Source organism: Oryza sativa, chromosome 2 (genome assembly GCF_034140825.1).
Source record: "Oryza sativa Japonica Group chromosome 2, ASM3414082v1".
In the NCBI taxonomy this organism is placed as follows: Eukaryota; Viridiplantae; Streptophyta; class Magnoliopsida; order Poales; family Poaceae; genus Oryza; species Oryza sativa.
The window spans coordinates 16097652-16162323 of NC_089036.1; the positions used below are offsets into that span (position 1 = coordinate 16097652).

Genomic DNA, 64672 nt, shown 5'->3' on the forward strand with positions numbered 1-64672 from the left:
CGAGGTCGAGGTGGCCGTACTGCACACCGTCGCCGCCGCGTCCGTGGTGGAGATCTCCGGCCCCGTCGCCTCTGACCACACCACTCTCGCCGCCGTGCAAGAGTCGCAGACGAGATCGCCTGTGCTAGGGTTCTCACGAGAAGGGGAAATTTTTCTGGGTCAAGGCTATAAACCAGGCGCGACTCAGCTGACTCAGCCACCTTGCCACGTTGGACTGCCATGTGCGCACGACTCCGGTCAAAACCACCCCAATGTGTGCTTAAGGGGGTTAAGTATCCGGTTTTAATAGTTCGGGGTACGAAATGACTGGTTTTCGACTTCGGGGGGGGGAGGGTTCGGTCAACCACGATAGTACAGGGGGTAAAACATACTTTTTCCGAGGAAAAATAACAGACTTAAATAATACAGTCACAAACTCTTGCTAGGATGTATTTAACAAGGATAACCATGTAATCAGCCACATCCGTTTGGTTTGTATGAGATTTGCAGGAACGAAAACAATTTAAAAAAGAGGTAATACTTTGTGTCATTTCACAATCCTAGATCCTATTTGAGGAGCTTAAGGGATCAATTGGCACAAACCAATGATTTCAACTCCACTCAAAAGAAAATGGAGCTGGCTGAAGTGCTCTCACCAACTAAGATAGATGGAATTGAGTTTAGGGAGCTCCATAACTCCACTCCAGACGTAACTCCTAAAATTAAATTTATGAGTTAGAGCCCTACCAAACGGGTCCTAAGATTCAAAAGCTAGGTTTCTTTTATAGCTTCTAATTCATCTTTTATTTTACATGTATAAATTCTCATAATATGACTAATAATCTAAACTATTTTTCTTTAAATAAGGGAGACTTGAGATTCTAGAAAAGGCTGCGGCTGCTAGAAGATTTTCAAGCTCCAAGTCATAACTCTTAATATTAAGTCCTTTTGCCTATATATTCCATCTAATACTACTACTGTACTAAACTATATTAACTTTTAGCTATGTATCTGGACAAGAGTATTTTAAACACATAGCTAATTATCTTAGGAGAAATTGTATTACATTTGATCTTGGCCCAAAATTTGCGTTTTGAAGTATCTATATAGAAATGTCCGATAGACCACCGTTAAGGATTTAGGCATGGGATATAGAAATGTCCGATATAGATGGCCATATGGCCCGAGGCTCACGGCCCGGCCCAAAGCACGCAATTTTGGCCCAGCCCAAGCACGGCATGGCCCGACTAGGGTGTGCCCGTGCCGGCCCGGCCCAACAGCCGAGCCGTGCCTAGGCTGCACCCTCGGCACGGTGGGCCAGCCCAGCACAGCCCGATCAAAAAAAATATAGGGACGCAAAATAGACTTAAATAATCATATAAGGCAAATGCCCAAAACAAGAGGTATACAAATTTTTCAGCCATTTAAACACAACCACAGAGTTGAGGGACCAAAAATAGACTTTTTCTATGAGGAAGCACAATAGGCTATCGTGCCTTCGGGCTGGCCCAGCATGGCCCGAGTAGTATTGGGCCGTTCCTGGGCCATGTATGCCGCTCGTGGGCTGGCACGGCACGGTCCGGTGTGCCGATCGGGTCTTGCCGACCCGACAAGCCTCGGCCCAGGCATAGTCGGGCTTGAGCCGTGCAGTGCTGGGCGGCCCAGATGGCCATCTATAATGTCCGATATCCCCATCCATAGGCCGGCCTAGCCTAAATGCGCCGAAAGAAGCCGCCCATCTATAATGCCCGATATCCCCATCCACATGCCGGCCTAGCCTAAATGCGCCGAAAGAAGAGCGAGGGAGAGGAGGAATGTGTATCTTAATTGAAAAAAAAAACTTAAAAAGTTAATTAAAATCATATTAATCTTTCTTAAGTGTAAAATAATTAATACCTAAATTAATCACATGTTAATGGCTTGCCTCAATTTACGTGTCTTCTCAATCTTTTTCTTTCCCCTCTCTCAAACACACCACACGCCACACATTGTTCTGTGTAGGATATCAAGAGAATTGTACAGAGGTATTGTCAGGTATAAAATGTGTAGAACCAATCACCATGCCTGTTGCCAAACTTTGAATTATTACAGTTCATGGATAATACAGTTGCAGCAACATTATTCGAGCAGTACAGAACCTCAAACAATTTCATTTTCGTGCTGCCTAATCGCTTCTAGCAGAAAAATGAAGTCGAAACATCCATTATAAGGTACAAACTACACAAACTATGATCCTGCAATCATCTCTCCTATCAGCGAGCTAACAAGAAAAATCACGATTTGGCGGCATCGTTGACTCATCTGTGTCAGGGTTGGATACAGCAAACTCAAAAGGTTGAAACCAATCAGCCCGAATCTAATCCTGCATACATCAAGCTAATGACATATTACACAAACAGCAGTAGATCGTCCCAGAGAAAGGAATTCACAACATGGCTGAGTTTTATCCCGAGAAGTTGTTGAACATGGTCAACAACCTCAGTAAATGCCAGGAATAACCCTGCACGGTACTTTGTTGCAGTACATCTTCCAATACTTGCCATACCTGTCAGAATGCATAAAACTCACGTCAGAATCAGGATGAAAACGAGCGAATAGTTTCCGTCCGCTCTAGAGAAAAACAAATACGGATACAATTCAAAATGGATAATCCAGATACGGATAAGAATATCAGTTAGACATGCATTTATACCGGTAATGTTGTACATGTTGAACTTAACTAGCATTGTTTAGTCTATGATGAAACGTTTTATGTAATATGAGTTAATTATGTATGATTGTATTTGTTTTTATTAAAAGTTTAGGTGGTTTCGTGTTCCGAGAAATATTTGTTTCCGTATTCATGTCCAATCATATTTGGTCCTTATTTGTATTTGAGATAATTTGTATTTGTTTCCTTATCCAACTAAAATATGAAAACGGATATGGTACGAGCTTTATCCGTCCATATCCTCTCCATTTTAATCCCTACTCAGAATCAACCATCAGGGATAAAACTTGCACAACTAGGCTGTTCCCAGAAATTATCCTCTACACTAATAAGCTTTAATATTTGGAACATGTGCTTCTATCAGTGTGAAACATTAGCTAAAATGTTGAATCATTCAACTTATATATTACAGGTGGTAAAGTTTACTTACTTTGATGAGCATCGGTCATCATCCCTTTTAGCTCGGTCGAACAGCAATATGGTCAGAAAGATCACATAGAAGTACGGCAGGAACTACACGAAAGCAGGGACCACAGTTATTACCATCCTGGCTAAAGTCGAGATAAATTGTAATCAGGGTGTGCTTACATGATCAAAAAGAGCTGGAACTGTCCAGAAAAAAGCAGATAGAATCTCTGGAACATAGTGAAAATGACGAGACAAGCCCCACCTGTCCAAATGGAAAATGAGGGTGCATGCTCAAAAGCCATTCATTGCCTCTATTGAAACAAACATGGTACAAATCACTTTTGATGAACTATGTAAAGAAGAAATGACGAATATATTAACCATCCAGAAGTCAAGAGAAGACTGCTTTTTGTTTCTCCATTTGTAGTCTGATAGGAAGCAACAATCTAAAGTTCCACCAAAATAAAGACGTCAGCAATGTTATAAACATGCTATTTGTTAATTTGGAAGCAGCTAAATATTTAATGCTTCAACCTTAGATGGAGCTTTGCCCCATATTGAGCATTTCCCATTTGTCCGACGGAATTCTTGGCGCTGACGATCACAGTCATAGTTTATATATATGCACAATATTCCAGCAAGGAGAATTGAGAGTGCTAGCTGCAACAAATTTAACAGATATTCATTTCAACTGTTAGACAACAATCACAAATCATCATCTGGTAGAACTAAACAGTATATTCAAATACAATTAACACATGAAAGAAAAACATTCTGAAAGATGAACCTGGGGACCCAAATTCACAGGGTGGTTGACAAGGTACATTCCAGGAGAGGTGTATATTGATGGAACCCATACCAAGCATCCCCAGCAAATGTAGAAACCAGCTGGTAGGAAATATATGTCAGCAAAATAGTGCATGCTTGCAAATTAAAAGTTGAGTGCTGTATCAATTAATCACACGACAATACCAATCCAATCCTGGCTTCTCATTTCAAACTTACATCTTCATGGATTATTAGAATAAAATACCTTGGCATCATCAAATTTGTCATGGTGGTTCAAATAGTTCACTTTATTTACATCTTCCAGGGATTATTAGAATAAAATACACCTTGGCTTCATCAAATTTGTCATGGTGGTTCTAATAGGTCACTGTAAACTAAGAAACTAAGTATCTAGTAATCGAACTTGTACAATTGATTCAAGTGAGGTCACTAAGTGCGTTTTTTTTTATAATTGGGGGTGGTATCAGGCCTAGGACAGCTAGGGCCTCAGGCCCTAGGGCTTGAGATTTTTGTCATGGCATCCATATGTTAGCTACTAGGTGCAGTGAGATACCCATCCAATCTGATCTGTAGAACATAAATCCAAGGTACATCTTTTGCCCCTCCAAAAAAAAAATCCATGCCGATACCTTGATGCTAATGTGTCCTTACGCAATGCCCTCTCTTACCCACCCCTTGCTTTGATGGGTCCTTATCTAGCAAATAGAGTTGGTGCTGCCGCCGGCGGCTTCTCTTTTTGCAAAACATGTAACTTACACCGTTGTGTTCGATCCACACAACTAATTAAATGCATCTACGAGGATCAGTAACTGATGAACTTGTTAAGATACACTGATGAAAGCATTTCTGCAATGATTGACTGAGGTTTACAGGGTCATGTATCTTCAAGTTTACATGCAAAACCTCTTTGAAATAGTAATAACTGGTAATGGCCCAGAAGTTTTATGATGATGATGTGGTAACCTAGAAAAATCAATATTAACAGTCTTCACATTTTGTCGTATATAAATTTATTAAGTTCACTTGTGTATTACTTTATTTAACTTTATTATTATTTGGGGGGTTGGGGGGAGGGGGTTGTGGTTATCTTCGCAGGTCAACTTAGCTTGTCTCACTATGAGACAGTTGAGTTAATTACACCATTTAAGCACTTGCATACATCACGGTGACATCCTTTGAATGTAAGGAGCTACTATTCTTAACTTTAAAGAACATGAATAAATTTGTAGAATTAACCTACATACAGCATTTCATTTTGGAGAAAATTTCTTTTCAAACATCATATTTTGAAACGTTAAGATGCATGTAATTAAAAACATAGGAGCTACCAACCTCTATCATGAGCAATGTCCATAGTGCACCAGTATCCAGATTCCCACCAGAAGAACTTGGTGACATAGATCAACATCAATGCAGTATTCACAAGCATTGAATCTGCAACTCGGCCATTCATTTCATACTGCATTGCAAAGTTCAAAGAAATCAACTAAGTTTAGTGGATAACTTAATCATATAATGTTAACAAAAGCTTTCTATCTTTTACATTCCCATTGTACTATTTTAGAGCACATAAGTGAGTTCTATGTACAAAAGTACTAGATATTGGATAGCAACCAAAGCATAGATGTGCCTCTAAGTTGCAAGCTAGCATATCACCAGAGTATTATAGTATTCTGACCTGCTTTATGCAGTAGGTTACAGCAAGAACAGCCCAGGACATCATCCCAAAACGGCAGTTTGTGAACACTTTGATATCAAAGTGCTTACCAATGCGAGGATATAGTTCCATTCCCTGGAATGTTACATGTTATATACACAAGTAAAGAAAAATTCATGTAAAATCAAAATAATGAAAATACCTCCCCACAAAAAAAGAGAAAATAAATAATAAACACTATCACTGTGTATCAATTATCAAATATAAACACAGGTGAAGAATGTCATCGCTAATACAATACTAATGATAGAACAAGTCCATATAATTGATCGATCTAATTAACCCATCACATGCAAGAAATGTAACTCACCCAGTAGAAATCAATTATCACATTCCCTGAGGATCCAGAATCAGATGAAGATGGAGCAAGATGACCCTAAATGGAGAAAAAAGAAGGGTAGCCCATCAATAAACGAAGCATGGTACATATCTACATAAAGAATAACAAGCCTAATAAATAAGCTCACCTTTATGTACAGAAAAATACAGAACACAAAGCTTCCAAATACAAGAGCAGAGTATATTTCCCCCAAGTGATCGTATACTATTGCAGGGTTAAAAATTCCAAACCTGACAGATGATAAAATGGTTTAGGCGAATAGTGGCTATACAAATGATAATTGTACAATAAAAGGCTTTGAATCACCATGGTGTAGCTTACAAAAAGGGTTGTCACAAACACAATATAAAAATAAAATAAATATAATTTGAAAATATGCAGAACAAGTTATTAATGGTTTCCTGATTCCTCCATTGTGTAATGTACCAAAATCATGGGTGAAATATTAATATGTTATAGTGCTCATCATATGCTAAGGTGCATCGAAGCTCCTTCATCAATTTGAGCCTCGTGCAAGGCGTGCATTAATCCAGGATAACAACTACTCTACTCAAATTTGAAAGGGAGAAAATAATGCAACAAACAAGCCCATGTTTAAGTGCTCTAAGTTGCCTGTGTGTGCTTTTGCTAGAGTTCACTCCCAAGTCCCAACTTCCATGGTGGTGCTTTTAATGAGAACGGATAGTACCCAAAAGCATCCGCAGTGGATAGCATGGGCAAGATGGTAAGAAGGTGGGGACCACACGGCTTAACCTAGCAACTTCAGGTAAAAAAATTGGTGCCAAGCTCCAAGAGTTGATTTGTGTTTGGGTGGCATTAGTAACTATTTTAACTTCAAAATAAACTAAGGTATGTTGGAATGTTTGTGGGACAGTATGGCACCTTGAGTCCTCGAGAATTAAACAACCACAACAGGCAACCAAAGAAGTGTGTATGAAATTGTCCTGTCAGCCATCATGATAATGGGGAAGCTATAGTTGCTACAGTTGAGAAAATGCTGTTTATTAAGCATGGTATTTTAAATTAGATCGAAGTCAGGAGAACATAATGGCTATACATTCAAAGCTACTTTTCACAATCACTAGCTAACAAATTCCGGCTGACCACTATCATATAAATAGTATAGATAGGCATAGTTATCGAGGGAACAAGCAAGCATGGACAGACAGACAATTTGCTAGATGGCTGAACAGAGAAGGCAGGTGAATGTTGAGTGTCGTAATCCCAAGTTTTGAACTGTATCCTCAATCAGCAGGTCCACATAAGGAAAGAAGACTATCTTACCACCACAGGCTCAGGTATGTTATCAAGGTCACTGCATATGCTTGTAAGCCATTTGCCTGAAAGAAAGAGAGCAAAAAAAAAACAGAGAAAACGATAATTATTAACTAAAAGGACATGAGCAAAAAATACTATCACAATAGTCTTTTTCTTTTTTCGGGGGGGGGGGGGGGGGGGTGGTAAAATAAGGTGAGACGTTTCTCTCCATTTCGGAGAGGCTAGAGCAATGCATTTGAGAAGAGAGTCCATGGCAGCCAGCACAAGGCACCTTGTAGACGGGCACGTTGCCCGAGGGGGAGACGGGGCCCTCGAAGCGCTTCCCGGGGAGGAGAAGCTGCAGCGCGGCCTCGAAGAGGCCGAAGCCGAAGATGATCTTCCAGGCGGCCATGGTTGGCATGGGCCAGATGGCCTTGAGCCCCTCCAGCACCCCGTGCTCGCGGAGGTGCTCGTACGCCCGCACCACGGATCCGTCCGCGTGCACCATCGTGTACCACCTGCAACGCCCCCGCACGCACGCGCACGCACGCACGCACGCAAAACCCAAAAAAATCTCGGGGGTCAGGTCACAGATCGGGTGCGGAGGAGAGGGAGATGCGGCGCGGCGCTTACAGGAGGATGACGAAGGGCGGGCAGAGGGAGAGGAGGGAGAGCATGGAGGCGTAGGTGACGAGCGCCGAGTGCACCGTCTTGGGCGGCGTGGAGGCTGGCGCCTTCGCCGCGGCGGCGGAGGCCCTAGGCTTGGCCATGGCCCGCGTCGATCTGAGCGACAGTGGAGGAAGGAGATCGAGTGAGGCGCCGAGACGAGAGGAGAGGAAGCGGCTTGACTTGGCTCTGGCTCCTCGTCTCCCCTGCCTTCCTAGTATGCGTGGGTGGGGCAGAGACAGACGGGGCCCAACAGGGTGGAATGCCCGTGCCGGCGAGTGTTTTTGTGTGTGGATTGTGGGTGTGGATCGGTGGTTCTCGCGCGGATCGGAGGGCGGCGCGTGCGTCGGGATTTCCGCCCCAACGCAACGCGCCCAAGGGGAGGGGATGGATGGATGGATGGGAATCTTTGCGACGTGCATGGCCTGCAAGTACGCGACGAAGCGACGGCACTGTTTTCTGTTTATTTGTGTCCACTGCTATGCCTGGCCGTATGACACGGGGGGATATTTCGTGTTTTCCTTGGTACTGTAGGGGGGGTGATACGGTGATGGGTGATGAGCGCTTTGTCAGAGTATTTCAATATTTGCCAATTGTATCGGGAGTTTTTTTAAGCTAGGAAAACCGTGGTCTGGGTCTGTTGGAAGTATATTTATTTCATATACTGCCAATTGACAGTCACACACATGGTCTCATGTAACTGTCAATTGTGACTGTCAATTGTGAGCAGGTCGGAGGATAAGTGATTAGGGATTTCTTATTTAAAGGACAAATACCCATCGTTGTATTCTATAATTAGAAGAAAATTTAAATGACAAATTCCTCTTTGAATTCAATTTGATCTGGAAAAAACTTCCATCTACCAATCGGCTTCTTTTCTTAACCGAATCAACTAATTTTGGTGTTAATACGATCCGATTCATTTTTATCCCCACTGAGACCAATGGGACCCACTCTAATTTCTCCCACACACATTATAACCATTGTACTCTTTCCGTCCCAAAATGTAGCAACCTAGGATGGGATGAGACCCATTATAGGAATTTGAATCTGGACATGGGGCCATAACTGCTATTTTGCTATATTTTGGGACGGAGGTAGTAGGAAGATCCATATTTGCTACTACTACTTACGGTGGACCACACCCTTATTGTCAACTGTTACACATCATTGGCCTTGCCCTTAATGTGTGAGAGATAAGAGCAGTTAGCCAGGTACAATAGCAGACTATTAAGCTAACTATAAACATATTTTAAAGAGATAAAAGAGGAGAGAGAAGAGCAGTGAGCTACAGATTTATAATCAGCTGCAGGACGAACTCCAAGACGCAGTGTGTGTATGGCAGGTGGGACCATGTATCAATAGTGTAATATATGTTTATAGGTAAATATTGTATGAATTGGCTATTAAATCGACTATAGATGATTTGGAGTTAGTAGTTGGCTATACTTTTAAACTTGCTCTAAGACAACGAAACCTAGCCTCGTTGCAACCAGGAGGCCCTGTTTAGGTGGTGTTTGGATCCAGGGACTAAACTTGTCCCTGTCACATCGAATGTTTGGACATTAATTTGGAGTATTAAATATAGACTACTTACAAAACTAATTACATAAATGAGATGTAATTAATCCATAATTAACACATGTTTACTATAGCATCACATAGGTTAATCATGGGTTAGTTAGGCTCAATAGATTCGTCTCGCGAAATAGTCCAGGGTTATGGAATAGGTTTTATTAATAGTCTACGTTTAATACTTATAATTAGTGTCTAAACATCCGATGTGACAGGGACTAAAAATTTTTAGTCCCATCCAAACAGCCCCTTAGTTCCCAAAACAAAATTTTCACGCCGTCATAGAACATGCATAAAGTATTAAATGTAAGGAAAAAACAATTACACAGATTGCGTGTAAATTGCGAGATGAATCTTTTAAGCCTAATTGCGCCATGATCTGACAATGTGGTGCTACAGTAAACATTTGCTAATGACGGATTAATTAGGCTTAATAAATTTGTCTTGCAGTTCCCTAGTGAAATTTGTTTTGTTATTAGACTACATTTAATACTTCAAATGTGTATCTGTATATCCGATGTGATAACCAAACCCAAAAATTTTCCCCAACTAAACAAGGCCTATGAACAATAGAACAGAAGGCTGCTGCCTTGTCTCCTCTTCCTCCTGATTCTTCCCTTCCTCAAACACTCTATTTCTCTAGCCCCAAACTCCCAATCCCCTGCTACTTTCCAGTCCAATTGCAGGTGTTCTCCGCGGCAACAATTTGGAGATCCTGCTCACCTCCCAATCCGGTGCACGCCAAATGGAAGTACGACGAGGTCTAACAGCACAACAAACTCAACGCAGTACAGAAGAGAGAAGCTCCATACCCTGGTACAAACCTCCAGTAATAACCCAGGAAAGAAGAGGGAGAATAACATGCACAATGGACTGGACGTCTCCAGGCCTGCCTCTTGCTTATAATGGTTAATGGTGTGGTTTTATAAAACTTTATATAATACTATAATACCCGAAGTTATGTGTCACGTGCTAAAATCTCCGAGGTTTTGTGCAACTTAAACCATAATAGATGAAGCTTTCTAAAAATTACTCTATTAATTTCGAATTTCAAAATTAAGTTAATACATACTAAATTGAGATGTGTACATATTCATATTTATCAATTCTTGATATAAATTATTTAATCTTCTTGGATAATGAAGAGAAACTTAGACAAGGGCAAAAGTATCAATGCAAATGATAGTCCTACTTAGAAATCATATTATAATTGCCAAAGTTCAAAAAAAAAACCTATTTAGAGTGGGATTAGAACAACAATTATAATATTTTAAGTGATATTTGTTATAATGTCATCTCCCAGAGTGGGTATCCAATGTTCTGGAATAAAGATAAAGTATGTCCCCTTTTATCCCAAAATATAACGATTTGTAGTATTTAAAATTTATTCCACAATATGGCAACCTCTCCATATACTCACTTATCTCAACTATCACAACCATCTCATATTTAATTTCTCCATCTACTTCCATATCTTAACCAAGCACAACTATCTCCTATTTAATTTCACCTAATAGAATATACATGAATGCAAACAGATGTGCAAGAAATTACAGTTATATAAAGGGATATCACCTGACAAAATGGGACAATACACGGATATAACTGCTATCTCTGACCGTGATGGGCTCCCGTGCTCATAGATCCAATACCATTCACAGGTGAATAACATAGGCATACTTACATCCAGGCACTGATCAATGGACATGAAAACAAAACACGTATTTAAATACGAGGTCAAAGTGACACTTGGAAATATTGATATGAAAAATCCATTTTCAATCATGGCTAGCATGTGAATCGATTTGCTGTCCATCATGAAGATGCCCACCATGCTCCATCCATGTAGCTACTGCTTAGATTTTTGAGGTTTGAAAATGTTGTCCTCGTAGTATTTCAGTTCAGCGATGCTTTCTTTGATATCATTCATTGCCCTATGTTTTTTCCCTTTTTGAGGAGTTCGCTTCCTTTCTGCGAAGAACGTGGCAAAGGATGTCAAGTTTCATCGATATATTTGCACGATTTATTTCACATCACAGGAGATCTTGAATTTAGAATTTAATGATGCGTGGAAGATGCTGGCACAGCCAGCAACATGACCTTTGATAGAACAATGTCACTACATTGAACCTCAGTAGAACTAAAGCTCTAATTTGAGTTGGCGCAAAATCTAAACATCTCCTCCCTCTGTTGATTAACATAGGCGCACGTTGACTTCACACAAGGATATAGATGATAAAAACTTGAAATGCACCACAAATGTAATTATTTTGGGATTATGAAGATGTGGGTGGTAATACATAAATGCATATGAGAGAGAGAGAGAGAGAGAGAGAGAGAGAGAGAGAGAGTAAAAAAGATGCACAGTAATGAAACCTCATTAAAAAGCTTCATACAAGACAATTTTTAACAAGACCATTCAATTTCAAACTTTAGGACTTACATTTGTCAATGGAGGGAGCATAAAACAACAACTATCATGATGTTAAAATTTAACAGGGATATGTACCAGGCTAACAAATGCTGTCATTTGGCTAGTTTTTCTACTGAAACTGGAGATTTTTCTTTTTGTTTGGAAACAAACTGGAGTATTTATTCATGGCAATTGTTTAGTTACACCCTGGCTCTGTTTCATAATAGTTGTGTACTTTCACGACTTCAGTTAAGAAATCTAAAGTTTAGCAATTGCAATGATCCTACTCTTAGCTTGATTTTTAGTGTTGAGAGAGTGATTTACTAGTTGTAACGTGTCATCAAATAAGGGTATGTAAGGATCAAGATCATAGTAGGCTTGGAAGAATATTGGCATTGAATTGTTTTATTTGTCTTCTCAAACATCATAAATAAATAAAAAAAGTCTTCTCCATAGTATCATAATACGAGTTGCAATTCTTCATGGCATTGCAACACTTGAAGCAAAAATACTGTTAAGAAATAGGAAAACTGTATCCCTATTGGCAGACAAATAAGTGCAGTTACCAAATAAATTAATGGAATATCCCAGACTTGATAGGAATTAGGAAAACAGTCAAACACTAATACTCATCAGGCAGAACTTAAAAAATTTAGTTCACCTTTGGGGTACCATCTGATGCACAAAGCCATTATACTGCTCACATCAACAATAACGTGAGAGAAGATGGCTGCAAGCTGCGGCATATAATTCTGTAAAGAAAAGTATAAAATAGAAATATCATCCTCCAAGGGATTATAAGTCATATTTAAAATGGAAAAACCTTGCAAAAATGATCAATATGTTATGCCTAGTATCGCAAGAAATATTGAGCATATATTTGTGCAATAACATGCGTTCAGAGTGAAGAATTCATAATGGGCAGATGTGTTGGTCCATGACCAGAAAATGTCCCCAGAAAAAAATGCTCATCTCACTGTGTATCATTTCTCACTGTGTTGCACAAAGTAAAAGAAATAAAGCATCAATATCCCAGCTAGTATATGACACCTCTAAAGGGCAATTCTTACTAACCTTCAAAAATAGTAAATCCACATAAACAGAATTCCCAGCTATTAATGGAGGAGATGAACCAACATGCTTCTTAACAAAATCTAACACCTGCAAATGGACCAACAGAAGCTTCTATTACAAAAACATTAGTGTAACTATGTAATCTTTCAAGATACACATTAATTTATATCTTGTCATGGGCAAGCCACAGCCATGGAGGATGCAAGGGGCTCAGACAGGGGACGCTACCAGCAGCACCTAATTAGGATTTAAGATTTGTGCAGTTATCTCTAGCTCGTTACATAGTCATCATTCCATCAGGGAGTCAAGTAGACTAACCCCTGTAGTTCTGGGCGTAAACTAGACCTATAGGAATACAATATATTACTAGAGCCACTTATTCTGACAAATATCATATTATTCAGAATGAGGATAAGTAAATGAAACTATACTGCAAATTTAAATCATGATGACTATTTGATATAAATACATTTACCAAAATGTTATACGAAATGTGAGTTTCAAGTAGCAAATAGGCAACTAAAGAAGTCCTAAACTACACCAAAGGTTTAAACATTGAGACATATTGGTTGAGTGATGTAACTTCATAAGCATGTCTACCAATATGTTGAAAAATACGAGGGTAAACATATGCATACTTGTGTCTCTGCGTCATGCTCTGAAATCGTACTCTGTAGTACTCTCTGTGTCAATCCTACATAAGTTTCACATGTCATAAGATTAATATTTAGAAAATTAACACACAACAAGAAAATGGTACTTTGAATATAACAAACAACCTCTCTCTTAATGAAATGATACGCAGATCTCCTGTGTATTCAGGAAAAAAAATACAAACAATTTACCACTAGCTGCATGATGAGTTTTGCACCATTCATCCATGTTATCTAACAGATCTTTCTTCTGATTTATAACCAAATCAGGGCCCTGCATAACCAAAAACAGTCATGTCATAATATTCAATTGGCACCTGAACAAAGAACTAAGGAACAGACTAGATTAACAAATAGCTGTGGGTTTCATAACATATGATATTTGTAGCATTCAACGGTCACTCATCTAGTATTAATCAAAATAGCGGATGTGATGAAAAGAACACCATTGTGTTGTACGAATTACAGTATCCAGAATATATGTAGAACAAACTACGAAGGTATTTAAATTCAACTGCCACCTCTATTTGTTTTGTAAGTTTACCGTCCGTTATGATGCAAGCTATCTCCAATATCCGATCCTTTGCAACATCCAAACCTACATTATCCAATAAGTGAGTTCCCATTAGTCCTACCTAATTATTTTAGGTATGATGTAAAAAAGACAAAACATGATCTGAAATATATTTCTTTTAACTATACATAAAACAATTAATTGAGAGAAAGAGATGCAAAGAGTGATTAAATTCCCAACTGCAGCAACCATCATCAGATCAGAAATCAAACAACATTTAGCTATCACTACCAAAGTTCCAGTATTATCCTTCTTATTGGATGTTGAAGACCACCAACTAACCAATTATATAGGATATAGGAGATCTGGAGATAACCATATTTGGTTCGAAATTTGTTCTGTTGTTCATTAGAATCCAAGATTATAGCCCGACTAATGAAACCCACACATCAGAAATTTGATGTATGTCTCCCTTTTCACAATGAACAAGTGAACAATGGCTTGACACCATGTTAATAGACCACTGATATTCTGTGAAAAATGCTATATCATCCAGACCGAACAAGTGAACAATGGCTTGATACCATGTTAATAGACCACTGATATTCTGTTAAAAAATTACTGCTATATAATCCAGACCACTGAGCAATCTTGAATGATTTGTCATTTACATATCAACTGTGTGCATATATACTTATTAAAGGTCCATTAATAACGAAATGATACCATATCTCTCCTTAGAGAAACATTATAATAAAAATAATAAAACATTCTATTCTGAAGTATGATAAAAACACAAACTGTTAGGACGAAAAAAGTAATGAAAATGCAACATAAAAATGAATTCTTCCCATAATGTTGCAAGATAAACAAGTGATAACTCAAAAAACACACCAGTCATTTCCAAGTCTATCCACACCAAAGGCATCTGGTAATCACCAGATGATGATACAAGAGATCCTTCATCGTAATTTAGTACCAACGTGTCACTCAGCGCATTTTCACCTGCATGGTGGATGCAACATCTAACCCCATTAATGAATATATATTGATTGAGAATAAGAAATTCAATGGAAAGAATCGTATAAGACATGAACATAAGTGTCAGTTGTAGTTACAGGTAAGAAAAAGGGTCTTCCTTACATGTATCATAATGCTTTCATTTGCTTAATGAAAATTCCTTTATCTAATAAGATACATACCATGACGCTGGTAGACATGCTTATGGAACAAGTCCATTGTAAATAAATTTTCAACATAACAGAAAAGGAATTTATTCAAGATCAAACATCAAATATTCTAAAACATATAGGGCATGTGGTTATAATGTCAAAAGAGCAAAACATTTTGCAAGGCTAACTGAATTCAGTACAAAAGTAGGCACCGTGGTTTGCTGGATTTTTTTTTAATTCAAGTTAAATTGTAGTCCAGTGAACCCCCAGGCATACTATACAAAATGTAACTGCTTAAACTAAGAATACTGGAGTAAACATGAGTTACAGTAGCAATTCTCTATGCAGGAATAAAGCAGCGGAAATCTATATCAGCGTAATGCCATAATCCATTACTTAGTTTACTTTAGAAGAACAGGGGTAACAATCAGGTTTTACCGGCATCAGCCTCTTTGATGCTGGAAGATGTTTGGATCAGTGCTTCTTCTGTATCATCTGCTCCACCACCTTCACCATCTAGATGAAGAACCAAGAACTTGTTCGCAAGCTCACTCATCTCCCAAATTTCTCTTTCAGCTAATTTAATCCACGCACCAAACTTCTGAAAAGAAAACGAGCACAGATTGAATACCATCAAACACATGTAGGTCCTCGGAGGTTCAAACAAATTAGCTGCCTAGTAGTGGATACATGCAAGAAAAGTAAAGCTAGCATATCACTACCTCTTTCAACATCATGTTTAGGAAGTTGTCACCATATAGTAATATATTAGTTAATCTTTGTACACTTCGCCCCCAAAAGCAAGAACGCTTTACCTTTCCCACCCCTACTCTGAGGTTTACAAGCTGCACGAGGAGATTAAGGCCCCGCCCTTGTTGAAATTGCTCGATAACAGACTCCTCCTCCCTCGGCGAAGGTGCGCACCGGCGGTCGGCGGTCGGCGGCCGGCAGCGGCAGACGCGGAATCGCACGCACGGGCACGGAGCAACCGAGGCTGAGGTTGGTTTAGGGAGGAAGCGCTGCCGGGGGACGCCGGAGAGCTGGTGGCCCTTTCCCCACCGTGACCAACCTCGGTGGACTTAAGTTGGGCCAACATCGGTGGCTTCGGCCCAACAGAGCGGAGCCGAACTGCAATGAAAAAAAAGGGGAAAACATCCAATTTTGGATGGTGGTTTCGTTCCACACGACAGGTTGACATGGTCTTCATCTGTTGTGGCCCCTATGTGGTGCTTATATGTCATTACAGTTATAAACAAAATATAAATAATTCATGAGTCCCATCTACCAGTGACATAGCTAATGCCAGTCCAATCCTCCTAAGCAATCGTTGGTGGTGGCGTCTTTGTTTGCTGAAGCTCCTTTGCTACTGTCGCCGATGTGCCACCGGCCTTCTCTCACAACCTGCCATCATGCTTCAAGCTCCTTGCGCATGCAACAAGGGTGATGAGGGAGACAAGGGACAGCTTAGAGACTGTGTGGCGAGTGTCTCCTAGAGCTACATTCTAACAACTGGTGCAAATTGTTGTCATGGTCATTGTAGCACGCAGTCGTGAAACCGTGACCGCCGATGACGCACTCATGTACCTAGTGGTCGCGGGCCTATGGATCTGCCACGTAGGCTTAGCTGCCTCGAACATCGCAATCCATGTCTGCGATAAGGTCCCCCGAGTACATGCCGTGGTGTTTGAGGTCTCTGACGTTGCCATTCTCGTTGTAGCTTCAATCATCCCGTTACTTTGTTGCTACACCTCGTCCTACTCACCATCTCCGACATCAATGATGACATCGAGCCAGAGAAGATACTACAAAACAAAAATAAATGCCTTTGGGTCCAATTTCGTGTGTGTCCCTGCGGATTACCGTATCCATATCAATCAATTCTAAATTGCACAAGTTTGTACTCAGTAGGATCGAATATAAGGACCAACCTACCAGAGAGGGTGAATGATACGAACAGTAAAAACCAAATCCTTTTGTAGAATTAAAAAACCCTCAAATCTGGTGGAGTGGAGATGCGACCGGTCAAACTGTTGGATCAATGTTTGTTAGACTATTGATGTGCCGCACTACCTTGCCGCTAGTCAAACCGCCTTGGAGCCTCCGGCCAGACTACTCGTCTGTTGTCTACTCGCTACCGCCAATTCGACCACTTGCTTGCTGCTGGTTAGATTGCCCGCTGGTCTGGCTGTCGAGATTTAGAAAAACTAGGTGATACCTCGCGCTTTGCTGTGGAATTGATGGATGGATATATGTGAAATATTGTACAAATGATGAATGTTGAAATGTTGTGAAAATGATGTGGGGGACAAGATGATGCGTCATGCTTATATAAAATTTAACATGTAAATTGCTAATGGGTGATGAGGTGACATACTTGCATATTGAGCTTTAGCTTTTAATAATTGCTAGTGGGTACAAAATATATAGAAAGTATAGATATGCCTCGATGAAACTCTTGAAAGTGGATCAGCTTTATTATATCAAGATGTGTTTATAAAGTGCATCCAAATCACTCCCGTCTCAACTCACGAACTAGAATTGAAAGCTCAAAGCAGACTCTAAGTTTTTTCTCCCAAAAAATCGATGTATTTTTAGCCTCAACCCCTCTTCTATTTATACTCAAAACATGGTTGTTGCGGCTAGCCACAAATCCTAATAGAACTAGAAATCCTAATTACATAGGAAACCACTCAAACTAGGGAAACAACATCCTTTTACAATTCCAAACTTCAACATTTCTAAACTTGGACTCCAATCCAAATTTAGCTCTGCTTTTCATACAGACGCTTGTATGTGATATGGAAACCTATGTTACTACTGTTTTTTTGTTCGAGTCCAATCAAATATATATTATTATGATTATCTCTGTCTCAAGATACATGCCTTAGACATGAAACAGGCAAATGTTTTTTATTTAATTGTGATGAGATGTCGATCACTTGTACTTTAATTATTTAGATGAAATTGTGGTCTGGGTAGTGCTAATTAGATTAAAGGGGGTTTTGCATCGCTTATGATACATGACCTAGTGGATGCATGGATTTGTGTGGCCAAATTGGGTATGATGTTGGTTTCATAGTTGGAAAATAATATAGTACTATAAAAGATACCCGTGCATTGCAACGGGATAAACTAATTTTATGATAAACATTGCATGATTAAGGTTCAGTTTTCATGATATGACTATTTTCCAAATTATCAGGTCAATGTAAAGAACCAAACCCTAAAACAAATAAATAATTTAATAGTCCGAATTACCTATTAGATCTTAACCAATTCCCCCCGGAGTGATCTAGGATTTGGGTGGAAATCAGATCAGTGTAAGCTAGTACAAAACACATGCTACTCCGTATTGGTAAACTGTAAGGGCATGTTCAATGGTAGAGACGAGTATGGTCTCTTAAACAATATAAGATTATCTAGAGACCGTGTCTTTATAATAGTTAACACGACAAAGACTCTAATCATTAACTCAAAAAATATTCCTTTTGTTAATATTCTTTTCATTTTTTTTACCCTCATGCAACCATATTTCTATATATATTATAGTGATTAAAAGTCGTTGTTATACATAACAACAATGTTTTGTCTCTCCTCTTTCTCTTTCTTCCACTATTGACAACCATTATACATACCCTAACAATCATATTCAGAGATTAAATTTTCTCTCTGGAACAATCATAATAACAAAAGAAATAGTAGAATGCATAAAATCCGTTTCCTTAAAATACAAAATCTGAACCGAGAATATGCGGGATCCCCTCCGAAAGAGCTAAAAGGCGATCAGCCGCGTGCCCCCCCCCCCCCGGCGCGGCGAGGCACATGGCGTGCGCGGAGGGGGCCGCGCGGCAGCGTGTGGCCGCGTGCGTAGGTTGGGGCCCGCTGGTTTTTTCCGTTGGTTTCTTTTCCCTTTTTTGCGGTTTTCCTTTTGGTTTTTTTTCTGTTTTTTTCCTTTTCGGTTTTTTAAAGCATATACGTATACGTATATATACAAACTTTGTATACGATATATATAAAGTTTGTATACACGTACGTACGTATATAAAGTTTGTATACTTATATACGAATATACGCGATGTTTTTTTTATTTTTTAATACGTACGTATACAAAGTTTGTATACTTGTATATAAAGTTTGTACACGTCGTATACAAAGTTTGCATCTGTGTATATTTTTTTATACATCAAAAAAATATATATAGTAGTAATACTAGTAGTAAAATTGGGGAGAACCATCATTGCCAGAATGCCGGTTGTGAGAACGACCTAAAATTGGGGAGAAATTGGATAGGTTAATTCAACGAGGAAATACTGAAGTACAGTAGCGTGGATGAGGAGGGAAGGTTAGAGAGTAGTCTCTTCTGCTTCTACTTGCGTTTATATTTGAGTTTGACGAACCTGACTCATCACGTTTATAAAATCGTGCGGTTATCACGTGCGATAACTTTCTTATTTTTTAAAACCACAGTATATCTCACCGTAACTGTGGGGTTACTGTGATAACCGCTAAACCGTGAGGTGATGGTAACACCACAAAAACGGTTTGGTGAACCTGACTGACTCCTCGCCCAAGGCTTGGCTTCTGGACGAACATGGACTCCCGGCCTGCTGCTCGAGACGCGGACGGACCTGGACTCCCAGATGCATGCACAGGACGATTTAGGACGGAGGGAGTATCGTACTATACTACTAGTATTAACCTAAAAAATGATAAAAGCACAATAGTATGTAAACTACGATCTCTTTGGTCTTTGTCTGACCAGCAACACCTAACAAGTATCAAGCTGGTCAAATTTGGTTGGCCCGACCCATGAAATCTTGTTCTTGTTTGAACGGCCGGTAAGAAACAGTTATTGAGCACTAATTAACCAATCACCATCTCATTTCATCATAACATCATTAGATGGCGTACTGTACATACATGCACGGAGCAATAGGAGTAGATAACATCATTTGTTTGGAGCCGACGATGATCCGCAACACGCAAAGACGACGACGGCGGAGGACGACGTCGACATGGCTGCAGCAGCTGCCGGCGGACACGGCAACCACTCCCACTCCCACCTACTACCGCCACTGCTACGTTTCCCCCACGTCTTCTCATGGCGACCGTTCTTGCTGTCACTGTCACTGTAACTGCCATGGCCGCCACCAACCTCAGCGTCCACGAGCTCGTACCTCACCGCCCCCTTGCTCGGCTCCGACGCGTTGTACACGTACCCGCTCGCCGCGCCGGCCGCGGCCGCGGCAATGCTGCCGGCGCCGCCGAGCCTCTCCGACATCTCCGGCGGCATCGATGTGTTGTTCGCCTCGGCGTCCAGCAGCAGCGTGTCGCCGTCCACGCCCCAGAGCGAGACTTTGCCGCCGCCGCCTCCGGCCAGCACGAGGAGGCGCTCGCTGGCGCCTCCGCCGCCGCTCGTTGTCACGCCGCAGGCCGCCCATGACTCGACGGAGGCGGTGTTGTTGCCCTCGGGCAGCTGGAGCTGGCGCGCCGGCCCCCACTGCCTCGCCGCCGGGTCGAACCAGCTCGCCCACCCCGTTCGCCTCTCCACCACGTACACCCGCCGCTCCGAGGCGGCGGATGACACCCACCTCGACGCCAACGGCGCCGGCATCGGCGGGCACGTCGCCCACCCTGCACCCTCGTCAAGAACCTCCACCACGCCCGCGGCCGCCGTCGCCCCGCACCCGCCGCCGAGCACGACCACGTGGGGACCCACCGCCGCCACGACCGGGTCGACACGCCACACCCGCGGAGGCGGCAGCTCGCGCCACGCGGCGCCGACCGCGTCCTCGGAGACGGCCATGGACGCGAGGGAGAGCGCGTAGACGCGGTCGCCGCCGGCGCAGGCGCACCGCCGGACGGGGAGCGCCCCGGCGACGCGCCACCCATCGGAGGCCCACGCCCCGGCGCGCGGGTCGTACACGTGCGTGGAGCGGCCGACGCCAGCGGCGGCGCCGTGGACGTGCGCCACGAGGCAGGGGAGGTGCCGCCGGCGCCGGCGGTGGCGCTGGTGCGCCTCGCGCGCGGCGCGGCGCCACTCCCGCGACACGAGCGCGGGCGACGCGGTGAGCTCGCCGTGCGGCACGCGCAGCAGCACGCACTCCAGCAGGTCGCCGTGCAGCACGGAGTCGGCAGCGTCCGCCGCCTCCATGGGAATGGGATCCTAGCTGCACTGCTGCTGCTTGAGGATCAGTGGATGAATTAATCGATCACCTTCTTTTGAAATGCAAATGCATTATTTAACTACTCCTATATTAACGTTAATCTGTTGGTCGAATCGTTGATGGCGCCAAGTACCTACCAACCCGACTACGACCTAACGAATGATGAGTAGTCTTCCCGGGGTTGGTGAAATATGTAAGACGTGTTGCTGACGAGTGTGTGATGCCATTCCACACCAGAGTTACTTGGACGAAATTGAAACAGGACATGCACGGGAGAAATTGAAGCATGACTAACCTTTCCTGACGGCTTCAGCAATTCATCACCTAAAATATATCAGATGACAACACAACAACACACAATATTTGTTAACGAGATTCAGTCGAAACCTAATCCCCAAAGCTCTGATTATGAACGCTCCGTTCCAACCAACATAACACCTAGCCGCTATGAATCCATAGCCACACCATCATCATCTTCTTGCGTATCTACGCTACATTATAGTCGTTATAGTTACATTGTGGTGCCCACCTTACCTATAACAGAGTCTGACTCTAACTCTATCATATACATATTCCAACTTCTAGTGGGACTAGTATATTTGACACCTATTCTAACAAACTTCACATTGACAAATATACGTCACCTAGAAGTAATAGAATCACCATATTGATTCACATGTCCTCCAGACATAGGTTGGTTCTTTTTGTAGTTTCACTGTGAGCCGATTGACGAGACTGCACTAGACTCGCCGTCGTTAAGAGACTACGCTATCCTTGTAACTTCTTACTTTTAACTTTATCTGCAACAGTGCTTCACCTTCTCTCTTACTATCATAATCGTTTTGCCAAACGAAATTGGACTGCTCCTTAGCTGCCACATCATAGATTCCTCGAAGATTATATTCACCTCCATCTTTCGTCTTAAATTTGATTTTATCTATTCTATTCTACGGCCAGATAACCCATGTCATGACTAAAGAGGCAAATCAAAGTCACCAAACTATTGAAGAGAATCCTTTTCTTCCATGTTGTTTTATGAACTGAGCTAAACAAATCCAACATCTATCCTTTTCGCATCCTTATATTGGACCCATGACACTTTGAGAAAAATCACCGTTGTTTCTCTTCAGTTATGGTCTAACTCCATATATCTCAACACGACGTCGAGTCTCAGATATATTATGTTTTCGCTAGATAATTCCATATACAACCTGACTAGTCTATCGCCGTCAGTCTACTCGTCATATGTCTCAATACGATCGACTTTGCCCCTTAGTCTAAACAGCTGTACTTGATCCCATCGTTCGATCCATCCTTGTCTGATCGAAAACCACGTACAACTCACATGTCGCAGCCTGCTATGTGAAGCTTTCTGGAGGTGTCAAATCTCCATGCACTAGTTGCTATTCTCAACTTAGGTCTGGTTTAGTTTCCCAAAATTTTTTACCAAAAATATCACATCGATCTTTGACACATGCATGGAACATTAAATATAGATTAAAAAAACTAATTGCATAGCTAGGGGAAAATCGCGAGACGAATCTTTTGAGCCTAATTAGTCCATGATTAGTCGTCATAAGTGCTACAGTAACCAACATATGCTAATGACAGATTAATTAGGCTCAAAAGATTCATCGCGCGGTTTCCAGGCGAGTTATGAAATTAGTTTTTTCATTCGTGTCTGAAAACCCCTTCCAACATTCGGTGAAACATCCGATGTGACACTCAAAAATTTTCTTTTCGCAAACTAAACAAACCCTTACTCTATTAGTTTGCAAATTGGAGACTTTGGATTTTTGGAATGTGGACTAAGTTATGTACTATATGTACTTCTATTTTGATGTGGTCATGACTCGTCAGATTATGCGTATGTGTGTCATGTTTGGACATGTACGTGCTGAATGGAGAATGGACATTGTGGTCTTGTCATCTTGTGAAATGTCAGAAATTCAAATACGATGGCCGTGTTTAGTTTCAAATTATTTTCTTCAAACTATATACTTTTCCGTCATATCGAACTTTCCTACACACACAAACTTTTAACTTTTCCATCACATCGTTCTAATTTCTTTAAACCTCCAATTTTGACGTGGAAATAAACACAGCCGTTACTTGTTGGCTTGCTATTGCATTGCATTATTTAATGCCTATATGATATGTAAGAGTATGATTATAATCCATTCTTGTTGTTTACTTATTGAAAATTGATTGCTCTATTGTTGAAGTGTTTATTTGCTGCTAGCTATTGTTAAGAATTATTGCTCTATTTCTTTATTTGTTGTTTTAGCTCATTTTGTTAATCAAGCCGAGCATATTCTTCGCCAAGCTTTCACGAGCCAATCCCTAAACATAGCCAACAAAAAAAAAATATTTGTTGCGGCAGGGCGAGAGAGGGTGAGGGGAAGTGTGAGATTGAATTTTTCATTTTCATGGGTTTCCTAAATTGATTTTAACACTGAAGGCATCGAACCAAAGTTTCCATTGTCCAAACTTACCGAACTAACACTAGAACTTGCCCTTATGGTTTTGTGGTCCACAATGCATCTTTCATAGCAAAAACGATAAAAACAAATCTATTGAAGTGATATATATTGGCTAAATGGGAAGCACATACATACACTTTGAGAACTTGCGAAGTGATGTTGTCTATATACCGTCGCTAAAATAAAATAAATAAAAAAAAAAGCAAATGCACCAGCCGGGAATCGAACCCGGGTCTGTACCGTGGCAGGGTACTATTCTACCACTAGACCACTGGTGCTTATTGCATGCGTAGTCTGTTTGATTTTAGATGACACTGCAATCGACAAAATTCTTACATTGTTCATGCTACCACCACCAGGAATCAGATCCTCTAAAGTCGACCAAAATGACTTGTGTCTGCAGTCACGTGCATCTGGCCACTCAGTCCCTATCGAACGGTGGAGCCAGAAATATCTGCTGTCCCACTCGGCTTGCTGGGCCGGCCCAACTCAGCAGGACGCACGTAAGAGCTTTGGCTGCTGTAATTTTCCTGGCGCGAAGCTTCACTACTTTGGCGCCGGTTTGACAACAAGAGCAAGTTTAAAAAAAAGGGAGGAAACAAAAAAGAAAAAAGTTCAAAGGTGTATGACAAGAAAAATGGAAATTGTTCAAAGGTATATGACTGTTGGAATTAATACACGGGCTAAGGCCCATTCGAAGATTAATTCTTTGGAAAATCACAAAAGCCCACCTCATAAGATGGCATGCATGTGGAGTTTAGTACCACCTTGCTTATTCTAGGAAAGGGGGACCTCCTTAAAAGGGAGGATGCCCTCCTAGCCATTTGAAGCATGTGTGGTGGAGAGAAGAGGGGAAACACACGCGCTCGCTCACCTCGCCGCAGTCTCCTTTTGCAGTTTTGTTTTGCTGCAGGAAATTCGGATTTGTTTTGTTTTGGAAACATTCCGAAAAATCCGGTGCGTGAAAACGGCGTGTAGTCCGGATAAGTTATGCGCGACTTATCCGGTTCGGTTACGTGGAGTGGAGATCGTGCGGACGCCCTGATCAAGCGACCTATCTCTATATAAACCGAGCTGCCGCCTTCACGCAACATACGCGAAATCAATCTAGGGTTTGCCTCCTACTCTGTGCTGCGCCGTCGCTCGTAGACTACTCCATCTCGCTCACCGACGTGCACCGGCGATCGGGAGAGCAGGTCTCCGGAACCTCTGCCTTCGACGTCCTGCACCGGGAGAAGGCGGCAATAAGGTTTTTGGGAAGCGCTTCGCGCGACTGCTGCCTGTTCGTCCGCGACGGCTCACCTTCCTCTCCGCTCGCGTGCTGCGCGCCTTCGTCGACGCCTGCAACCGCGAGTAGTTCCTACCGAGCAACCGGTCTTTCCGCCACCTCGGTACGTGTTCGACATGCTGCATATATTTGATCTGTTCATGCTTTACTGCTTAGTTTATATGTGTAGATCTAATGATGCGTTCATGCTAGTTTACATCTGCAATGTCATGATTCATTTATGGAATAAATTAAATCATTATGTGCTTATAATTTCAACAATCCAAAAACCTTATTATAGGCGCTGTGATTTTACTATGGCTGGTTTTACCGATGCACTGAGGCTGGATAAATTTACCGGTGTGCACTTTAAGAGATGGCAGATCAGGGTCACTCTGTGGCTAACAGCTATGAAATGCTTCTGGGTGAGTACTGGCAAGCCTATAGGCGTTCTTAATGCTGATCAGCAGAAAGAAATCGATGAGGCCACTACTCTCTTTGTGGGATGCATTCTTAGTGTGCTTAGCGATCGTCTGGTCGAGGTGTATATGTGTAGACCCCCGATTTTGGAAATCGGAAATCTTTTGTGTTTATCCATACCAATCCCTGGATCAGTAGTTGGTACACACATACATAGTTGGATCACAACATATCAAGAATGAATTCAGGCTAAAAGAGTTAAATACTTACATTAGGGCCAGGTAGGCCAACAACTATCAGAGAACAACAGCGGAAGACAAAATAATATAAGGGCCCGGTTAACATGTCACAGGCAGTTGACTGGGGAACGAGACCTAGAACAAGACCGCACTCCGATCATCTTGTCAGGTACACAAGCGTACTAACAAGGGCTTCTCTTCAACACCCTCCTAAAAGATATATAAATAGCAAGAGTGAGTACCAACCGTACTCAGCAAGCCACCATAGCAACAATGCATATGATAGAGGGTATTTCAAGGAAGGGCTCCAGGTTCTTTTGCGTAAAGCAAACTTTGCAAATCTTTTCACAAGCCTAAGACCTAGCATAGACTAATCAAGTTTTACTACCAATGTTTACATTATACAACGACGGTTCTGTCCACCATCCATTGTGATCCCAAGGATAGCTTCCCGCCATTGAGTCGTCATGATTTTCTGAGGACGTCCGCCTTCCTTTATCTCAGGAAGTGGCTCCATCAGCATAAAGCTCATCATGCAATAACCCATCCCACACAAGTTAAGAATTTAGAGTCTAGCCAAGTGTAATACACGTCTCGGTGCTCAATAACCACGAGCACGGCTATTCGAATAGATTTGGTTTACTCACACTGCAGTGGATGTACACTTTATCCGCACTCCGCGACTGCCCAACACATAAGCCTCGTCCCAACACATGAGACGCGTCACGGCAAAGCTTTTTGATAACCTCGCATTGGCAGTACCCGCTCCATGAACTTTACATCCTCATACACTCTAGGCGTACACGGTTTCTAGCAGTGAGAGGAGTTCTGGCGCACCCGGGAAGGGAAGACTCATACATGCATTAAGTTATAATTATGTTTAGATTCTCACATGGCAGTCCTACGATGGCGACACCACTGTAGATACCCGCCCCGCGGTCCTACCAATGGCTGCCCCACCGTAGAGCCCCTGCCTCACACATCAAGAAACCACTATGCATGGATACTGCCTCCGCTCAGCTATCTACTCCGCTAGGTCTATATCCATACGAGAAGTGCGGTTGTACGGGGGTCGTTTCATGCTTAACTTCATGGCTCGGTCCTTAATTGACCGGGGACGGCACTAGCCTTTTCCGGACACCACCCAAATCCTCCGTCCGCCCCAGTCGAAAACAGTTGTTTAATTTTATTTCTCCTTTCACAAATCATGTCATCAACATCATGGCAATGTGGCGCTCATGTCTCCACATGCCGCATCTCAATTACCTTCCCAAAGATAATTGCCTAAGCATATAGCATTTGATAAATATGAGTATGCATGATTCTAGAATAGCATTTCTAAGCAATTGTCATAATTGACTAGGGACTCATACGTAAACATGGTTACGAAGGCATAAGGGGTAAACAATAATCAAGGCATGGCATAATCACAAGTAGGATGTTCATCATTGCATGCAATTTTATTTGTAAACAAAATAATTTCGCAATTGGGATCAACATGTTCAAAGAATAGTGATGACTTGCCTGCTCAGAATAGTCCTTATTCTTGATATAATCTTGATCAACCTTCACCTCCTAGAAGTTGCAGACGTTGCCTCACGACTAATCGGTACACAGATTCTATAATACGTGAGAAAAACCAATATTCAGACAACAACCAAATATGCACAAATAGAATGTAATTGTTGGGGTCGAACCTAGGGTTGCTCATATTACTCGCGCTTGCTAATGGATTCCAATCATGCTAGAGGCTAAGGCTTCTTAATCTTTCTATCGTCATCATGGTCTATTTAGGAGTTAACCAATAGTGTATAAATGAGATATACATCTAGCTAATGTGTGGTTTAGTCTAGCTAATGACTATGGAAGGATTATGGCTACACATGCATTTATCTAAATAAAGTGGTCATATACTAGAGGTTCTCTTATCGGATGGATTTAGTATCAATCAAATTATTACAGTGAATCATTTGTATCATTATTTTATTGATGGAGGTTTTACTTTAATTATGAACATAATTTTCTTGTCACAACAAATTATGAAAGGATAATAATTATCCATGCTTTGAATGTTAGAGTTGTTTAGGTTAATCATATTATGGTTATAGATTATCCCTTAATGAACAATCCTAATTTACAGTTGAACTATAATTATAATTATATGAGGTCAAGATTTATAACTAGTATTTATCTAATATACATGTTTGTCATATACTCCCTCTAATTTAATATATGCAACACGCAAATTATAATACTATACCGTACAACTATAATGGGATGTATAGTATATGTGTAAGCAACAATATTTTATTATTGGATCATATATTTGAGTAGTTGCTTTTTACTGTAAGCTATACAATACATGTTGATTTTAAGATGGCTCTGTTTGGTTAACTAATGGATGTCAACCGAACTATATATATATATATATATATATATATATATATATATATATATATATATATATATATATATATATATATATATATATATATATATATATATATATATATATATATATATATATATACTTTTAAGTGGTCCAAATACAACTAGCTCTGTTATTATTCTCCTAAACAAGTTAAAGATTCATCTATGTGTGTTTATATTTTAGTTACAAAATATGAGGCTAAACTTTATGTAAATAATTTATAAGTCATGGATATAATTATATATGGGCATCTATTAGTTAATGGCACTAATATTTCCTATGCTCGTATTGATTTGAAACATTAATTATAATTAATTTATGTGGTTGCTACAGTGACAAAACATATTAAAGACCAATATTATTACATCTACTCTATTGTACAATATCAATCCTATTCATTAGCTCATTTTTAAGTTGACTATTATGCATCATCTTGATACTAATTATTAAAAATTATAAATATATTTTATTAAATAGTGAATTATATAATATTGGAAAGCTTATGAATTTATATGAATTTAGGTTCAAGTTTCACTTAAATCCGAGTTAAAATGAATAAATTACGCTAGTGTAAAAATTCAAATTTGAATTAATCCGAGAAAATGCGAAAAGCTGCTGTTCATAAACGATTTATTTTTAACCCAAGACATATCCACAGCCTTGTACCAACTGACAAGTGGGACCCCGGGTTTATTCCTTTTTCCTACCGAATTATTTTTCAATGCAAAATTCCACAGGTGGACCCCGCTGCTCTCTCTTTCTCGTTCTTTCTTTTCCCGTCGTCTTCTTCCTCGCGCCGGCCATCGAGCGGAGCAGAGGCGCGGCGCGTGCGCCCCAGCCCGGGCGAGGGCATCCCAGCGGCGACCAGAGGAGGCTCGGAGGAACTCCAGTGACCACCCGAAGGCGGCCACGGCGCATGGCGCCGTGTGGACTGGCGGCTAAACTCGGCCACGCCATGGCTGAGCTCGGGCAACATGGGGCTAGGGCGATAGCGATAATTTCTGACCGAATTGATGGGTGTGGGAGCATCTACGGGGTGTGAGGGTTCCATTTTGCTAGCTAGATGGAGAGAAGGGGCTCCGGGATGGCTTGTCCACAGCGAGCTCACCGGCGGCAAAACGGTGGCCGGACCGGCATGGCTACGGTTGCTAATTGGCAAAATTAAAGGGGGCTCTAGTTTCACGGAACTAGGAGAGGACATAGGAGCGAGGACTTACCGAGGGATGGAGGAACGACGAAGCTCGGCGGCGTTGGTGGACAGGCATGCACACAAGGTGTTTGAGAAAATGCATACAAGAGAGAAGAAGAGGCAGAGAGGGGTGGACGAGCTCGTGGGGGCTCTTGGGGCCTTGTGATGGGAGCCAACATGGTGTGTGGGGAGGAAGGGAGATGGGAGGGGGTATTTATAGGGTGCAGGAAGGGTGGCCGACTTAATGGTCGACGCAACGGGCGGCGCACGGGGCTCGAGGGTGAGGGCGACGTGCAGCGACGGCGGCGTGTGGCAGCGACGGGACGCGGCGACATGCAGCAGCGCGGGGCTCGAGGCGCGGTAGCGGCACATGGCTTGGCGGCGCGTGGTGCGAGGCGCGACAAGACGGCGCGCGGCGCGGCAGTGAAGCCGACGCGACGGCGATGGCGACGGCGCGCGGCGCGGCGATGATGACGACGCGACGCGACGGCACGCGCGGCAGCGGCACGGGGCGCGACACGATGCGACGCGCGCGGCGTGCGCAGGGCTAGGCACGGCGCGGCAGGGGGAGGGCGGCGATGGGACGCTCACGCGGCGCATGCGCGAGATCGGCGCGGCACATGGGAGCGATGCGACGCGGGTCGCTGGGTGTTCGGCTTGGGCTCTGGTCGAGCACCTGGCGGCCCATGAACAGTAGCCAGCTGGGAAAATCACAGAAAAGAACAAAAGGGAAAAAGGGAAAGATGGAGGGGCCAAACTGAAAAATAGCTGGGATTGGAATTTTATTTGAGATGCAATCTATACATTTTGTTTTGAGAACTCAAATATTTTATTTGAATGTTTATTTGTTTGTTTGTTTCTCCCCAAATGAATTTGCTTTTTAATTAGATTATCCTAAAATTTATCCTAATGAGCCCATTATAAATATAGTGATGTATTTGCTCAATTTATTTGTGTGACCAATTATTTTGTATTAGTTGATTTTATGACACAAGGGACTTAATGAAATGTCCTAAATATTAGCTTATATATTCCCATGAAATACTCATTTGTAAATAGGATCATGATAGTGGTGATCATCATTTCATGTGTGTTTATATTTCATGGCACGCATCACATGGTTCAAGTATTTAATAATTGTTCCATAAATTAAATTAGTAATTAACCTTCCCTTTGTCTGGCTTTGTTTTCTTGTGCGTAAATATTTGTAGGGTTATCCATAAATAATATATTCTCATAAATTTATCTATTACTTAAATTTAGATCTTTACTTTACTTTCTTTGTGATCATTTACGGTTCTGCAAGCAATAGCAATCATAACAACCAGCATGATGCAAAAGTTTTAAAAAGTTTGAAATTTTAGTGATTTTTATTGTCGGAAATTTTCAGGGTGTTACAATATGCATATGACCGACGCTAAGGAGTTGTGGGATGCACTGAATACTAAATTCGGTGCTACTGATGCTAGCAATGATCTGTATATCATGGAGCAGTTTCATGACTACAAGATGGCTGACAACCGTTCTGTAGTCGAATAGGCTCATGAGATACAAACCATGGCTAAGGAACTCGAACTCCTTAAGTGTGTCTTATCTAACAAATTTGTGGCCGGGTGCATTATCGCGATACTACCTCCATCTTGGAGAGGTTTCGGTACTGCACTCAAACACAAGAGACAGGAATACTCCGTTGAGGGGTTGATAGCGTCTCTTGATGTTGAGGAGAAAGCTCGGGAAAAAGATACCGCGTCTAAGGGCGATGGTGGGCAGTCTACTACCAATGTTGTGCACAAGGCCCAGAACAAAAGCAAGGGAAAACACAAAACTCAGCAGACCACCAACTTCAAGAAGAAGAAGAACAACAACAATCCTAATCAGGATGAGAAGACTTGCTTTGTGTGTGGTCAACCTAGCCATCTAGCCAGGAAGTGTCCACAACGCAAGGGGATGAAGGCACCTGCAGGGCAGACCTCTAAGTCTGCTAATGTGACCATTGGCAACACTAGAGATGGAAGCGGGTAGTAATTTACCTACTGTTTTTTCAGTTAATCAGTCTACTAATTGGTGGGTTGATACAGGGGCCAATGTACATGTTTGTGCTGACATCTCATTGTTTTCTTCTTATCAGGCCGCACGGGGTTCCACCGTCCTAATGGGGAATGGGTCACATGCTTCTGTTCATGGTGTTGGCACGGTAGATCTGAAGTTTACTTTGGGAAAGATCGTGCAGCTGAAGAACGTGCAGCATGTCCCTTCTATCGATAGGAATCTCGTTAGTGGCTCCCGTCTGACTAGAGACGGATTTAAGTTGGTCTTTTGAGTCTAATAAAGTAGTTGTGTCTAAACATGGATATTTTATTGGTAAAGGTTATGAGTGCGGAGGCCTGTTCCGCTTTTCCCTTTCTGATTTCTGCAATAAGTCTGTGAACTATATTTGTGGCAGTGTGGATGATGAGGCTAATGTTTGGCACTCACGTTTATGTCATATTAATTTTGGTTTGATGTCTCGGCTTTCCAGCATGTGTTTAATTCCTAAGTTTTCCATTGTCAAAGGTTCTAAATGCCATAGTTGTATGCAAACGAAGCAATCTCGCAAGCCTCACAAGGCTGCCGAGGAGAGAAACTTGGCACCACTAGAACTTCTACATTCAGATCTTTGTGAAATGAATGGGGTGTTGACGAAGGGTGGAAAACGATATTTCATGACGTTGATTGATGATGCTACTAGATTTTGCTATGTGTACTTGTTGAAAACGAAAGACGAGGCTCTAGACTATTTTAAAATTTATAAGGCAGAAGTTGAAAATCAACTTGACAGAAAGATAAAAAGGCTTAGGTCTGATCGTGGTGGAGAGTTTTTCTCAAACGAGTTTGACTTATTTTGTGAGGAACATGGCATCATACATGAGAGGATGCCTCCTTATTCTCCTGAGTCTAATGGGATTGCTGAAAGGAAGAACCGCACTCTGACTGACTTGGTGAACGCATTGTTGAACTCGAATCATGTGTTAAACAGAGTTCCTAACAGAAATAAGGACAAAACACCATATGAGATATGGATTGGGAGAAAACCATCACTTTCTTATTTGCGCACATGGGGGTGTTTGGCGAAAGTCAATGTACCAATAACGAAAAAGCGCAAACTTGGACCTAAGACTGTGGACTGTATCTTTCTGGGATATGCTCATCACAGCATTGCCTATAGATTTTTAATATTTAAATCTGAGGTACCTGACATGCATGTTGGTACAATTATGGAGTCTCGTGATGCTACCTTCTTTGAGAGCTTTTTCCCAATGAAGGATACACATAGTAGTTCGAGCCAACCCTCTGAAATAATTCCCAGTTCAATCACACCACCAGAACAAACTGAACATACACATGAACATGTCATTGAGGAGGATGTCAGTGAAGCTCCTCGAAGGAGTAAGAGACAAAGGACGGCTAAGTCCTTTGGTGATGATTTCACTGTGTACCTCGTGGATGACACTCTTAAGTCAATTTCAGAAGCATATGCATCTCCTGATGCAGACTACTGGAAGGAGGCTTTCCGTAGTGAAATGGATTCTATTATCGCTAACGGGACTTGGGAGGTGATAGAGTGACCCTATGGGTGTAAACCTGTGGGGTGCAAGTGGGTGTTCAAGAAGAAGCTTAGGCCTGACGGTACTATTGAAAAGTACAAGGCTTGGCTTGTTGCTAAGGGCTACACTCAGAAAGAAGGCGAATATTTCTTTGACACTTACTCACCTGTTGCTAGACTGACCACAATTTGTGTGCTACTTTCCCTAGCAGCCTCACATGGTCTTTTCGTTCACCAAATGAACGTTAAGACAGCTTTTCTTAATGGAGAGCTGGATGAGGAGATCTATATGGATCAGCCTGATAGGTTTGTAGTTGAAGGTCAAGAAGGCAAAGTGTGCAAATTGTTAAAGTCTTTGTATGGCCTGAAACAAGCTCCTAAGCAATGGCATGAGAAATTTGACAAAACATTGACATCTCCAGGCTTTGCTGTCAATGAGGCAGATAAATGTGTGTATTATCGCCATGGTGGGGGTGAGGGAGTTATTCTGTGCTTGTTTGTTGATGACATACTGATATTTGGGACAAACCTTGAGGTGATAAATGAGGTTAAATCATTCTTGTCTCAAAATTTTGATATAAAGGATTTGGGAGTAGCTGATGTTATCTTAAACATTAAGCTAATTAGAGGTGAGAATGGGATTACACTCTTGCAGTCCCATTATGTGGAGAAGATCTTGAATCGCTCTGGCTACATTGATAGTAAGCCTTCTCCAACACCTGGCTAGAACAAGAGAATTGCTAGGAATCAACTGGAATACTCCGAAATCATTGGCTCACTGATGTACCTGGCTAGTGCAACTAGGCCTGATATCTCCTTTGCTGTGAGCAAGTTGAGCCGATTTACCTCTAATCCAGGAGATGATCACTGGCGTGTACTTGAGCGAGTAATGCGCTATCTGAAAGGTACTATGGAATTGGGGCTTCACTATTCTGGGTATCCTGCGGTACTGGAGGGATATAGTGATTATAACTGGATCTCTGATGTGGATGAGATCAAAGCCACTAGTGGATATGTTTTCACACTAGGTGGTGGTGCTGTTTCGTGGAGATCTTGCAAACAGACCATTTTGATGAGGTCAACCATGGAAGCAGAGTTGACGGCACTGGATACTGCTACTGTTGAGGCAGAATGGCTGCGTGATCTATTAATGGATCTGCCTATTGTTGAAAAACCGGTGCCGGCTATCCTTATGAACTGTGACAATCAAACGGTAATCGTCAAAGTGAATAGTTCTAAGAATAATATGAAATCATCTAGACATGTGAAAAGACGATTGAAGTCTGTCAGGAAATTGAGAAACTCCGGAGTTATAACGTTGGATTACATCCAAACAGCTAGAAACCTAGCAGATCCCTTCACGAAGGGACTATCACGAAATGTGATAGACAATGCATCGAAGGAGATGGGCTTGAGACCCATGTGAGTTATATTATGGTGGTAACCCAGTCTATGTGATCGGAGATCCCGTGAATTAGAACCTGGGAAGAACAAACCATTAGTAAACTAGAGGAGAGTACCAATCAATACCCTCTTTAAGTGAAGATGCATGTACTCTCGTGAGCTGCAAGGCAGGTTGGCTATGCCTTAATGAGTTCTGTTGGCTTTAATTAGCGAAGATGCTTTCCCGTAAAGCATTCTTGAAAGAACTCACCTTTGTGAGCTTGACTATTGGTCGCAGTCTATAGAGATTTTGGGTGAATCTTCTAGGAAGCTTACTAAAGACCTAGGAGTATGACTTATACGTTCCACCCGAGGGGTAGTCTACAGACGGTCTAGTACCAGATAAGACTCTGAGTGAAACTTGCTTGTACAAGAGTTGCAATTCAAGGCGTAGTCTATTGTTCAAGTTGTGAGTAAGTGTAGCTTGGAGTTCTAGGTGGATGTTCAACCTTAATCGGTCTCCATCGAACCGCTGGTATATAAATAGTACATTGAAAAAGGCAAATCTCAATGGGATTTTGAGATTTGGTGGGGGATTGTTGGAATTAATAGATGGGCTAAGGCCCATTCAAAGATTAGTTCTTTGGAAAATCACAAAAGCGCACCTCATGGGATGGCATGCATGTGGAGTTTAGTACCACCTTGCTTATTCTAGGAGAGGGGGACCTCCTTAAAAGGGAGGATGCCCTCCTAGCTACTTGAAGCATGTGTGGTGGAGAGAAGAGAGGAAACACACGTGTGCGCTCGCTGGCCTGGCCTGGCCTGGCAGGGCAGGCGGCGCGCGTGCATGACGTACGCGTCGAATGGTCCGCAAAATTGGCTCCTCACCCTTACGCAGATGCAGCCTCCTTTTGCAATTTTGTTTTGCTGCAAGAAATTCAGATTTGTTTTGTTTTGGAAACATTCCGAAAAATCCGGTGCGTGAAAACGGCATGGAGTCCGGATAAGTTACGCACGACTTATCCGGTTCGGTTACGCGGAATGGAGATCGTGCGGGCGCCCTGATCAAGCTACCTATCTCTATATAAACCGAGCCGCCGCCTTCACGCAACATACGCGGAATCAATCTAGGGTTTGCCTCCTACTCTGTGCTGCGCCGTCGCTCGTAGACTACTCCATCCCGCTCGCCGGCGTGCACCGGCGATCGGGAGAGTAGGTCTCCGGAACCTCTGCCTTCGACGTCCTGCACTGGGAGAATGCGGCATAAGGTTTTTGGGAAGCGCTTCGCGTGACTACTCCCTGTTCGTCCGCGACGGCTCGCCTTCCTCTCCATTCACGTGCTGCGCGCCTTCGTCGACGCCTGCAACCGCGAGTAGTTCCTGCCGAGCAACCGGTCTTTCCGCCACCTCGGTACATGTTCGACATGCTGCGCATATTTGATCTGTTCATGCTTTATTGCTTAGTTTACATGTGTAGATCTAATGATGCGTTCATCCTAGTTTACATCTGCAATGTCATGATTTATTTATGGAATAAATTAAATCGTTATGTGCTTATAATTTCAACATGACAGCACAAAATATACCAGATTATCTCTAGTTGTATTTCCTGCAAATAGTTTCAATTGTATGTAACTATTTAATTATCTTTTATTTAAAGGAGCAAGAAACTATAAAAGTGGTGGTCGATGATGGTGCAGCAATACAAAATACATGTCTGAATCATACATCATTGCCTGAAGAAGGGATCTCTGAATCCTACAGGGTCAGCAATAGCTTATCTGAACTATTGATGGTAATATTTCAAAGTAATACACTTTTTCTCTGAATCATACATGGCCATTATGTTGAATTTTGTTTTTCTAATTATCAGGGAGCAATGACAGATGCTGTTATTGTTATTGGTGAATTCTAGTAGTACAGATTATACCCCATATGCACTCAGGAGTATGGCTCAACAACCTCCTTGTCCATCATGTTCAGACAGTTTTAGTTCCTAGTTCTGTGTAATGAGCCATAATGCCATATGAAAGTTGCAAGTTACGGACTTGCAATTATTTTGTGCAGCCATATGAGCTTGCAGTAATCAGCAAACATCTTTTGGATTTCATTCACAATATCCCACGGGGCGCAGATCGCTGGGGCGCTGGCTCGCCGGGGCGGACCTCCGGGGTGAGGTAGGGAGCGCCGAGCGTCGCGGTGGCGGCCGGTCGTGGAGGGGAACGCTGACCTGGCCATCGCGGCGGCGGAGTAGAACGAGTCGACCAGAGTCCGGGACGCTAGTCATTGGGCAGATATGGGCCGGTTACAGGCCTGGTTTGTTTTAGTGTTTTGCTGGTCTCACGGTTAGATCCAAATCGGATGGTCCAGATGAGTGACTGGAGAGGGAAGTCGATTTGTCCGACTTTAGAGGATCTGATTCCCACTACAACAGGCTTCTTCACCTACCACGAAAACGCATTCGCGATGGTTCGGTTCTCCCGTTCTCCTAAATTGTCAATCGTGGGAAATGCCAACTGATATGCTATTATACAGAACTTCGCTTTACATCTATCTGTTCAACAAAATTCATGTGCACAGATGATGTGTAGACAACGGGGAAATCATGGATAGGTGAAAATTTCATTTTCTCGAGCTCTCCTACAACTCTCCAAATATCAACAATCGAGGAGAACCAAGTTGCAACAGCTCAAGAGTGAAAAGCTCATGGAATCCCTTTATTATTTAGTGTGTCAAAGGAAACAGCAGCACACCAGTCTCGGCTCTAGTATTAGCAAAATGAAAGTTACAGCATTGCCGCAGCGGTTGCGAAAGAAAATCAGCACATTCTGGTTCCCCAGTGTGCCAGGGAGCTCGAAGCAGACTGTTAAACTCGTTCAATCCAGCGTCAAGAGTGAGTAGGTCAGAGGAGATCTCATCTCTTCCACCGCCGAGCTTGCTATCTTGAGTCCACAACAGTGCCCTCAGGAAGCGCAGACAGGTGTACGAGAGCGTGAGATTTTTGTGGGCTATCGGAGCCAGTGATCTTCTCCTTCGGCCGGCTCAACACCTTCCTGACCTCGTTAGCTAGCTCGATGATTGAATCATCTTCATGGCCTGAACAAAGCAACGTAGCATCATTTGTAATTATACTATGAAAATCTCTGTGAGTGCGGTCCTGTTGTCCAAATATATAAGCAGCAGGCCATCAACTAGCACATACATGTACTGAAAACTGATGCAGTCATTTTTTTTATATAAAAAAATGAATAGGAATATTAGAAATGAGTATGTCATGAGCTTTGATCAAATAAAGATATCGTAAAAAGATCTTTTTCTTACATATGTTGGACAATGCCTTCTCCATTGAGAACAGGTAATCCCTGTTATTCCCATTGGGGCCATTGGCTGTAGCAATTTGCCTGGTATTAAAAAAAATGATCAAGTAGTCAGAAAATGATGCTAATCAAGCAGTAAGCCAGTAAAAGTGCACCATGAGATGAATAGCCCACCTTGCCATGTCCTCCAAAGGAGCAGGCCCAAGATAGTATTTGTTGCCTACTGGATCAGGAGTGGATACAAAGCTGCACAAGCACCAAAGTAAGTGAGTTAAACAGAAAATTAACAAGTTATATCATGGAAATTTCAATCGTGCAGTTTGAACCCTTACACTAGTACACCTGTCACAGCTGGCTTCAAAGAATCTCCTTCCTAAACAATAAAATTCAACAATAGGATATTAGAGTAATGCAAATAATTGACTTTTATTTTCTAAAATAATGCCTGATGCAAAACGAGTACCTTGTAGAAATCCACAGAGATCTTCTGGTCATACTCACACTCTCTTCTTTCCAAGTACTGAATTGCAAAATAAATTTGTCAAGATAATTCTAGCCTCATAAATCTACTCATTCTTTTAATCTACAAGGAAAAGAAGCACCAACCTTCATTGCTTCTTGCTCCTTTTTAAGCCCCCCTTTGACACAGTATGCAATCCCCCACTGCAAATATTCATATCGGACTGTAAATACAGCTGATATAATATTCAGAAATGAATCTTTGGAAATTAGTAAAACTAACATCTCTGTGGTAATGATAAAGCCTGAGCAAAGTCACATATGTCAGGATAATGATTTTCAGTGCACAGAACTTGCTAAAACAGTAAATCTGGTTTGAGTTCATGTCCTGCCTGTATGTTATGAATTAAGGCAAATGACGTGTCTTTGGACCAAAACAAGAGACAAATAGCACAAGAGTGTAAAGCATGGTTTGTGAGGAGAATCCACCGGCAGATTCCTGCTCAGTCATCTGCCATCTGATTCCAGATTTCCAGTAGTCATCTGCTTTACATGAGCTTTTGAGTCCCTAATAGGATTGTGCTTTGGTGCCACTGCTCAGCATGATATGTCAAACTGTAAATATCAGGTGCATGAGTTGGTCAGTCATGCTTTGCATTAAGCTAATCTGCAGACTGCCGATCCACCATACCAATGTGAGTAAGTTACTAGAGGTTATTGCAGAGTCGTTTTTTTAGTCAAAAAAACTATAGGTTATTGGAAATTCGAACAGTGAAGGTCAGTATGCCCCTATGATGAGGGAGGCTACAGGGTTATTGTGTTCTTTTTCTAATGATGTTATAGAGTTAGTTACTGTTGTATTCCTCTCCCAAATAACAAATCAAGCAAGGCACAGAAGCAACTTTTCTCTCCAGTCCTGCACAAGAGACTATTTAAAACTGAAGTATTCAATTAAAAAAAATCCCTCATGTAGCAGTTATTTCTCCAAAATCATTGACACCTTTAAGAAGGTTATTTTAATTGTCATCAAAACTTACCATTTTGTATGGCTATTTCCTAAAACAAAAGCATCTACAAGGTTCAACAGAGTATCGGTAATGTCACCGATGCAAATCCTACGGAAGAATCGTCAAGATAGTTGTATTTATATATAGCACAATAAGTGAAGTATGCTTCAATTCAGTGCAAAAATTTCAATGCGGTGCATCGGTGAAATGGGAAAACGAAGATGACAGCTCGCTTACGCATATGGCTTCCTCGTCGGACTCAAGTGTGCAGGTCCTCGCAGGATGCTCCGGCGTGCCCCGATGGTCAATGCAAGCTGCAGGGAGGAAGAAAAATATGAAGATGCACACATAAAAGTTGAGGCCAATATAGAACAGCGGCAAGTTTAAGCTACTGATTCTGCATTTCCAAGCCCATTTTCCAAGACAACCAGGAGTAAATCTATCGTACCAAGATTGAAGGTGCGTTTGTAGCCCTTGACGAAGCCCAGGATCTTCTCATCGAAGTCGAATCCGGGGTTCCAGATCAGGGAGCCATAGCCGAAGACCCAGAGCACCATCTTTCTATGCCTGCACATTTTGAGCGCAAAAACAGCAGATAAATCAGAAAGAAAATCTTGTATACTATCGAGAAGATTGTAAAGCTTCTCCTAATCCCCAAATCGAGATCCCCCGAAGCAGACAAGAATCACTCTATTCGGGGCACACCGACGAGGATTGCGACCTCAAATCCAACCCCAGCGGGCCATTCGACGCAACAATGGCATCACCACCCACCCAACTAACCCCACAAACCATGTAATCTCGGGGAAAAATGGCTGCAAGAAATCACCTGGCGAGCGGGAACGGACGGGACGGGGCCAAGTGCGCGCAGCGCAGGCGAGCGAGCGAGCGAGCAGGGCAGGAGGAGGATCGGATTTTTGCCTCCCTCGGGCGACGGCGTCGCCTCCTCCTGGCCTTCTCTCCCCCCTCACACGCGCGCGCCCGCACCAAACCCCCGCTTCCGCAAGCTCTCTGGTTGGGTTACTGTTGTTGGTGAGAGGGAGAGGGATGGGCGTGGCGTGCTGTATTTATGCCGCGCGAGCGGGTGGGGGGGGTGGCGAGCGGCGGGCACGTCGTCTCGTCGACGAGAGAAATGGTTGGTCGCCGCGTGATCGCGCCGCGGTCGCTTGGGATTAGGATCAGGATGAGGACGGCGATGGGGGCCGCACGGCGCGAGGCACGTGAGGGCCGCGACCCCGTGTGTCTGGCTCCCTGCAGACGGAGGGGAGACCGAGGGGGGCGTGGGTTCTCGCGGAAAACGAGCTGGTTTTGGTTGGGATGGCCGGCACGTGACGGGGGTGGGTGGGTGGGTGGTGGGGGGGCACGGAGATACGGGGGGACACCGGACACCGACACGCTCCGTACGGGGTTACGAGTTACGACCGGTGTTTGGGAGCTATAGTAGCTGGCACGATGGATCTGGACGGGTTTGGGGGATAGGGGATTGGGGAGAGCCGTGAGGATGTCCCGGTTCAGTGGACGGTCGGGTGTGGTTGAGGTCGGCCACGCCTGTCGCGAGTTTGACTTTATTTACTGTTGATGTGACTTATTCTCAACTCCTCCTCCCCTTCGTATGCAACATGGAAAACGATAGATTAATACATAACTAATTAAGTATTAATTAAAATAACTTAAAATTTTGGTTAATATAATTTTCTAAAGTAACTTTCTTACTAATACTTTTGTAAAATACATATCATTTAGTAGTTGAGAAAACATGCGTGTGAAAAAGAGAAAGATAAAGTTGAGAACTAACAAAAAAAAAAAACTACATAGTCGTCGTTGTGATACGGTCACATCTAAAATTCGCAAGCGCACCATTATCGATGTAACACTCACCTCCATTGACGCGAAAAACAACACAATTGTTTGGGAGATCTGCTTAACTCTAGTGCAGGTCTCCGAAAAAAAACGCTAGTGCAGGTTCTAAATTATTGATGAGATACGGGCGTGCTAGTCAGTTTGATCCTGCGACTAACAAGACATATAAATATGTAAATGATCGAAAAGCCGATCGGCTAACAAGCAAATGTAGCGATATTAGCTGATATCGATACTAGCCAATGTCCATAGAATTTTGAACAATCGACTATATGTCCGATATAGATTCTAACACTTGTATAAACAATGATAGAACTTTAACAAACAATCCAATCAGCCGATTATAATATAATGAAGTAGATGCCCGATGAACCAATCGACGATATTTATGCTGAATATTAAATGTTGGCTCAGTGGTTAAAACTTACGTTGGCTGGAAGTCTGGTGCACAAATAATTTATTGGCTAGCACTCCGATAAAACATAGGTAAGAAACCTATCGACTTAACAATACTTAGATTATCAACAATAATGTAGTAGGTCAAACCTAACCGATGATTGTATATAATAATCTAATACTCAATAAGCCGATAAGCCTATGAAAACATGATGGACATACCACATATATTTAAAACAACATTGTAATTGTAGAGATATATCGTCTAAGACAGAAGACCAGACCTAACCGATACAGTCTCAACTAAACTAATGTGTCTCTAAACACAATGTGATTAAAGATAGAATCGAAATATCAGTTAGGCAAAATATCAACCGAACCAGAGTGATCCAAGAGGTCAAAGCGATACAGCCATGAATAACACCAATGCAGCCGACATAATTCAAGGGCCGACGGAACATAGGGCTTACTCCTTTGAAGGAGATCGAAGCCGATGCAGCCCCGTGTTAAGTGCCAAGTTCCGCCGGTGATAAATAAAAACCTTGGAAAATAAGGTGGTGATGCGTCAAGACTAGTTGTATTGATCGAGAGATAGATTACAGGGACCCCGGGTGTACGTATTTATACCCATAGGCCGATAAGAGTCCTAGTCGGGCACGACACAAACTTTCCAAAAGATAAAAGGAAAAACATAAGTTCTGATTGGACATGACACAAACTTTCCTAAATACAAAACTTGCCTAATTAATATATAAACTCAAGCTGCTATGTCGTGGTCTTCGTGACTCCTTCTCGAACCCGTTCTCTTCTGGATAAGCTTTTAATCGACTGATTGTAATCTTTCCTTAACCGAATCCACTAAAGAATCTTATCAAATTTTGGCGTTAACATTCTCATAGCATTCCAAGAGTATCGAATCATAGGGAATGTGTGTGTATATCTAAGAACATAATTCAATCCAAGAACAACAACTAAGGGTAGGCTTAGACTAAAAAGGATTCCTATGGGTTAATTTACTAGTGTTGAGTTAAAGGTAAAACTCTGTCGATTGCTTCGGGCACACCGGCTCTCCACTGGTCTCTCAAGCTGAGTCTGGCCTACGGCTCTATGATGTACCCGAATATGGAGGGATACAAAGGGCAGACATGACTGTCACGACCTGCCGCCTACCTCACTTTTCGTGGAGCACACGGTAACCGCTAACCTATAAATCACGCCTAAGTTATTGATTACTACTCTAGTCTCGCGCATGAACTTTTTTTTTTATCCAGAGTCCTAGTACTAGAGCAGTTAATAATTCAATTAAGCGACGAACCCGCAACAATGGGAATATAACTCACTCAAGCAAATAAATTAAATACCATAAGGAGATATCGAATACTTACTTTATTGAAAGAAGCATCCGCCAAGGTACAAGCGAGAGCAGAAGAACAACAACTCCAGTGCTTCTTCGGAACTCCAGTGGAAGAATGTTGACAAAACCAACTTCCCGGAGAGAACTCCGATATTTGGGCACTCCTTCTGGAGCTCCCCTCACTCTCTACCTAATTCCACATACTAAAGTGGTGCCTAAAATATAAAAATGACTTGTACTTCGCATTGTTGTGCAAGTTAAAAGTGAGAGCTTCTCCTTCTTTTATAGGGTGTTTATGATGGTTGTGGAGGTTGGTTCACCCACAACCGTCATTGGGGAGTGATCCAGGCCCTCCACGTGGAAGCAGATGGAGGGTGGCGTCTATGGTGGTTAGGCCAAACTGTGGGCCCCACCTCTCAGCTGCTCTTTCGGCTGGGAGGCTGACAGGTGGGCCCCTATGGCACTGCACCTTGGTTGGATCCATTTTAAGTCGATTTTGATTGGCCGGAAGTGGGCCCTCCAATCCTCATGCTCACATATGATTGGCCGGAAGTGGCGTCGCATGGCGGGTGTAAATCTCTCCAAATTCACCAACATAAATATATTTACCAATACTAGTGGAAATGGTTAGTAATACCCCTACCACTAAGTTTGATATTATATTTTGAATTCTTTTATGCAAGAGTTGATAGTTAAAGTTTGCACTTAACAACTGTCAACAATAGCCTAAAATATTTTCAAGAGCACTTAAATTCCTCGACTTTGGATCTATGCAAAGATTTGTACTCAGACTTTTTTTTAAAAGTGCTCCTTTTAACTCCAGTGATCGTGCAGAAATGGCATGCATGATTAGGTTACGAATGGAATTAGGGATCTAAGAGGTCTTATTGGAGTGTGAAGAGATGGATATAGGGTTTAGAGGAAGGGTCCGAGTGACGGTGGTGCCATCGGAGTCATGAGAGCGAAGTCAATTGTTGCAACACAAAATCGAAAAGGTTACAAGGTGTAACAGCACTCCCTCCACAACCGTGCAGCCCAGCCTAAACGACAAGCGGGCCACTAACACATACCACTCCACTTACAATTTTGCCCTCGCTTTGTGCAAAAGGGTTAAACCGGAAATGATAAGGTTGGAGGGAAGATGCCTTATAAGTTGGTTCCAACCTTGCTAAACTAGCAAGGTGGTACTAAACATGCCCACACAGCTCTCATGGGCCACACAGACCTCATCCTAATTGGCCCAGGATGTCACACAAGGCGACAGGGTGGTGACCGGATCCGGCAATGCTAGCCATCGGAGATGGAGAAGGCTCAGTAGCATGGGGAAAGGTCATTATCAAAATTGTAGAAGAAGACATTTACTCGAGTATGGAATCGATCAAGAAAAGAGCTGGGAGGGTAGAAGGGAATAGGTGACTGACGGGGCTAGCCCAGTTCCATGGAGGTGTTGTCGAGGATGAGTTGGTAGCAACGACATCGTGTCACAAGAGTATGAGGAAAAAATAGAGCGGACGAAAGAGATGAAGATATAAGATTCCATGCTCGAACCTTCAAACATGCTTAGCCATGTAAACACCACTACAAAAATGATTTTTTCCGTGAGGTCGAAAGGGGTTTTCGCGTGCGGATCTCCCATCCGTTTGCACCGAGGGGTCTGCAAAAATTCGATTTTTTCGTGAGGGTGACACACTCGCACACGAAAATCCAATTTTCGCGTGCGGGCACTTAAGCCGTCCGCACAAGAAAACAAAAATTCACAACAAAGAAAAAAACGAAATAAAAACCCTAGCCCTGGAACCCTAATCTAGCCACCTCCGCCGTCGCCGCCACCGTCCTGCCCGAGGCCCGCCGTCGTCATCCCTGCGGTCGCCGGTGACGGATTCAGCCGCCCGAGGCCCAGCGGCGGAGGATCCAACGCTACCGTTGTTGGGAGACTGCCGCCACCATCGCCGTCATCGTTGCCGCCCTATCCGAGGCCCGCCGTCGTCATTGCCGCGATCGCCAATGATGCATCCGCCCTCCCCACGGAAGCAGGCAACAGCCGCCACCCTCCTCTCCGGCCGCAACGCAGCTGACGCCCCTCCCCTCTGCCGGATCTAGGAGGGGAGGGAAGGAAGGGGAGGGGAGCTGGAGGGAGAGGGAGTAGAGGACCAGCGCACACCGTCGTCGGGAGGGAGGTCGCCACGCGCCGGATTCCGCTCAGGGGGAGGGCGACCGGCCGCCGGATCCATGCGAGGATGGCCGCCGTCGCCGGATCCATGTCGGGTTTGGCTGCCACCCACTGGATCCCGCGCCTCCACCATCGGAGGGGGCCGCCGTGCCCTCGCCTGCCGTCACCATCGCCTACACCCGCCGCCGTCGCCGGATTCGTGCGGGGCTTGGCCGCCGTCACCGGAGGGGGCCGCCATTCCCTCGCACACTTATGGCCCGTCTGCAACCTATTAGGGTGCTTGTCCAGGAAAATCATTTCTGTACTAGTGAAATTTGAATATTTTTCCCACCAAACAATCAAATGGATTGTTTTTTTATTTTATTGGTTAATATGGATTGGTTTTGTTATAATAGTCGTTGGTGGTTACAAGAGCCTCAGTAGCACCTTAGGTCCTGGGTTCGACTCTCTATGAGAGCGGATTTTCCAGGATTTAACGGCATTGTGCTTTCAGTGGTAGGCAACATACCCGTCGACAACAAGACGTCTGCGATAATTTCGTCAATCTCAAGTATTTGCCGGCCCAGTTTTCAAAGATGCTCATAGGAGTAGGGTTTGGGTGCGTGCGTTTATAGGGTCAGTGTGCGTGCGTTGTGAGTATCTGCGTTATACTGTGTAATTCGTAAAAAAAATCATGGTGAATTAGTAAGTATGGAGAAATCATTTAAAAAAAAGATATTTAGTTACATTTATGCCACCGTAAAAGCCAAGTTAAGTGATGAAACACGAGCTTCTTGACAAATCTCGTTGCTGGTTCAAAGGTAAGCTGAATATACAAACATACATATAAAGAGTAAATTATTTATTGGCCCATTTAAGTTGACCGTATCCATTATTTGCTTTGAAATTGCCTCTCCATAAAATCGTTCTCAACTTGTTTTCCTGATCGGTGTACTTCAGAAACAGCCACAAGTTTTTTTCGAGTGAAAAACATTCAGGTGTAACTATAGCATAATACACTATAATGTACTTATATTGTAACTACGATATAATTTATATAAAATTTGTATTTAACTATGATTTGGTTAAATAGCGTTGGGATCCTAAACGCGACATATGTGAAATTTTCTTTCTAACATTTTTTTCTGTTCACATGCACAAATCTCGATGTGGTCTTATGGTCACAAATTTGACACAAATCTCGATGTGGTCTTATGGTCACAAATTTAAAAGTTTTAGAGGAAAGAAACTTGAAGTTTTCTAGCAATTCTATTTCCTTATTTACCCATTATATTGATTTATTGTTAAGGGCCCTTTTGAATCACAGGAATGGAAAAACGGAGGAATAGGAAAAACGTAGGATTCTGACAGGAATGTAAGTGTAAAACAGAGGATTGCAAATCACAGGAAAAACATAGGAATGATCGTTTGATTGGACCACAAGAAAAACACAGGAATTTGAGGAGAGATAAAGACTCAAAGGATTTTTTTCCATGAGGTTCTACCTCTTGTTAAAATTCCTCTAAAACTTGTATGGGAAGAGACATTCCATAGGAATTTTATAGGATTCCATAGGGTTCATTCCTTTGATTCAAAGGGCTTTGTAGGAAAAATTTCTATAGGAATGAAATCCTCTAAAATTCTTATGAATTTCCTTTGAATCAAAGGGGGCCTAAACTACGGTTAAAGAATGTTATATATTACTCCCTCCGTTTCACAATGTATGTCATTCTAGCATTTCCCACATTCATATTGATGTTAATGAATCTATATAGATATATATGTCTAGATTCATTAACATCAATATAAATATATATAAATATGAGAAATGCTAGAATGACTTATATTGTGAAACGAAGGAAGTAGTAATTGCCTTTCTTCTTTTAGATGCATAGCCAAGTGGTTGTGCCTATGCCCGTGGTTGATGAAGCCCAAGCATGCGTGCAGTGCAAGTATTAGCCGCCCATGCAGTTCAAGCTTCTCAAATTCAACGACGGTGAACTTCATGGATATTCTTTGCTGAGTTTGGTGAAGCTCACACCAAAATCTAGAGTCAACAAACCTTTAAATTGTGCTATTTTCGTAGAGACAGCCAAACGGGATTTACCGGTTTATCAAGCGGAGTTCATATCAAAAGAGGCTCAAGAAGGGTATAGTTGTCGTAGCCACACCACAAATCCCTCTCGATTGGTTCCTCTGCTGCTATTTGGTTTCACTAGCAAGTTTGCTTTCTTAGTTTAGCTAACCATCTTTTAGATGAAGATGGTTCAATGCTTTAAATTTATCTGTTTGGCGATGTATTGGGGATTGTTTCTGAGATTTTTTTTTTAATAAAATGATGAGGAGAAAGGTCGAGAGGAAATCTCTCAAGTAAGAGAGATCTGTCATTTTGTGTTCCATTTAACAGTAATCCAACAGTAAATTAGTAAAACGGGTAAATAAGGCATAACACAGAGAGAGAGAGAGGCCTTTTCAAAGGGTCAAACCATTAATATGGTCAACTTACATAGGCAAATCAATAATCTATTCAAATATATGATAGACACAATGCGCATGGTTTAGAGGTTGGTTATCATTGTTGGCAAGAGGGCACTTTGTAAATTTGTTCCAAGTCAGCTTGGAAGACATGGTCGCTTTTTAATACGCCTATATATACTTCGGGAAAAATTGCACCCAGTTGCTAAGTCAAATGTATCAAATTGCACAAAATTTAAGTTCTTTACCAAATCGTGGCGTATTTTTTAAAACTGAAATCATGACGTACTTGCCCACTTGTAATGTGGGAGCAAATTTCTTTTTATATTTTCTTTGCGGATCTTTATGTTTATTTAATATAGTTTCTTAAGGGATTTATTTAAAACTCTAGTTGTGATGCATATATATATATATATATATATATATATATATATATATATATATCTTACCTACTAGTACATGTTAAATTTATCTTAATTATTTATGCGGTACTCGTGATAATAACATTGATGTTTAGGCTGATGAGGGGGATTAATTCTTCACTACATCAATATTAACCTTATGTAATCCGTTATTAAATTGTGGTGCTTTTTTTGAACTGCGGTGATATTTATTGATGGGAACACCTAATAATGACCATAAGGTCACGTCAAATTTTGCTGTCGTCCTATATATTCTGAATTGGCATGACATATAGAGAAGAAATATGATACGCATATAGTTGCTACATGTATTATTTTATTTATGTTACTTTATTCAGTCTTGCAAACTCAATATTTTCTAGTCTACGATCCAGCGACACATTCTGATATTTCTTAAGGAGATATAGAGCAGTTCAATATGCTATTCGTGCAAACATGCATGATATTCGAATATATTCCTGCGGCCTATCCTATACCACGAATAAATTTTATTCGGTGCTTTTTGTGAACTGCGGTGATATTTATCGATGGCAACACCTCATAATAACCATAAGGTCACGTCAAATTTTGCTGTCGTCCTGTATATTCTGAATAAAAGCGTATCCAGATTCGTTGTACTCAAAGTCACATCATATTTTAAGTTAATTATTTTGGGATGAAGAGAATTTGCCAATTGATGAAGTTTACAACTAGGTATTAGAAAAACATGATATTTGCTAGTAGAAGAATTCACAAAGTAGTGGCTTCATTAGGAAACAGTCTAAACGTACTTGATTGTTTATATACTAGTCATTATTTTATATTAAAATGTAATATATACTAAGCATATGGACAATGAGGCGAAAGAAAATGATAAAAATACAATCAGTTCTATTCTTATTTCTTTCATTTATTCTTTTGGGTGTCCCATTCTTTTTTAAGAAATTGAGTACATACACCTTAGAATTTGATTAAGGGTACACACTGCTTTAAGCTGAGTTCTTTTCTTGGAGTTTCAAACTCACTCCCCTCATTTTACACGTGCACGCTTTTCAAGCTGCTAAATAATGATGCAAAAATTACTATATGAAAGTTGCTTTAAAAATCATATTGATTTAAAAGAAATTAGTTAATACTTAATTAATCACGCGCACTCCGTTTTCTGCGCACAGGGAGGTGAAGTTCCCAACTCCAACTCCACCTCCCAAACACTTGTCCTTGATAAAAACCCCCTCTTCTATGTCTCTTCTTATCATTTATTTCAAGTAAACTTTTTAAAAAATACTTTTAGCGATTATAAAACTAAAAATTTAGCATCAAACCTTTCATACAATCACATATTGAAAGTATCATATCATAAAACTATAAATTTAGTGATAACTACATATTTTTAGAGTTTAGATCCATAGCACTATAAGTTATTTATACGTACATATAGTTTTGTGATAATTGATATTAAATCCGTGGTTTTTATGATATGATATCGTCAATATGTAGTTTTATATATATAATTGACACTAAATATAGTTTTATGGTACATATTTTTAAATCAATATAAGTAGTTTTCTAATAATTGGACGAAGTATACATAGTTTTGTAAAAAATATTCTTTATTATCTCATCTTGTGTGTGTTTTGGTACTACACAGCACAGATGACACTTTTCCCCGATGAACAGTTCTCTTGGACTTTTGGGCGGCCCAATATGTGCGAACGTTGTGGGCTGGCCACTTCAGATCGAGTTCAGAACTTCCATCGTAATGTCCGATTGTGATTCAGAGTTCAGAACCTCCATCGTAATGTCCGATTGTGATATGAGAAAACTGAATGCAGCCTAACCATTTTGGACTTGATTATTTCATGCTTCATATTCCAATAATTAAGCTTGTCCCAGGCAAGAATTGCTCCCTAGCTAAACTATGTATGGCCCAGGATTTTTGAGTCAGCTAACGAATGGCCTAACGGTTTTGCTAGAAAACTATCGTTATATTAATTTCTCGATTGATTTCAGCCAAATTTTGGGGCATCCTCACATGGTGTGCACGGATTGGGATCCTCTGACGTGAAGTCAGAGGAACATAGTGACTGACATGTGGGCCTCACCGCTCGCGGGGCCACCTGTCAGTGACCACGTCAGGGACAGTTCACATCAGAGGATCCGGTTCCATCGCGCACACATGTTCCTTGCTCTTGGTTATTCATACGTTTTTCTTGTTTTTCCCTTGTTGTAATAACTTATTTTATCCTAATATGGTTTGTACTTAAAAAAATTAATGTAAGTTTTAAAATTTATAGTGTGAGTTGTATAATATATATGTACTAGTGTATTAAGTCGTGCATTCGCGCGACTACAGCCATCACGTTATGAATGGTGTGTAAGAAAACATATTAACGTTAATCAAAAATTATAATTTGTTGTTCAAAAGTATAAAACATATAGTTATTTTATGATAATTTTATTATGGTGTTTACGTGACTATAACCTCCCTCTTTATTAAATATATTTTACACATTATTTACAGTGATTAGCTTAATTTTTTATAATTAACAATACATTTTTTTTCAAACATACTTTATAAGAATATTATCATAACAACAAATAATTTAACATACATTATTGTGTCCATTGCCTCCCTCTTGTTGAACTTTTAAATGTTTCATTTCTAGTAATAGTGTAAATAGACTTGTAATTTGAATTGTGTGTCCCATCTTTAGTCTGAACAAAATAGTGAGTCCAACCATAAACACCATTTTCGTTGATGCTTTTAGCAAATTTAAATTCTTTTGCATACATGAATATATGTTAAGATAACGTATTTAGCAGTAAGTCTATGTATAACACGAATTGTTTTATCTTGATCTGTAATAAATAAATATTACCATGACAATAAATAATTTACAATAATTATGCTAAACTTGATAATTTTATGAATGGTGTACATGTAAGAAAAATATATTAATGATAATATGAAATTACATAGTTTGTTGTCCAAAACATATAAAACATATAATTATTCTATGAAATAATTTTACGATGGTGTTTACGTAACTATACTTTCCTCTCAATTAAATAAGCTTAATTTGAAATGTACGAACCATTTTTTGTTTAATGCTTTTTACATAAACACCATTTTCATTGTTGCTTTTAGCAAATTTACTTTTTTTTTCTTTTGCATACTTGAATGAAGTCTAGGTACTATGGTTATGCAATATCTTTCTACCATCTCAAGTAAGAGGTTCTTGTGTAGCATGCTAGAAGGATCTAGAACTCTATATATTTTTTAGGCAAATTTTGCTACAGGACACTATGATTTCGTGGTTTTAGCCATGGGACACTGCCCAAACTCACTTTTAGAGAAAACACTCCATAAACATGGTAATTTGCCAATGGATACCGCGCCAATTAAAATAATGATTTTTGGTTAAGGAGGAGAGAGAAATCGCGTGAAATATCAAAAATGTCCTTGGGCCACATGTCAACTCTCCCTCTCTCTTCCTTTCTTTCTCCCTCCTTTCTCTCTTCTCCCCGTCACGGCTTGCTCGGCAGCGGCGGCGACGCCTGGAGCATGACGGCTGGGCATGCCGGGGCGAAGCAAGGGCGGCTCGGCGGTGGTCAAGGGAGATGCGGCGGGACTCCGGCGACCATTCGCACTGCACCGATCACGAAGCACCCAAGCACGAATCGACGTCCAAGCATGGGCGATTGGGCCAATCCTCGCGGCGCCGGCTCCGTTAAAATCGCAGGATGACGACACCAGCATCATCCAGTGGCTAGACGCACATCCGCGGCGCTCGGTGCTGTACATCTCATTTGGGTCGCAGAACAGCATCAGCATCCATCAGATGGCGGAGCTGGCGCTGGGGCTGGAGACGAGCGGACGGCCGTTCCTCTGGGCCGTCCAGCCGCTGGTGGGGTTCGACCACAAGGACGGATTCGATCCCGGCTGGCTCCCCGTCGGATTTGAGGACTAGATGGCGTAGGCAAGCAGGGGACTAGTGGTGGGTGGGTGGGCGCGGATCCTGGCGCACTCGTCCACGGGCGCGTTCTTGAGAGCATCCGCCATGGCGTGCCGCTGCTCGGGTGGCCGGTGGGGGCCGAGCAGTTCTTCAACGCGATGGTGGTGGTGGAGTGGGGGGGGGGGGGTCTGCGTGGAGGTGGCGCGTGGGAGCCTGGAGAGCTCGGTGGTGGAGAGTGGGGAGGAGGAGACGGTAATGCGGGAGAAGGAGAAGGGCGAGGCGATGAGGAGGAAGGCGGAGGAGATCGCAGACGCAATGGCAGCGGCGTGGGAGGGGCCGGGCGGGTCGTCGGCGGCGAGATTGGAACAGTTTCTCAGATGCGTTGAGGCGTCGGCGCTCCGAGCGTCGCCGCCGCCACCGAGCAAGCCGTGACGGGGAGAAGAGAGAAAAGGAGGGAGAAAGAGAGGAAGAGAGATGGAGAGCTGACACGTGGGTCCAAGGGTATTTTTGATATTTCACGTGATTTCTCTCTCCTCCCCAACCAGAAATCATTATTTTAATCGAAGCGGTGTCTATTGGCAAATTACCACGTTTATGAAGTGTTTTCCCCCAAAAGTGAGTTTGGGCAGTGTCCCACGACTAAAACCACAAAATCATAGTGTCCTGTAGCAAAATTTGCCATGTTTTTTATTGCTACTTAAGTTTGATCCTATTGTTAAAATCGATTCCAACTCTTTTGTCATTTTGTGAATCTGATGGCCAATGTTCATCGGATAATGTGGCACATTTATATCTTAGGTTTCACTTTTCATTCGTTGAGATTTGCAACATAAAAGTTGGTTGATTTCTCTACTACTTTAAAAGCGGAGTCGTTTTTCAAATGTTCCCTACTACACGTCGCCCGCTCCTTTGCGGGTAAGCATCCATTAAAAGGCACACCCACCTACACAACTAGAAAACTGATTCTTTCAAACGGGAAAAAAAATTACAGGCGGTCATTAACCCCGTCCGCACTTTAAGGCCTCCAAAAATATACAATTTTTACATGCGACCATTATCCCAGCCTGCACTTCGTTATATCGGTTTATTAATGAAGATGACCAAATTAATCGGAATAAATTCAGTCGTTGAAACTGTTGTCTGAACTAGTGACCGAATCATTTGATTTCGTTTTATTTTGCCCGTCCCTAAGCTCACCCGCTCGGTCGGTGTGAAACGAAAGAACACGAGGAGGAAACTCAGAGAGGGCCTTTGCCGCGGGCGGATCCGGTGCTATCTTGCTTTCGGTAAAATAAAATGTTCATGGCGCATGCATATACATGTACAAATTAAACGATATGCCCATACGTATGCAAAAAGTAAAGAGCACCCAAAGCTACCAACTAAAGCACATCCTCATTCCCAATAGGAAAGTTACAAGGTTACATATGCTTTGACAAAAAAAAATTTCCCAAGCATATATGATTGAGCACTTTGTACGCACAAAATAATAAACAGAAAAGCAATGTCATATGTGCAGTAGCTAGCAGCATATATTCTGGTCTTATGAAATTGCTGCAACTTTTTTGTTCGTGCGCCGAGCATAAACGGGTTTAATTAACTTAATTCACCCCGTTATGCATGTGCGATTGTAACGGTTCGTCGGTAGCTTCCTTGTAGGAACTCACCAAAAGCAGGCAAATAAACAGAAGGAAGGGACGACATTCCATTCCCAGAGCCCCATGCACTTCATAGCTCCAACATGTGAGGCGTTCTATCGTGCTTGGATGTTATATATCTGGTCCGTCTATCAATAAAAATCTAACGGTTCAAACAATAAAACAAAGATGTCTTACAAAAGGTAGTAAAAAAATGGGCCAGGCAGTTAATTTGTAGATTAGGTGAAAGGTTAAATATGTAATTGTCACTACTTGAGAAATCATCTTTGGTCGGTTACCAAAAACAACAATACTCCCGGTTGCTTAAAAAACCGGGGGTTTAAAAGTGCAATAATCTTTAGTCCCAGTTAGTGTTACCAACCGGGACTAAAGATCATCTTTTGTCCCAGTTTATTTATTGGCACGACGTGACAGGTCTCCTAATATTTTTAATCCCGGTTGGTATGAATAACTGGGACTAAAGATCAGATTTTTAGTCCCGGTTGTTTATACCAACCGGGACTACAAATCAGTTTCCCACGTCTCGCTCTCTCTCTTCCATCATTCTCTCCGCGCGCATCGATCTGAGTCCTCATCACCCTTATCTCTTCCTCCCCTCCACTCTTTATCTCTCCGTTCTTTTCCTCACCTTCCTTTTTCACTCTCATCTCTTCCTCTCCCCCTTCTTCTTCCACATCTGAGTTTTCCTCTCATCTCACCTTCTGTTAAGTTTTCCTCTCTTCTCTTCCTCAGATCTGCGGGACAAGCGGCCGGCAGCGGTCGGGCCCGTGCCAGGGAGTGGCGGCGGCGGTCAGGCCCGTGTAGGGCGGGGGCGGCGGCGGCCGGGCCCGTGCTGGGCGGGGATGGCAGCAGCCGCGGCCGGGCCGTGCCGGGCGAGGAAGGCGGCGGTTGGGCCGTGCCGGGCTAGGGAGGCGGTGGCGGAGTGACAGCGACCAGGCGGTGGCGGAGCGACGGCGGCCCGCCGCGGAAGGTGGCGGCGGCGGCAGGCTCCATGGATTTTTTTCTTTTTTTTCTCTTTTTCCTTCTCGTTGTGTGAATAATTGTTTGTTGATTTGATCTGTGATTTGAGAATGATGTGTGAATGATTTGTGATTTATTGTTGTGGATGAGTTGGGATATTGAGATATTGGGTTGTTGCTGTGGATGATTTGGGATGTTGAGATGTGTGAACGATCTGTGATGTGTGAACACAATCTGTGATTTATTATTTTTTAATGATTTGGAGATATTTGGCGCCAGAAAAGAAAAAAAAGGAAAAAAATAACTTTTGTACCGGTTCGTAACACCAACCGGGACTAAATCGGTTCGTAACACCAACCGGGACTAAAGTTTAGTCCCGGTTGATGTTACGAACCGATTTAGTCCCGGCTGGTGTTACGAACTTAGTCTTGGTTATTTCAATCGGGACTAAAAATAGATATTTTTAAGTCCCGGATACATAGTCCCGGTTGTAAAACTGGGACTATAGGGGTTCTCAACCGTGATTAAAAAGCGATTCTCCAGTAGTGTGAGTCCCTTTTATCAGATTAGATATGGTAAATAGAAAATCTATTTTTAGTCTTGGTTATTTCAACCGGGACTAAAAATATCTTAGTCCCGGATACATAGTCTCGGTTGGAAAACCAGGACTATAGGGGTTCTCAACCAGGATTAAAAAGCGATTCTCCGTAGTGTGTGTCCCTTTTATCAGATTAGATATGGTAAAGAGAGGGCGATCACAACTTATGCTATGCAAATAAACCATATATAGCTGAACATATAGATTATATAACAGGCGATAAATACCTGTTGATAATGTACAATATTTAAATAATATTAATTAACTTTTTATGGGAAGGACAAGTTGATTGATGTGTAGTTTATTATTGTAACGCACAAAACAACGTAGCAATACCCTATGGACACACGCACGCAAACCCTACCCCTATGAGCATCTTCGAAGACTGGGCCGGCAAATTCTGGAGAGATTGACAAAGTCACCACAGGCGCCTCGCTGTCGACGGGTACGTCGCCTACCACTGAAAGCACAACGCCGTTAAATCCTGGAAAATTCGCTCCCATGGAGAGTCGAACCTAGGACCTCAGGTGCTACTGAGGCTCTTGTAACTACTAGGCTACAGGCCCTTTCGCAACAACGTAGCAATATTTAATACACTGAATGTATAATTAATGATAAAACTAAGTAAGTAATCAATAACTATATATTTTCCTTTAGTTAATCTATATGCTCAGATTCATATAGTGTTCCCAGAGAAAAGAAAAAAGAAAGAGATTTTTAAAATATTTTTATGCCCAGTTATCCTTAATAAATCAACGGTGTGTGTTTTATTGGAGGTGGAGGTACTTGAGGTACCTCTCAAGCACATTAAAAGATCTCACAACATGTACTTACCCCAATACATTCATCCGTGTGTGAATCGTGGTTGCTGAGGATCGAGAAAACATTAAAACACCCCTACACATAAGCACGGCGAACCACTGATACATCTGCCGCACGGCCGCTCCTACATCATATGTAAACCTACATATAAGTCCAAGTCCAAACTAAGCAGGGGCGGATCCAATAATAGATTGGAGAGGTTGATCTCCTTCTTCCTCCTCTCCCTATTTTCCCTCTCCTCTCTTCTTTTCTCAATGATCATCTAGTGGGGTAAGGGAGCTCAACCCCCCTAACCATCTGCCCATGAAACTAAGGGAGACAACGTACATTGATTGATATGTTGTTGGAGAGCCTCGCGCTGCTTCTGTCGGAGATATAGATTTTTTTTTAAGTAATAGGAGTTTATAAAACCCGGCTTCTACACCAACGTGGTGCATACAACTACAGAAATTCCAAGTGTAATAGCTTAGTCATTACACATAAGTTTACAACCAAAATGAGCACAAATGCTCAAATACCCTACATAAAACTAAAAGAGCACAAATACTCCAACACCTATCAAAGTGAAAAGAGCACATTTTCTTCTCTCAAAATGAGCACAATTGCTCAAATACCTTATTTTCTTCTCTCATTAAGTCATATCACCTTAATTCTTTTTAGTCCTTAGATGATTAATCTATGGTCCAAATTACCTCCCTCCTTTTTTTCTCTCATAAAGCTACATCGCTTTACTCTTACATTTGGATCATCATTCTACATACTATTTAAATTATCATAAACCATATCAACTTATGTGAGCTCATGTTGTCTAGCTATTTTACACATTATTTTTACTTATTGATATCGTATTGAACTCCTGCAGCAACGCGCGGAGTTTCACCCAGTATTTCTAAACTTCCTACCGCACCGTGCGAGGTATCCACTAGTTAAATATGTCGACAAAAAGTAAAGGAAGCCCGCGGTGCAAACATATTCCATGACGTCTTTTTTTTTCAATTTCTTTTACTATTATGTAGAAGACATTCGACACGGAAAACTAACCGTACAACCTAACATTCTCAAGATTCTTACTTAGGGTGAATTAGCACTATAAATTATAATTATGTCGATATATTGTCGTAGTATTGTTTTTCTGATATTTTTCCATGTGCTAAATTAATGGTCAACCATCAAGAAAAATAACTTCTGATGTGAAGTCGTATTTTCTTGTGGGTTCACCCAGACAGGACATAGGATATATCATGTATCCTAATTCTAGTAGTGATGCCACTACATGCACACACACCTATTAGTTAGCAATATTGCTAACTAGAGTAAGGATCATTAGTGGACCTATTCGGCTGCCCTTATTTGCACTGTGTTGCAGCTTATACGGACAGTACTTTATATGTGCAGCTGTAGCGCAGCCGAACAGGCCCAGTAAGTCCTTGGCTAAAAAGGTCCCGGCGATCCACTATTGAAATTTGAATTAATTTGGTTAGCCAAATAATAATTTCTTTGGCCAAACAATTTACCTGAATTTTAGAAATTTCGATCCAAGGTATTACGACCCAACCATGGTTACAAGTACCTGTGATGGTTGTAACGGGACATTCCCTCGCACGTACGTACAAGGATAATTAGCTGGATTTTCCATTTTCCATGTGACCAAGAAGGTCAATTTTAAAAAATAAAAAGAAAATATTTTTTATCGATATGACATAGATATACTCTTTTCAAAATAATTAGTAACATTATACTGTCATCGTATCTGGGGGACGCAAAAACGCTGGATATGACGGTGGGATGCGCGAGTTCATACCAACCATTTGCAAACTAAAGATAAAAATGAGGATAACCTGTTATCGGATAATTGGAAAAAAAATATGAGCATGTTGAAAACCGAACACACATGACTCACCGCTGCACTATCCAGTGTATCTCCACCCATGCGTAAACTTGCATGAGTTTGTGTTGATGACGTCCTGAGTTCGCGCTATCAACTCGCACGAGTGACGTCATTAGTTTGTGCGGTGAAATGGCAAACTCGCACAAGTTCACATGGTGAACTCGCGAACTTGCACGACTCCATGCCGATGACTTAACGAGTTCACGCGTTGGCAGTGTGAACTCGCACACATCATCACTGTGTCACCAGTTCTATATCTCGCGGATGTGACAACGGTATAATGTTGCTAATAGTTTAAAATGAGTATATTTATGTCATACCTTCTAAAAAATATATTTTAAAAGAAAAATCGAATTTTGTGCCGAAATCCCGATAGTTTTTCTCCTCCCACAACCGACCAAGGTACAATTGATTCCGTGTCGCATATCTGTCTTAATTTCGTGGAAGGCCATAGCGGAGAGATCAAAATCCCGGCCGGCCTGATTGGGTTATCTTATCCTCAGTCCTGAACACACCACTTGATCTCCACAAAGTCGACACGCAAGGTGCATGTAAGGTTACCAACTGCCAAAACACACCAATTGTCTGATAGTAGTAGGAAAGTAGAGCCCGGACGGGAGAGGAGATCGATGAGACCTAGCTTGACACACACACACGAGAGAGAAAACGAAGAAAAGAAAGCCAACGAAAAGGCAAACGACGACCAAAATATTGACCCTTTTCCTCCCTGCAACCACCACCACCACGTCCCAAACTCGCACGTTTCTCCCTTTCTCCTCCTGTATACGTACGTACGTGCCGCTTTCGCCACGCGCCATGCATGCACCACTGCCACCACTATCAACCACACACCGTTCTCCTCCTCGCGCCGCCTATATAAGGCCTCGCACGCATCCATCCACCAGGTGCACATCACAGCCGTTACAGCTGGTCACTACCAACAAGTACAACACACAAGTCATCACATATATATACCTCGCATCGCATCGATTCCATCGATTCGCGCGGCCATGGCGCCCGAGCTGTCCTCCCCGTCGTCGTCACCTCGCTACACCGTTGGCTACGCGCTGCTGCCGGAGAAGGTGAGCAGCGTCGTGCGGCCGTCGCTGGTGGCGCTGGCCGCCGACCGCGGGGTGCGCCTCGTCGCCGTCGACGTGTCGCGGCCGCTCGCCGAGCAGGGCCCGTTCGACCTCCTCGTGCACAAGATGTACGACCGCGGGTGGCGCGCCCAGCTGGAGGAGCTCGCCGCGCGCCACCCCGGGGTGACCGTCGTCGTCGACTCCCCCGGCGCCATCGACCGCCTCCTCGACCGCGCCACCATGCTCGACGTCGTCTCCGGCCTCCGCACCCCCGTCTCCGTCCCGCCCCAGGTCGTCGTCAGCGACGCCGCCGCCGACGCGGACGAGCTCCTCGCCCGCGCCGCGCTCCGCTTCCCGCTCATCGCCAAGCCGCTCGCCGTCGACGGCAGCGCCGAGTCGCACGACATGCGCCTCGTCTACCGCCGCGACGGCGTCCTCCCCCTCCTCCGCGCGCCGCTCGTCCTCCAGGAGTTCGTCAACCACGGCGGGGTGCTCTTCAAGGTCTACGTCGTCGGCGACCGCGCCACCTGCGTGCGCCGGAGCAGCCTCCCCGACGTGCCGGCCCGCCGCCTCCTCGACCTGGACGCCGAGCCCTCCGTCCCCTTCGCCAACATCTCCAACCAGCCGCTCCCCCCACCTGATGACGACGGCGGCGCCGCCGACGACGACACGCCGGCCGCCGGCTTCGTGGACGAGGTGGCGCGCGGGCTCCGGCGAGGGCTGGGCCTGCACCTGTTCAACTTCGACATGATCCGGGAGAGGAGCGAGGAGCACGGCGACAGGTACTTCATCATCGACATCAACTACTTCCCGGGCTACGCCAAGATGCCGGGCTACGAGGCGGCCCTCACGGATTTCTTCCTTGAGATGCTCCGTGGCACAAGACCTGTTCCTGAGCAGCTGGGCCCGGGCTCGGGCCTGGACATGGAGGCCCGCAAGCTCGAGCCTGGGCTGGGTATCGGTCTAAGAGAATTGGAGTCTGGCCGAGCTCAGGCCTAGCTAGCACTCCGAGGCTCGGTGTTGGCCCGTCAGCTCGGCCCGGCCCGACCCAGCGTTTGAACATGTGTGCATTTTATACTTTGTAAACAATAATCAATGAAGCCAAGCAAATGCTACAAGTGCAAGCTAAACCTCAAAGGACGGTGTGTGTTTAGAAGATTATTAGTACATGTTCAGTCTAATCTAGTGATCCAAGTAATCAAGGTTAGTGGCAACATCCAGCCCTTTACCTTAAATGGTGAGAAATTTAACAGATTGTATTCGTTAAATGTTCATGTGAAGATCCGAGTCATCAACGCGTGCATCAAACTTTTAACTTAAATATTCTCTGTAAAAAAGAACTTTGAAGGGATACAACTGAGAAGTAACCTATCATCCTCTTTTGCTTTTTTTTTAATTGAACTTATCATTCTTTTTGCATGCTTTTATGCACTAGCACAGCTCGATTCTCTAGTGCAAAGTGCGTCTATATCAATGTGCCAGTCGATATACATGTGCGAAATTTCATATCCAGCTAGTAGTTTTTTAACATCAACTTGTTGTTACTCGACTTTGCTATGTGCTGTCAGGTGAGCTTTAACTAACACCACTCAAAGTATCATTAATCTGTGATACTCATTTGCTCGTGAGTATTGTAATTGTTTCCCCGTTGCAAACCTGTGAGTTTATATAATTTTGTGATGAATGCAAACCTTTTTTTTTTATGCAACGGTTTTCATATTTCTGTCCCTTGGGTAGTGGAGTGGCTACTGTAAACATCCAGCATACTTGGCTTTCATGGTTCTTCAAATCTTGCTGCAATAATGGAATCACATTGAACACGCAACAGAACAGAGCAGCGCTATTTCAGACATTGGATAAACTGAAGTCCAGAATTCATTCATATCTGGAGAGAACAGTATTATCTCAGAGAAAAGAAAAACACCATCTCTTAAGCTAAGAAATCATTTCGGAACAGAATTTTGCAAATATTACTAGTAACATAGAGTACTTAATTTTGTCTGACCAAACGAAATTAAGGGTGTAGAGTAGCCCTCATCTGCTGCTGAAACGATCATAACTTCTGGCTCTGGATTCGGTTCATATCGAGATTATGTGAGCTTTATACCAGTCAATTACTTAATTAGCAATAATTTAAGTACAATTAGTTTGAGATATCCAGAACACGAGTGAAATCAAATCTAGTGCCCATATTAAGATGTTCCCCGTTGCTAAGAGTGTTGGAAGCAAACTTTTTTTTTTAACGCGTAGAAGGATTGCACGTCAATATATTAGAAGAAAAGAGTTATAGTTACATAACGCAATCAGCTAGACCGGCTTATGCCAAGCGAAGGGAGAAAAGGCAAAATAAAAAGCTGAAGCTTAGAAAACTACGGTGGCTAAACACAAACTCCAAGCAGCGAGAAGGGGCCGAGCCATGCTACACTCCCAACAGATCCCAAAAGCGGCAACAACGCCAGCTAAAGACCACAGATGGCATTCCGAGTGGATGGACTCCAGAACCACTGAGACTGTAGAGAAAGCAGAGTCGAAAACCCTATAATTCCATTCCTTCCACAGCTGCCAAGAAACCAGGAGCACCAGAGAGTCAAAGCCGGCGCGGAGATGCTCACGTAAGCAGGCCCTGGAGGACAGCCACCGGTCCTAGAACCAGCTGCACACGGAGCTAGACCTGCCGAGCAAACACGCAGTCGAGGAGGATGTGGTTTGTCGTCTCAAGATCCTGAGCACAAAAGGGGTAGGCCGAGTGACTACGATGCCATGCTTCTGGAGGAGATCAGCCGTCCAGCGGCATTGCTGGAATGTAAACCAAAGGAAGAACCTACATTTAGCAAGACCCTTTGCGTACCAAAAATGATTAGCACAGGCAAAGTAATGCTGGCCATAGAAGAAAGCCTAGTACACCCAACGCGCTTACCGCTGGTCAGACATCCAACGCCAAACGAGACAATCCTCGACACCCGGCGAGTGCTGTACGTGAAGCACCGCATCCCAAATAAGGAGAAACTAGGAGATGACCAGGACAGTGAGGTCACCGTGGATGTCAGAGACCCACAAGTTGTTCACCAGGCCAGAAGCAACCGTGCTCAAACCTCGGAGATGCTAGGGAACGGCGAAGAAGAGATCTGGAACCAAGGATGCCATCGAGCGGTCGTCGATCCATTGGTTAGATCAGAAGAGCATAAACTCACCATTTCCCAGCATGATGAAAGTAGATGCCGCGAACATGTCAGAGACGGATTGCTCAACTGGGGCCTTCAGGCCATCCTAGTAGGAAGTGGCGAAGCTATATTATGTTGGGGGGTGCACATGGACCCCCCCTCCCCCCAAATTCCTAATTTCTCACTAAAAAACACTAGAATGTACAGTGTTGTAGTGAAATTTTCTAGATTCTCAATGGTAGTGCACCCCCCTTGTTTTGATGCTAGCTTCGTCCCTGCCAGTAGGGGTGCCCTGAGCACTGAAGCCAGAGCCAGCGAACACGCATGGCAAATCCTGCCAACCTGAGGTCAGGAATCCCCAACCCATCGTAGGTTTCGGGACGACAGACGTTCGTCCAGGACACCCGACACTGCCCCCCCCTCCCCCCAATGAGCCGAGTCCATACCCATCCACAAGAAGACGTCATGTTTCTTGTCAACGGCCTTAATAACCCAGACTGGAAGGCTAATCGTCATAGATACATGGACCGGGATGGAAGAGAGAACCGACTGGACTAACATAGAATAGCCAGCTAGAGTGGTAAGTCGTCCCTTCCAAGGCAGGAGTCGGTAAGAGACTTTATCCACAAGGGTGGAAGCAAATTTTTGCTTTGTTGCAGCAATAGTGTGCACATTTCCATTCCTTGTCTTAAAAAAAATGTTTTAATAGTTTGTCATAATAAAATTGAATCGGAGTAGCATGTGGCACGATGATGGAATCGTGGATGTATGAACAAAATATTACAAATAAGGGTACGATTGTAATATGAGATGTTAGGGAGATTATAAAGTTGTCGCTGGTCTCGAACTGTGATTGGGCCATGTCATCCGAAAACATACGACCGTCCGATACAACCATGGGGTAAACAAGGAGCGTTAGATCAGATCAGGAAATCTTTCAAAAAAAATGCTCTTCCAGATACTTCTCTCAACTTCCGGTCCTCCCGCCTATGCACATTTTTATTTTTCCCCTCCCTCCCGTGCGTTGTGGTGCCGCATTTACCGCCTCCCCTCCTCTCCTCCTCGCCGCAACCGTCGCGGCGACGCCTCCTCCCATTCCCGTCGCTCCTTCTCACCATCCCTTCTCCGCTTCCACCTCTGCCTCCCCCTAGCCACCGAATTTTTTTTATCTAAACACATGCAAACCACTAATTACAAATGTGAGCACACAACAATTACATTTAATTATTTAGGCAAGATGCTCATATACAGCGATATGTTTCCCTCTAATCAGTAGCCCAACAAACTGGCCGTTGAACTAATCATGTTAGCCTAACAACCCACCTCTAAAATTGGTTAGTTGCATCATTACGGGGAGTTTTCTCCATTGTTCAAATCTAATTCATCCGGTAGTATGAAAATCATAGGGTTTAATTAGGGTATTATACTACTAAATTTTCAATACTAGCGATTCATATTAGTGGATCAATTGTTTGCTCCATGCTAGCAAGTTTGATTAGTCGATCACAATGTGCTCAGAATAGAAGAATTTTAGTTGCACTATGGCCACGCTAACACTGTCACTGTCAAAGGTTATATTAGATGGTTTATACATACACACACCATCATCGTGTCGAGGCTACCGTCATGGCACTGAGCCAAAGCTAACAGGATAAGAAATGAGGAGCCCATATCATGGACAGTACAGCACTAGGTCAACTGGATTTACGGTGGTGACGTGGGCAGGTTGTTTAGACCTAGAATTCCAACTTTTACGTGCTCACATTTGTAATTAGTGTAAGATCAACGTGTGTTTTGATTCTTATTATGTGATGAACAATTGGCATATGTGATTATTGGTTTTGATATTTGGAGATTATCGTCGAAGTGGTTTTGGACAGGTGATGAACAAGGTTTGTTGTTTTGTCGGGACCGGTCAGACTGGGCGGAGGTTGCCGGTCAGACCGGCGCTATGTGTGCGGTCAGACCGGCCCGGCCCGCGGTCTGACCGGCCGACGCTGTGTCGGTTTCGGTTTCGGGTTGTTTCTTTGGATATCCGTGCTTGTTTCATGGTTATGGCTTCTAGATGGATACTATACGTATGTAATACCGTTGTTTGCTAACAATGAGTCAAGTTGGGGATAGCTTGGTCTCGGAATATGGTTTCTTTATTTGCTTCATGTGTAGGTGACTCAATGCCTCGGGAGAGTATTTGCGGTGATGGACTGGGAGTCGGTTTGGTGGTAAGACGATGTCCGTGGTGGTCAGATATCATGCGGGATACTAAGGCTAGAGTTGATGCACGTGGTTGATGGAGATTCCATATGGCATACGATGGAGGTATTGTGTGTATATGGGATGCGGAGTCAAATTTGGAAGGAGTCCAAATTTGGTACGATTGGTTATGTTAAGTTTGTGTCTTGTACTAGAGGGTTTTCTAAGGTGTTTAGAACTCTTAGTATGAGTTTGGTTCGTGGCTTTAGGCTGCCTACCTCATGTATAAATAGAGGGGGAGCGTGAGGCTTACCGGTATCGCTTTTGTATCGCTTTGGAGAGCGATTGAGTTGCTAGTTTAGCTAGGGTTTTGAGTTTAGTCGAGATTTTTGTAAGGAGTGCTATTGTTGCACTTTGTAAACACAAAGAGAAGCAATAAAGTTGTCATCAACTTTGAGAGTTCTTCGATTTGTGTTTCACCAGGTTTCAACGGTCTAACCGATGACTCACC

At 42.7% G+C, this 64672-nt stretch overlaps 5 protein-coding genes and 1 non-coding gene across 7 annotated transcripts; 1 reads left to right on the top strand and 5 right to left on the bottom strand.

The window, feature by feature from the left end:
* Positions 1–2021: 2021 nt before the first annotated feature.
* LOC4329318 (7-dehydrocholesterol reductase) lies at positions 2022–8120 on the bottom strand. Of its 2 annotated transcripts, XM_015771895.3 has the most exons (14): positions 7834–8120; positions 7493–7718; positions 7228–7283; positions 6071–6173; positions 5914–5979; positions 5565–5678; positions 5219–5345; positions 3885–3985; positions 3632–3757; positions 3479–3543; positions 3278–3359; positions 3120–3202; positions 2457–2524; positions 2022–2341 (listed from the first exon to the last, which is right to left on the bottom strand). In XM_015771895.3, the coding sequence occupies exons 1-13, from the start codon at positions 7968–7970 to the stop codon at positions 2458–2460; spliced, it is 1353 nt and encodes a 450-aa protein (XP_015627381.1). In that variant the 5' UTR covers positions 7971–8120; the 3' UTR covers positions 2022–2341; position 2457. The 2 variants fall into 2 exon arrangements, with proteins under 2 accessions (XP_015627381.1, XP_015627380.1); XM_015771894.3 differs by having other exon boundaries at positions 2022–2524.
* Positions 8121–10982: 2862 nt separating this feature from the next.
* On the bottom strand, positions 10983–16291 carry LOC4329319 (oligoribonuclease). The gene is made up of 9 exons (XM_015768221.3): positions 16083–16291; positions 15706–15868; positions 14990–15100; positions 14103–14179; positions 13774–13855; positions 13567–13622; positions 12929–13015; positions 12516–12606; positions 10983–11412 (listed from the first exon to the last, which is right to left on the bottom strand). The coding sequence occupies exons 2-9, from the start codon at positions 15821–15823 to the stop codon at positions 11291–11293; spliced, it is 744 nt and encodes a 247-aa protein (XP_015623707.1). The 5' UTR covers positions 15824–15868; positions 16083–16291; the 3' UTR covers positions 10983–11290.
* A 3839-nt stretch (positions 16292–20130) lies between these two features.
* On the bottom strand, positions 20131–21572 carry LOC9270209 (F-box/kelch-repeat protein At1g23390). Its single transcript, XM_015768485.3, has one exon. It carries the CDS (start codon positions 21419–21421, stop codon positions 20216–20218), a length of 1206 nt encoding a protein of 401 aa, XP_015623971.1. The 5' UTR covers positions 21422–21572; the 3' UTR covers positions 20131–20215.
* A 2552-nt stretch (positions 21573–24124) lies between these two features.
* On the bottom strand, positions 24125–24195 carry TRNAG-GCC (transfer RNA glycine (anticodon GCC)). The gene has a single exon. It is a non-coding gene; the product is annotated as a tRNA-Gly (tRNA).
* Positions 24196–37120: 12925 nt separating this feature from the next.
* On the bottom strand, positions 37121–40250 carry LOC4329321 (gamma-glutamylcyclotransferase 2-2). Its single transcript, XM_015770472.2, has 9 exons — positions 40041–40250; positions 39660–39778; positions 39449–39525; positions 38352–38408; positions 38209–38265; positions 38078–38118; positions 37920–37991; positions 37750–37829; positions 37121–37524 (listed from the first exon to the last, which is right to left on the bottom strand). The coding sequence occupies exons 2-9, from the start codon at positions 39766–39768 to the stop codon at positions 37367–37369; spliced, it is 651 nt and encodes a 216-aa protein (XP_015625958.1). The 5' UTR covers positions 39769–39778; positions 40041–40250; the 3' UTR covers positions 37121–37366.
* An 18381-nt stretch (positions 40251–58631) lies between these two features.
* Positions 58632–60180, top strand: LOC4329322 (inositol-tetrakisphosphate 1-kinase 4-like). The gene has a single exon (NM_001416605.1). The coding sequence runs from the start codon at positions 58739–58741 to the stop codon at positions 59804–59806; it is 1068 nt and encodes a 355-aa protein (NP_001403534.1). The 5' UTR covers positions 58632–58738; the 3' UTR covers positions 59807–60180.
* The last annotated feature ends 4492 nt before the right edge of the window (positions 60181–64672 follow it).

Excerpts from the sequence above, each read along its gene's own strand:
- LOC4329318 (XM_015771895.3), bottom strand. The coding sequence starts at position 7,970 with ATGGCCAAGCCTAGGGCCTCCGCCGCCGCGGCGAAGGCGCCAGCCTCC. Across the intron at positions 7,284-7,492 it reads GCAACGTGCCCGTCTACAAG|GCAAATGGCTTACAAGCATA; the intron begins GTGCCTTGTGCT and ends TCTTTCTTTCAG. Across the intron at positions 5,346-5,564 it reads TAACCTACTGCATAAAGCAG|TATGAAATGAATGGCCGAGT; the intron begins GTCAGAATACTA and ends TTTGCAATGCAG.
- LOC4329319 (XM_015768221.3), bottom strand. The coding sequence starts at position 15,823 with ATGAGTGAGCTTGCGAACAAGTTCTTGGTTCTTCATCTAGATGGTGAA. Across the intron at positions 14,180-14,989 it reads GATAGACTTGGAAATGACTG|GTTTGGATGTTGCAAAGGAT; the intron begins GTGTGTTTTTTG and ends TGGATAATGTAG. Across the intron at positions 13,016-13,566 it reads AGCATGACGCAGAGACACAA|GTGTTAGATTTTGTTAAGAA; the intron begins GTATGCATATGT and ends GTCCATTTGCAG.
- LOC9270209 (XM_015768485.3), bottom strand. The coding sequence starts at position 21,421 with ATGGAGGCGGCGGACGCTGCCGACTCCGTGCTGCACGGCGACCTGCTG.
- LOC4329321 (XM_015770472.2), bottom strand. The coding sequence starts at position 39,768 with ATGGTGCTCTGGGTCTTCGGCTATGGCTCCCTGATCTGGAACCCCGGA. Across the intron at positions 37,992-38,077 it reads GCTGTGACAGGTGTACTAGT|CTTTGTATCCACTCCTGATC; the intron begins GTAAGGGTTCAA and ends GTGCTTGTGCAG. Across the intron at positions 37,525-37,749 it reads GAAGGCATTGTCCAACATAT|GCCATGAAGATGATTCAATC; the intron begins GTAAGAAAAAGA and ends TGCTTTGTTCAG.
- LOC4329322 (NM_001416605.1), top strand. The coding sequence starts at position 58,739 with ATGGCGCCCGAGCTGTCCTCCCCGTCGTCGTCACCTCGCTACACCGTT.